The sequence below is a fragment of the Strongylocentrotus purpuratus genome, unplaced genomic scaffold, assembly GCF_000002235.5.
Source record: "Strongylocentrotus purpuratus isolate Spur 01 unplaced genomic scaffold, Spur_5.0 spur5_scaffold_8, whole genome shotgun sequence".
NCBI classification, from domain to species: Eukaryota; Metazoa; Echinodermata; class Echinoidea; order Camarodonta; family Strongylocentrotidae; genus Strongylocentrotus; species Strongylocentrotus purpuratus.
Genome location: NW_022145614.1, coordinates 9,638,455 through 9,710,543, shown reverse-complemented (window position 1 = coordinate 9,710,543; position 72,089 = coordinate 9,638,455). Strand labels below are relative to the sequence as shown.

The following is a 72,089-nucleotide window of genomic DNA, read 5'->3' as shown; positions in this document are numbered from 1 at the left end:
CAGAATTCAGTTAACCCCTTGACTCTCGATCTTTATTTGATTTAGTTTCATTGAACATTTTCAACAACTGATTTTTTTAAGCTGATATTATTGGAAAGTGAAACTTCGAGGAAATACAAGTATTTCAAATGTAGTCTCTCTCGCAGTCGTCACAGCGGATAAAAAGTCACAGTTCGTAGGGAAAAACCGACCGACATTATACATCTCACCGACTTCAAACTTTTGCATTGATATAGTTCACGAGGATCGAGCAAGAATACCGACACAGCTGACCCGACACAGCAACATATTTATGCTTGTCTTTCTTGCTCCCTCGACGAGGCGCCTCCACCCAACAACCCCCTCTCCTTTTACTCCCACCCTCCTCTCTCAGGCTCCTACCTCCCCCTCACTCTCCTCTCCTTTACCCCCGTTTTTTGTTGTTTCCCCTTTTCTCTTTTTTTTTTCTATTCTCCTTTTCTTTCATTTCTTTCTTTTCCTTTCTTTCCTCTCCTCCCTCTTTTTCTTTTTTCTCTTTCTATCTTCTCCTTTCTTTCCTTTCTTTTCCTTTCTCTCCTTTCTTTCTTTTTCTTTCTTTTCTTTCCCTTCCCCTCTCTTATTTTCCCTCCCCCTTTTTTTAAATATTTTTTTTAAATTTATTTATTCGTACGGGGTAGCCCATTCAACATCAGTTGGTCTCCCATGGGGCCCCTAAAAACATAATACATGAATGCAACACAATATGTTCAAATAAAATCATTCAAAGTACATACACAATAATGCCAAGTAAATAGTTTAAAAGGAGAATGTAAAAACATTGAAATATATCAAGGTGAATGTTTGCAATATAGAATAATCAAATATTTAAAGTACAATACCGAGTAACAGAAAATAAAGTTATTTAAACAAATATGAAACAGACTATTGGTGAGTAACTAGGTACCATAGAATCCCTTATACGTCCAATGACTTGAGATATTGTTTAAGATTAAATTTGAAAGATACCAAAGAGGGCAACTCCCGTATAATAACCGGCAAATTATTCCACAAATTTGGACATAGGTAATATAAAAAGTGTTTGCAGTACTCAGTGCGGCATTTGGGAACGACAAGATCGTGTCTGGCGGCTTGCCTCGTATTTTTATCATGTTTTCTACTTAACTCTTGGAAATAATTTGAGGAGTAATCTGGAGAGAGGCCTTGACAGCATTTATAAACAAATATATAACGGAAATAAGTTATTCGATATCTGAAAGGTATCCAGTTCAAACTTGAGAACATTTCCTTAGATGGGCTATAAATATTAAACCGAAGGATCAGACTGGCTGTCCTCTTTTGTAGTTTAGTAATTCGATCTATATGTATATTAAAACGATCTCCCCATATCTTACAGCAGTAATCCATCTGTGATTGAATGAGGCATGTATATAATAATTTTAGAGTATCATTTTCTATATACAAAAGGTCGAATTTTTTTTAACATCGCAAGACCGGCAAATATTTTTTTTACATACAGAATCAACTTGTTCATGCCATAATAAATGTTTATCTATTATTTTCCCGAGACATTTAAAACTTGCACATTGAACATTGAACATTGAACATTAATTTTCATTTAATTACTTTTGTAAACATTGTATTCATTGTATTTGTTATTGTTCGAAATTTTGTACTTTGACTTTGAATTTGTATATTTTTGAACGCAGAAATAAAATCAATCAAACAAACAAACAAACAAACCCCATCGTAAGTGATGCGGATGCTGTCATTACTACAGGTACTAAGTTTTTGTTTACTACCTATAATCATAAACTTTGTTTTACCTGTATTTAAATGCAACCTATTGTTGCTTATCCATGTACCTATTGCATTCATTTCGTGTTGCAATTTATTTTCCAATTCACTGATCGAAGTTCCAGTGACAAACAAAGTGGTGTCATCTGCATACATTATGACTTTACCTTCCCTAAAGACATTGACCATATCGTCAATATAAATTAAAAATAGAAGGGGGCCCAGTATCGAGCTTTGAGGAACTCCTATAGATAGGGAACGTTCCTTTGATAAAGTTTGTCTAATTGAGACTTGTTGTTTTCTATTTGTAAGGTAGGGATTGAAACCATAATAAAGTATCATTAGTTAATCCAATTTTGTGTAATTTGGCTAACATAATTCTCCCTTTTCTTTTTTTCCCGACGGCAGCACCATTTTACCGACAATATCCTGAAGATTTTTTTTTAGGGAATTCCAAATAGTCGTCATGAGCGATGGAAATTGTAATTTCCTCCTTGAGAGTCACATAACCCCTTTCATTTTATTTTAGAATTTAACCTCTCTTTCTCTCTTAAAGACAATTTCATATAACTTATGTTTTCGTATTGTTGTACTTTCGTCCGCAGACTACTGAAGCACATGTCGAGCCAACTCAGTCGGAAATGTTATATGTAGGCCTAAGTGTAAAGTTAAGTTTCATGTTTTTCCTTTTTCTTTCTTTCTTTCTCTCTCTCTCTCTCCCTCTCTCTGTCTCTCTCCTTTTCCTCTATCTTCTTTTTAAAAAACATTATTCTTTCTTTTCTTCTCATTTTTCTGTGTGTGACATGCGTTACGCGTACGTCTATCAATGTCTTAATATGGTAGATTTACATTTTGATGTTTCCCTTTGTAGGTGCACCTTATATTCCAGAAAGTGCCCTATTTTGATGGTGCCCCCCCCCCCATGTATTGATCTCGATAAAAATAACTTTCTCATTAATTCTATTTCCATAACAGAGAGGGAGATAGTTAAAAATATTATAGAGAGAGAGAGAAAGAGAAAGATGTGAGGGAGAGAGAGAGAGAGAGAGAGAGAGAGAAGAGAGGGAGAGAGAGAATGTGTTAGAGAAAGAGAGAGAAAGAGATGGAGAAAAGGAGCCAATCCAGTACCATCTCACTCTACTGTCCAATTTGAAACTTTAAAAGCTCGAAGCTTTTACATCATTAGGTAACTCATTCCATCGTTTTGCCCCACTGTATTGCAGACTTCTCTTTTTTAAGTTAGTTTTAACCGGTGGTACTTTGATTTTAAAATATGAATGTCTTAAAACATAATTACTGTTACTAAATACAAATTTATTACATGTACTCTCTGGTAGCATATCACGTGCAATTTTGTACATTATATGTAAAGTGCGTGTAATTCGCCTCTCATCAAGTCTTTTAACATCTAATTTGGTACATAATAGTTCAGACGGATACATCCAATCAACATCTAAGACCCCGTTCTCACTCACTTCGTTGGAGCGCTCTGGAGCGCTCTAACTAAGATCCGCTCCTCAGGAGCGGTTCTTAGGTGAGTGAGAACGCTCAAAGTGGTCCAAGAAGCGGACTTCTGGACCGCTCCAGAAGTCCACCTTCCGAGGTGGTCTTGAGGAGCGGGTCTTATTAAGAGCGCTCCAGAGCGCTCTAACGTGCAATGTGAACGGAAAGCGTACTTTGAACGGAAGTGAGCTAGTGACCTTCGGTGCGAAACATGTAGTACGGTACATACGGTTTGGATTCCGCGCGCGAAAAAATTGACCCGCCTACCTGAGCTGCCATAGCAACAAGACCACTTTGACTCGTGGAGCGGTTTGAGCCATAAAAACTGCTCGGAGTGTGAACGCTCGCAAACCGTTCCTCAAGACCCGTTCCTCTGGAGCGGTCTGGAGCGGTATAACTTTTACCACTTTCAAAGAGAGTGAGAACGGGGTCTAATACACAACGAAGAGCTCTATTTTGAAGTCTTTGTAGATGGTCGTTAAGTACTTTTCCTAAGTTTCCCCAGATTACATGTACATCACAATAGTCAAATTTGCTTTGTATTAGGCTCTTATAAAATACCAATGCTGTAGAATATTTATTATGCTGTAGATAATGTGTAGAATATTTTAAAACTAATTGAGTTAATTGTTAGCCGGGTGGGTGATAAGGGTGGGGTCGTATTTTGTTACATTAGGGATGGTAGGGGATATTTGAATAGATTTTAATGCTTTTTGTTGGTTTTTTTTTGTTAATTTAATTTAATTTGATTTTGTTAAGTTAAGTACAAGTACAAAGTTTTTTTATTTTTTATTTTAATTACGACTTACTATTTTGTTATATCATTACTTATTATAGTATCATTATATAATATATTATATAATGATATATGTAAATCATGTAAATCCCTACATATGCAAAATAAACCCTGGAAGTTTAAAGTTGTAAAGCCCATGGCAGTTCAACACACGCAATCATCATCAGGCGCGGATCCAGGATTTCTTAGGGGGGGGGGGGCCAAATTTGAAATTATGCGAGCCAAATATTGGTACGTAATGGTGACCAGCAGTGACGTAATGCAGGGGGATGTAGGGAGGGGCGAGTTTCCCCTCCCTCCTCTGCAAAGCGCGGAAGCTATATATGACGATTCATTAAAGTATTAGAGAAAGAACACAATTCGTTGTACCGTTCTCGACTCTTTATCCTTCTCTTAATTCAGCCCCCCCCCCCCTCCGCGCAGCGCGGAAGCTTTGACGTTTCATTAAACTATTATTGAAAGAAAACGATTCGTTATAGCGTTCTCGAAAATTATCCTCGTTTGAATGCAATTTTCCCCTCCCGCGTGAAGCGCGGAAACTTTTACGTTTCATTAAATCATTGACGAAAGAAAACGATTCGTTGTACCGTTCTCGACTCTTAATCCTTGTCTTAATTCAGCCCCTCTCCCCCTCCCCCCGTCTCGCGCGAAGCTGCGGAAGCTTTTACGTTTCATTAAATCATTGGAGAAAGAAAACGATTCGTTGTATCGTTCTCGACTCTTAATCCTTGTCTTAATTCAGCCCCCCCCCCTCCGCGAACCGCGGAAGCTTTGACGTTTCATTAAATTATTAGAGATAGAAGACGATTCGTTGTACCGTTCTCTATACTCTTAATCCTTGTCTTAATTCAGTCCCCCCCCCCTCCGCGAAGCGCGGAAGCTTTGACGTTTCATTAAATTATTAGAGATAGAAGACGATTCGTTGTACCGTTCTCTATACTCTTAATTCTTGTCTGAATTTCAAAGATGTTTTTTGTCTGCTCCTTTTTCTCCCTACGTCCTCTTTCTTTCCTCTCCTCTCTATTTTTGTTCTACCCCCCCCCCCCCCTGGCTACGCGCCTGCGGTCAGATAAACAAATTTTGATACCTTGTCCGACCCGATAAGCTCAGGGGTTTTAGGCATTTGATTACGGTCAGATGAACATATTTTATACCTTATTTGTGACACTGGCAGGACACTAATTGGCGTGAGGTCCAGCGGGCGAAGCCCCCAGTAAACAGGGGTTTTAGGCATTAAATTTCCGTCAGATTAGCATCCAGGGGAGTCTAGGGCCCTAGGCGGGGTGCAAGGGACGGAACCCCGGAAGCTCAGGGGTTTTTAGGCGTTTAATTTCGGTCAGATGAGCAGCTAGTTAACCATTCTTTCTTTCTTGCTCTCTTTATTTCTATTTCTCTTTACTATACCTTTTCAAAAAAAGTGGAGCGGGGGGGGGGGGGGGAAGCTCGAGGCTTGCGATTCCAGCCGATCCCCGGGCCCTAACTTTTCTCAAGAATCATATTTCTTGCCTGGCTGTAAATTTAGGAATTTGTCATTTTCCAACAAAATAAACCACGTTTGAATTTGAATTCCCCCAAGCCCCCCCCCCCCACCCCCTATCAGTACGCCAGTGCCCCCCTTTCTTCTTTCTCTTTTTTCTTCTTTCCCTTTCTCTCCTCCTTAAGGTTTGCCGAGGGGGGGGGGGGGCTCTCCTCTTTCCCTTTTCCTTCTTTCTCTCTTTGTTATAGCGGGGGCGGGGGGAGGTAAGGGCCTTTTGCCCCTCCTCGATCCACCGGCGGGAAAATTGCAAATGATATCCCCTTTCTTTTCTTTTCTTCTTTTTCCTTCCCTTTATCTCCTCTTACCCTTTCCCTTTCCTTCCTTCTCTCTTATTTTTTTATTGGAGGGGGGGGGGTGCAACAGCCTGGGAGGCAAGGCCCTTTCGCCCCCCCCCCCGATCTCCTTCTACACCCGTTTCTTTTTTTCTTCCTCTTCTTTCTTCTGGCGCTACACCTCTTACAAAAAGTAACAAAATGCAAAAATATCCAAAAAGAGAGGACTGCAATGGGGAACTTTGATTTAAGCTACGCGACCATTATTCTCTCATTTCCTTTCACATTGTATCTCATAACCATGAGAATTGTATTGTATACGTTATTTCGTTACACGAACACACACAAACACACGCACGCACACACACACACTTTTAAATTTTTTTTTAAAACAATTTTGTTTTATTTCTCCAGATGTGTAATACAAACCATGACATACAATTGAATAAAATAAACGTGTTCAATATTGATGCTTTTACATAAACATAATTAAACACAAACTTATTTGCAGTATAATATAACTTAGCAACAAAGTAAACGTATAAGTACCTAAACATAATATGTCAATTGTAAATGTTATTTACTTATATATTACAAAAAAAAAACAAATCTGGAGGTAATTTTACTGAAACAATCCTGCCCCCTCCCTGCCCCCTCCATCACACAGACATACTCACGCACGCATACACACACACACACACACGCACACACGCACACACACACACACACACACACACACACACACACAAGATCATAACCTGCACGAGTCTACAAGGTGTGAGAAAACTCTGATTCAGGAAAGAATGCAAGGGTGAAAGTAAAAGCGAAAAAAGTGGACACTCTCACATGGCTTCCATGGATGCCGTCTTTGTTCTCTTTTTGCCTTCTTCTTACTCCTTGACCATTAGCGCATATTTTTTTTTGCAAAACTGTTTAGCCATATATAGTACATGTGCAAGCACGTATACCCAGCGAAGAGAAGGTAATAGAAAAGGGAAAACAAAAAAATACATAAGGAGAGTGCAGAGAATATGGAGAAAGAAAGACAAAGAAATACATAAGAAATACATAACGGAAGGGCTTTTAGGCACCAAATTACGCATCTAGGGACCCGCCTTAGGCCCTTGGTTGAGTCCAGAGGGCAGAGCTCCCGAAAGCTCAAGGACTTTAGGCATTTAATTACGGCCAGATGGGCAAACAGAGGCCCGCCTTAGGGCCCTTGGTGGGTTCCAGGGGGTAGAGCCCCCGGGAGCTCATGGAAAAATACTGCCATTTTAGCAATACTTGTAAATCACTGGTATCAAATTAAAAATAACCCATGTTTAAATTGTATTGGGGGGGGGGGGGTTACTGCCCCCCCCCCATCAGTACGCCAGTGAAAGAGGCGGAGGTGACGGAAGGGACTACCCCCATAAAGATGTATGATAAGTCTTATATGTAAACCCCTCACAGGTTTTTGAAGTTTTGTTGTGTTACAAAATTACATTCTTTAGCAAAACTACAGCATAAAAACAAGCAGTATACTTTTTTCAAGCTTCACTTTTACTTTGCCGATATATAGTGTGCAGTCCGAAGGGTTGTAAATATTTACTAGGTAAATTTTAGTTTGACTGAGCAGGAAGGGACTTCTTAAAAGAGCAAGCTGAATATTCATTTTTGGAATACTGATCTATTTCTATAACTTTTAATCTTGTTAACATACAGTGTAATAAGCCAGTTCACGGTTGCAGTCTGAGCATGAGCAGATAAAGGTCATTGCAGAATAAATTTTGAAATACACGGAGACGAAATACTGGATACGTGCTCATGAAAGTTATATAACATTATTCATTGATGCACATTTAGTGCACTCAATGGTACACAGGTGGAAGTATTCTTTGAAAAGGGGGAACAAAGGCTATTTATATAGCACCTCCATCGCTGTAGGAGTGATTATTTAAAAATGTACAAAGTGGGACCTCTTCATGTTTTGAAGATCTGTAGATATTCGGGGTCATTGCAGTAAGGTGCTAACCGTGAACTGGTCTATTTGTACATACGTGATACCAACAGAATACATATTTTCTTCAATATTTACTTGTATATTTTTAGGATATTATGCGAAGGAGCGTAGCGACCGAGCGAGAAGATTTTAGCATTTCTATTAGTCTAAACGCTGTACTCTTGGGCCCACCAGAGCCTTAAAGCGTGTTGCAGTCTTTAGTCAGTATTTGCTATACATTTTGTTGGTGTGCACTTTTTCAAATATCCATGGGGGACGATCCCCCTCAGAAAATTGAAGGAAGACGTGTACCCCGTCCTTCCACCTATTTTGTGTTTTGCTCAAAAAACTATCCACAAAAAAGGACTATGTATGCCCCTTTTGTGAAGCGACCTATCAATATTAATGTTCACATATCAGTCCCCCCCAAGAAAAAATATTATCACATTGTTACATGTGTGCACAATATATACTGATGTGTCAACCTTACGAAAGTGGTGTTTTCATAATGATTATTGACCTCCTTTAAATTTATATTTGTATGGAAGACTTAAGAAGACAACTGTTTACAGTCCAACTAAGGGTGTAGAGCATGCCGTGTAGACTAAAATGTACAATGTTGTTCAATTTCTGAATTCTTTGTTTAAAAAACTTGCTTGCTGTCAATAGTGTATACATTTTTTATACGTTTCAAATGTCTAGTCCGGTTAAAAATAGCACGTAATGATTTCATTATTTGACACGTACTTCACATTGATTTATCTTATCGATAAGCGAAACGATTTGCTTTAGTATCATATAACAAATATAACAGTAATGACAAGTATGGTTTTCCTGAAAATTGCATTATACAATGTATATTCATCGTTATGGAAAATGTTGTATAATATACAACAATGGGCCTTAACATTTTCCAGACCATTGATTTAATTACGTTTAATATTGAAGCTGTTGCCCTTTGTATATACATGAACTTGAAATAATAAGTAGCCTTGAAAGTGTCGCAATAAATCATGTGTGAGTGAGCTTGAAGTTTAATGGTGTAGGTTTGTTTGAAACTGTATAGCCTTTACTCTGTTTTTAATGTGATATATCTTCAATCAAATCAAATCAAACTGAGTGATGTTATCGTACAACTAAACAATATCAATCTTCTGTTCTCCTAAATAAGCCTGGGAAACTTGAAAATTGCATTACAATGTGAATTCATTGTCAGTGAAAATGTAATACAATACACAACAATGGGCAAATAATTGTTTCCAGACCAATGATTTAAGTAAGAAGAACTTACATTTTATATTGAAACTGTTGCCGTTGTATATACATCAGGCGCGGATTCAGGATTTCTTAGGGAAATTATGCGAAACGCGGAAGCTTTGACATTTCAATAAATTATTAGAGAAAGAAGACGATTTGTTGTACCGTTCCAAAAAATAATCTTCGTCTGAATTGAGTTTTCCCCCTCCCGCGCTAAGCGGAAGCTTACGATTCATTAAATCATTAGAGAAAGAAGACGATTTGTTGTGTCGTTTTCCCTATTTTTTCTTTTCTTCTTCCTCTTTTTTCCTTTCTTGTATCTCCTCTTTTCCTTTTTTCTTTCCCTTTCCTTCCTTCTCTTTATTTTTGATGGGGGGGGGGGGGGGCAACAGCCTGGGAGGCAAGTCCTTTTGCCCCCCCCCCCCTCCGATCTACTTCTTCCTTCTTTTCTTTTCTTCTTCCTCTTCTTTTTTCCTTTCTCTCCTCTTTCCCTTTCCCTTCTTTCCTTCTCTCTCTCTCTTTTTTTTTTGCGGGGGGGGGGGGGGGGCAAGGCCCGCTCGGCCCCCCTGGATCCGCGCCTGCAATCATGAAATAAGGGTGTCTTCATCGAAGTGTCTCTGTAAGTTTAGAACCACGCCCTGTGCCTACCCGCTCAAGCCACTCTACATTCAGGGGCGTCGCTAAAGGGGGGGGGGGGGGGGGGGGGTGATGAGTTCGAGGGTCTTAGATTTAGTTATTATGCAGACCCCTGTGTCAGTGATTGAGCACAGTTATAACTTGATTAGGCTATTCTGAGCAGGCTTTATGAACCTTTATATCGTCGGCCTTATGCCAAAAGGGCCTTAACCCGATTTTGGGGGTTATTGAGTTATTAATATCACCTTGTAGATTTCATCATTCTCTTTAAAATGATGTGCTTCACTTGTTGAAATTCGATTTATTTATGAAGATAATTATGAATTTCAAAAGGGCCTTAACGCGTATCTCATCTTTTTCCTTACGCCAAAAGGGCCTTAACCTACACGGATGATCCATTTGCGTTAGGAGGGCCTTTCTGGCAAACCAAAGGTGTTGCGAAACAAGACAATTTCCTTATGCCAAAAGGGCGCTAACTATGCGCGCGTACGCGCGCATAGTTACGCGCATAGTTACGCGTACGATAACGGCAGGTTAAGGCACTTTTGGCATAACGCCGCGTAGGTTACGCCCCTTTTGGCTTAATGCCGAGTAGGTTACGGCCCTTCTGGCATAACATACGCTAACATACGCTACATTCAAGCCTTATGCCACAAAGGCCCTAACATGTTTTTTGCACATAGCATGTACAATTCTGAATATTTTATAACAAATTTAACACATTTCATGTAAAACTTAATAACTTAACACATTTATCGAAATTGGCTTCAAAAGCAAAAAAACGACCACAAACTTTTGATTATTAGAGAGGCCAAAACCTTTAAACGCGATTATCTCGGAATGGCCAAAAGCAGTTAAGGCCCTTTTGGCATAAGGCCGACGATATGCTCCTACACACAACACCATTCACGTACGAGTTCATCGGGATTATGCAGTAGCATCATACCCCATTCACAGTGGTTTTGAAATTTGTAGCGGCGTTGTAGCGGAGCGGCGACACCGCCATAACACCGCTACAAATGCATTCACAGTAGAAAAGTTATCCCGCTGCAGCAGCGGGATAAATATCATGTACCCATTCACGCTGCAGCGGGTGATTTTTATTACCTCCGTAACAAACACGTGTATGCATGGCTCATGACCCGCGAGTGACCCCGATATGACCGGAAATACTTCAGCGCGTAAACATGTCAAGTTGCTTTTTGTATCCTCGATCATATTACTTTTTAAAAAACTAGCATTTTTATTGCTTCCAGTCAGAATATTTTAATTTTTTGAAGTGTGAAATATTTTTATTTGGATAATTATAATATCTACATAATAATAAAATCAATTTGAATCCACTGGTTACTTTATTTCTATTTCACCTTATGTTCCCCATTGCTGGAGAAAAGAGGTCAGTGATAGGTAAGTAAACAAATCACACGTGTTTGTCGCGGTGTTATAGCGGAGAGCCTTCACACTGAGTAAACACCGCGACAGCAGCGGGACTGTCCCGCTGCTGTAGCTAGGCGAACCTAGCGATAGTTTGTCGCGGCGTTATCGCGAGGCGGTGTTATCCCGCGATAGTTTATAACGGGTCCGAGCCTTCACACTGAAGACAACACCGCGACAGCAGCGGGACAGTCCCGCTGCTGTCGCGGTGTTTGAGGCCACTGTGAATGGGGTATCAGTGTCTCGGTACACTGTGCGGTATGTACGGTGCACGTACTTACTTATAATACCTATGTTACGAGAAAAAAGTTTTACAGATGTTGTCAATATGACACTTCCAGGAGAGTTAATTGTCAACGGTTACGCCCCCCAAAAAAATTAATATGAGAAACACTTTCCAACGGGAAGTCTTGAAAGGTACTATTTAATTGGCAATAAATGTACAGATTTACTAGATAACATTTTTTAAATAAATTTAAGTGAAGGATTGTTTACTCTAACCCATTGTAGAATGTTAGAGAATTTCAAATTAATCGCTTGAACACTTAGAGTGCATTAGTGCAAGGATAGCTGAGGGAGAAGAACGGATACGTGTCATCAGCAAAGGTGTAGGAAAATAAACATTATTGAGGTTTTCATTATTCTTGGGTTTTCCACTTCTCTGAAGGGTCCTCAATTAGCTTAGCTTATGGCACTGTTTTTTTTAATTATGACCAAATAGCTAAATGGCCCTTTGAGAGCCTGAAACTTTAAAAAGATGACGAATTAGAAATCAGTTACAACTTTTTCTTGTAGCATGGACCTAGATTGACCTCCCATATAGCTTAATGAAAATTATCAACGTTGCTTTATGTGCATGAGGTATCCCTGAACAGCAAATTGTTGACGGAATTTCGTAACAAAATTGACATACCTTTTTGGTTGGAGCCGAAAAAAATATATAGCTACAAACAATATGTTTTTTTTTTCTATTGATGATTAATGGGCATGGGTGAATCTTAAAGAAAGTTAACAGTAATCTGAATTAACTTGTGTATTTTGATGGAACAGTGCAATTGAAAATGGTGTTTCGGACGTTACATTTTCCGTAAACAATGTAGACCTTCATTTAACCCATTAGAACAATGAATTATTGAGATTGTTTATGTTTTGAATAAGCTTATTAGTTACTCCAAGTCATTAAATTAAAAGAAAATGTAGTTTAATTATAGTAGCGCTTATATTAGAAATATACTCAAAATTTGAAAAAAGTTGTCTCATTATCCGCAAACAATTTTGTAACGTCCCGAACAACTTTCAATTTGAAGTAGCAGAAAATATATGAACTGCAAGACCTATCTATTGTAACATTTTTTTAAACATTTCATTGTGGCTACCCACCAAAAAAAAAGAAATTTGCAATACACTACAATACTATTTTATAGTTAAAATCAATTTTCCGTTAACAGTTGTAACGTCCGAAACAAATGTAACGTCCGAAACAAAAAATACCAATTAAATGATGATAATCCATATTTTAGGGTATATAGAGTGGCTAAATCATTATAAAATAAGTTATTATAAGTCTTAACACAAGTCAAAACACATATCAGGTCTTTCAAATCCAATAATTTTGTGTAAGCTCAAGAAGGGTGTTTCGGACGTTACACTATTTGATTGTTAACACATAGTTTGCAAATTTCAACTAATTTTCGATCATATGTGCAAGTTACGATTTAACAATGCACACTCCTGTTAAAAACACTATTTTGATAATTTTATTTAGATTTAAATATAAAAATATGAAGAAATATGATGCAAAAATCAAATTTTCCGTAAAATATCTAAATTTTCTGCAAAATTGACTTATAAAACCTAAAATATTGAAGCCACACTTTGTGATGCAAAGCATGGCTGGCTGCTTAAGTATATCCTTAATTGTAATTTTTCCGAAAAAATCTCAATAAAAGTGACTCATAAAAAATATTCAGCCATTTTAACAGCACTTTCTGGTATGCTGTTAGCACGTCTCGGACGTTACATTAAACTGTTAACAGACATTTTCATACTTTAACTAGTTTAAATGAGAGGCAAAGACAGATGTGAGAATAGCAAATTTCAATTTTTCAACCTCTCCTCTTGCTATTTACATTACTGTGTGTTCGCAAATCATCAGGTTTTCATTTTTACAGAGGTTGTTCCAAATAATGTCATATAATCAAAGATTGTATGGTCAATCTAAACTATTTGGTAGGTTACAAAAGCTCAAAATCACCCAATTAAGCAATTCCCAGTGTACATGTACATGACATGGATATGTTACAGGCTTATAAAGTTGATAAAATCAAGCAAATTAAAATGTTTTTCTAAAAATGTATGGGGAATTTCATCTGAAATTACATTTTTTAAAAGGGCACTCAGTACACGTAACTAATCTGTGTACAAGGGATTACTACTGCCATTATCCAATACTGAAAAGAGCATTAATACCTTTATGATCCTAAACATACAGTTTCTTCCTCAAATTTAAAAGAAGTATAACAAGATTATAAATAAGTTAAGAACATATTTAAGTTTTTATGTTTAATATTAAATAATCGAACTTTAAAACAAAAAACAATTTCATTTCATATTCATTTACTATATTTCTTATAGATTTTAGCATATATAATCCGTTATTTGTTTTTTTTTATGAATAGTATTAATATGTTCTTGCCATGATAACCTTTCATCTAAAATTACCCCAAGGTGTCTACACTTACTAACTCGAGTTAACAAAGTATTATCTTTAGTAATGTTTAAATCATTCTCTTTAACTTTATCCAGACGTTGTTTCGTACAAAATAAAATGTATTCAGTTTGCTTTATATTCAAATTTAGTTTGTTTTGTATCAACCACTTTTTAACATATTCTAGATCTTCGTGTATCTTCTCACTCAATTCTATAGTATCATTTGCCGAACAATATATTACCGTATCATCAGCATACATGCTTACTTTACAGTGGGTGAGGCCACGTGGCAAATCATTAACATGTAGTATGAAAAGCAGGGGTTCTAAAATGGATCCTTGGGGAATTCCACATTCAACTGGCAAAAAATCTGACATTGTACAGTTAACAGATGTAGATTGTACTCGACCATGTAAATAGTTCGAAAACCATAGCTGTGATGGTTCATCCGACCCGTACATATATTTTCTCAATAGTAACACATAGTCAACGGTATCAAAAGCCTTTTTTTAAATAGATCTATAGCATTAACGCACATACAATTTGGCCTTCATCTATAATAATAATAATAATAATAATAATTAACCGTTCTTGCATAGCGCATAACACATAGTATTAAAACATGTCCCTAAGCGCTCTAGAGAAAAACACAACAGAATACAAAGACAAGACGTACTGGGTAACAGACAAAATGGATGAATTAAATGTTAAATAAGTGCGTCTTTAAAGCAATCTTAAACTTAACAATGGAGTCAATGTTTTTTAGATGTTCCGGGAGATTGTTCCATGAAGTTGAGGCAGTGTGAGCGAAGCTGCGTTCACCACATGACCAATACACCAATCTATGCTTGTTAACCAGTCATCTGATATATTTAGTAGAGCAGTAGCTGTAGAGTGATTGGGTCGAAATCCTGACTGGTAAATGCTCAACAATGTATTGGCATTTAAGTAGTCATAAATTTGATTGAAGACCATTCTCTCTAAAACTTTTGATAGTATGGGTAAAATCGAAATAGGTCTATAGTTACACAATTCCTTAGACCCTCCTTTGTGAATTGCAACAATTCAGGCTTTTTCCCACATATTATACACAATTCCTGGATGCAAAGACCTAGACGAGTTAATTATAGACGTCAGAGGCTGCACAATGTACGGGGTGGCCATTCTAATCAGCTTAACTGGAATCATGTCACACCCCATTGCCCTTTTCAACGATAGGCTATTTAGTACCTTTAAAACGGCTTGTAGGTAAACCGCCAGAGCCCAGAGGTCCCTATACTGATTTAAGGTGGAGGTGCTATGTCATTAACTTGGGTTCTAATCCCAGCCCGACACTAAAACGATTTTTGGCAAGACATTAATCCACTTTTGGCACTTCCACCCTGGTGCAAATAAGTATACCTAACAATTGTTGGGGGTAATATGAATTGCAGAGTCCTTATGAAGAGCAGCAATGATGCTGATGGGGCTGATGAGGCTGATGAGGCTTCAGGGGCCGACTGCTTTACAAGCTTGTTTTTATGTAGGTCACATGATATTTCTCTCAATTAAATCATTACTCTATATTGACCATTTATCTTTATGTTATTTATAATAATAATAATAGAGTATATTTAAGAAGCGCATAATTAATTGTAAATTTCTCTATGCGCTTTACAGTTTTGTACAATCATAACAATTTGAATATATAAACAACACTAATGCAACAATAAATAACAAAATAGATAAGCAAATGACAACAAACATTTATGAAAAAGTAAACCAATTAATGCACCTATAATTACACCTACAAAATTAATTGACATTACATATAACAAATTCAACAAACGGACAGACACTCATCATGTCGAATCAGCCTCCCAACCAGCAACGGACAAAGCAGCTCTAGGAAGAGACCCTTGAAAACAAATAGGTTTTCAGGGCTCTTCCAAAGCCGTCAATACTCCCAACAACTCGAAGCTGGTCAGGAAGCTGATTCCACAAGACAGGCGCCGCCGTTGAAAAGGCACGAGAACCATATGTTTGGGTTGATGTGGTAGGGATAGTCAGGAGATTCTTTGTTGAGGAGCGGAGATTTCTACGGGGTATGTATGAGCAAATAATATCAAGAAGATAAGTCGGGGATTTAAGAATCATTACCTTGTAACACAACATAAGAACTTTAAAACAATTCTTTCTTTTACAGGTAACCAATGAAGGCGAGTCAACATGGGTGTTACTGGATCTCTCCCCCTTATTATTATTTACACATATTTATTATGTGTCATTGATTTTTCACATACAAACAAAATTGTACTTTATTTTGAAATGTATGATTATGTAACATGAGAAATATGAAAAAAAATATGTTGGCGCATCTGCGTACAAACATACAGTAACTTGATTAAACTACTTGAACACACACTCTGATTCTGTCTCGTTTCATCTCGGCTTTGGTCTACTTTTAGTAAGATGTCATACTTAAGAGTAGACAGTCTCATAACTAGATGTATGGAACATGTTGGTAATCAAAATTAGTATTATTGTAAGTCATACCGGGTAAGGGGTAAACTTGTTCATGAGAAACATTACTTAGCCAAGGGGCACTACCGCCTTAAGTTCACTTTAAATCCCCCTCCGCCCCTGCTTTGAGACCACATGACTACATCTGAGCAATCAGACCATCTTTTAGTTTTTCATATCCGTATGCGTCATTTGGAAATGTAGTCCAAGGTAGGAAAAGTTGATCGCAAATCGCAGCAAAGGCCCGTGTGAAGTTACAAGGACCCCGCCCCCCCCCCACTCAGTGTTATTTAGGGTACGCGTGTGCTCGTTCCCTCTTTTTGAAAGCACCCCCTGAGGACTCAGTAGTGCCAACATTTCCGAACCCCCTTTCGTGGGCTTTTCCTGCCTTGGAGACCCCCCCCCCCCCCTAAATACGGAAAATACTCAATGTACCCCCCTAAATTCGGAATAATTTCTCAGAAGTCCGAATAGATGAGAGAAAAAAAGAAAAACAACCCCTTTTTAAAGAAATCTCCGGGTGAAAAGTCAAATACACCCCCTTTTTTATAATTCTCGGGCCGGACTTTGTCGCACGAAAAGTACCCCTTTACCGGACATTTTGGTAACACGCATGCGGTCATTCCGATCCCGGAGTGAGGTGGGGGGGGGGGGGGGGGGGGGCGGGACAAGGACATGCTATTAGGATCTGGTACAAGTTGGTTGTATTGGACACTGCTTCTGATCGTCGTATGCCTCAAAGACGTTGAAAACGTTGACGAGAAGGAACATGAATATGGTGAGTACGGACACCCCAAGCTGACCCAGTGCACTGGAGTAGATCAAATGCTTTCGATTGTCTGGGCTGTGACGTAATATCCAGGCATAAGACGCGCGGGAGTAGTTATGAAATACACCGGCGCCTATCCAAGCAACAACCTGGGGGGGGGGGGGGGGGAAATAATTTTAAAAAGAAAGGAACGAAAATGAGTTTTTGTTAATGTGTAGAATAATGTAGGGATCGAGATAAAAACGAAAATGAATTTATGTAAGAATAAACTAAAGAGGCGACAAAAGAAGACTAAATATTAAAGAAGATATACACAAAACATGAAGATAATGATAATATTATGAGTAATAATAATAAAAATGATAATAACAATGATAATAATAATGATAACAATACTAATGATAATAATAATATTAACAATAATAATAATAATAATAACAACAATGATAATTATAATCATGATAAAATGATAATTTTAATAATGATAATAATAATGATAATAATGATAATAATAATAATAATAAAACTAGTATTAATAATAATGATTATAATAATAATATCGATTATTTAGAAGCATTAAAATAAAATACCATAGCGCTTACAAAATGTGAAGGGATACAAAAAACTCACGAAATAATTAAATCACAATACTGAGAGAAGAAGTATGTCTTATAGGATCTTTTGGAATTGGCAAGACAGGTTAATTCTTTGATGAAAAGTTGGACATTGTTCTATATTTGCAAAGCAGCTACAGTAAACATATTTCGGTAGATAAGAGTCTGAGGGAATCGTTGGGAATGATAATCTATTAGTATCTATGAATCCCAGCGATGATCTACAATATGTTCTACAAAGCAACAACAAAAAGGTGAGAAAAAAGAGGGGTATATAAAAGAGAGATGAGGAAGTGAATGAAGAAGGGTTAGAAGTTGACATGAAAGGGTGAAAGATGGAGTAGTAAAGTAGGATGAGGAGGGGAAATATGAGGTGATTAAGGAAGAGACTTAGGGGAGGAGGAGGGGGTGTGGAAGAGGAGTGGGTGAATGAATAATTGAAGAGAATGAGGAGGAGGAGGAGGAGGAGGAGGAGGAGGAGAAGGAGTAAAAGGAGGTCTGGAAAAATCGGAGGAGCTAGAGGGAAAAGAGAAGGAAGGGTGAAGAACGAAATGCAGGATAAAAGAAGTGGATGGTGGGGGGGGGGGTAGGAAGCCAAGTATATAAAGTGATAGATAATACTTACAATTAGTACTTTTCCTATGATAAGTTCACTAAATGGAGGATACGGACTCATTGCGGCCACAATAATGCAGTACAGACTCGAAATGGACCCTAATAAAAAGGTCCAAACCACCACTTTGTAGCTGTATATAGGTTTCAGTTGAAAGAGTGGAAAAGCGAGAGCACCGGTTATTTCTCGGAGAGGCGTCAGCAAGCCGTACGTCTGGCTACCGTATGCGCTGGCGGAATACCCTTGTATAGGAGATAGGATGCCGTACAAGATGCCCATGTTTATGATGGACATTGCATAGAGGAATGCAACCTGCCAATTCGTAAGTTCTCTTTCCATAAAGTCCCCATTGTTTGGTCGCGATCTGGCAATTCCCTCTGACTCGGGAATTTGTGTCAAAACCACAAGTTCGTCCATTTCACCCGAAGAGGTGTCCCGTGATTGGAAAAGCCCCCCGCATCCATCTTTTTTAAGATGGTGGCCATCTCGTTGAGGAGCGTATTCCCGTCTGGCGCAAGGCAAGTTATTCAGGCAAATGAATGAGATGTGACATGAAAGCATCATCGCGAACAGAAAGGCAAAAAAAATTTTGGGGCCAAAAAGAAATTCGGGAGCTACTTCACGCCAAGAGGTACAGCTATACGACAATGATGAATTTCCAACCACAGTTTCGTTCATGAATGTAAAATTAGCGACGCATGTTTCTTTACTGCCCCCTGCATACTGGATAAGTACAACGCATCCTGGAAGAATGCTACTCATTCCTTGACCAAGCAACAACCAATTCAAATACTCCGGCTTCAGGAGAGATTTATACCCCGAGGAAGTGTTACCCAATATCATATCGACCGTCAAGACGAAAAATATATTGATCATGAAAGCCACGCTGTGGGGTTGACCGGACAAGTATGTCCTTGAGTCCCAGAAGAATATCAGCAAAAATGTCGCAATGGTTCCTATGAAGGTGATGACGTAGATAAAGGAGATCTCTGGTCTATAGACGCGGGTAGATTCAAGAAACTTGATGCAGATCAAGAATGCGACGACGACAACGAATCCACATACAAGGGGGATCATGATGTAAGAAGTGATGCGGTTCTTTTCGGGCAGGCCTAGGGCGACCAGGACAGGTATTTCGGACCACACTCCTGACATCGTCATACATGATCCACTTCCGAAGATGATGACGAGGAGAATGACAAAACTTCGTTCCACTTGGCTGTTGATACCATCTTCCATCTTGCTTTCGAGGGTAGAGGTTTGGTCTAAGCTTGTATTGGTTTTGAGCTTTTTTAGATCACCAATCGTATTCACCCACTGTTCACATATCAGTATTCTACTTACGATCCGTTACGAACGACAGCTAGTTTACTTGATCGATATTAACATCCGATCATCATCGTCGTTGATACAGCTCTAACCCCTAGACGGTGATTTGATCTGTGAAAGGGGTGATAGAAACAATTATATGAAAAATGATTTATTATAACTGATTTTGTGTTCTTGATAGTTCGTTATGGGAGATAAAGAACCTCTCATGTAGTGGCGTATCCTGGGTCCAGAAATTGGGGGGGGGGGGGGGGGGGGGGGTGGCGCAGTACATTCTTACTAGGTGGATATATCAAGAACCTCGATGATCAGCTTAGGCGCTTAGCTCTTCTTTTTTTTTTGGGGGGGGGGGGGGGGGGGGTCACAGCGCGTTATCTTAAGCATGTTAATAGTTAGAGTGTATATGCTGGTGGGGGTAAGAGCATTTTGTTTGTCAGACAACTCAAATCAAATCAATTCAAATTGCTTTGAAATAATATCCTTTAAAGACCGTCAACACTACTGGGCCAGAAGGGATTAGACCACACAGCGAGGTCACTGACAGGTGGCTATCTCATTAACTCAGCTCTCAACTAACATAAGAAAAAGAGGATCATGGGGGACCAGCAGGCACCGATTAGGGAAGTTTTCTATATAGAGGGAGCAAGTAGCTACAGGTAGGACAGTGGGGCTTAAGTTTGGATTATCTTAAATATTTATTTACAAATCAAAGAGGCAAAATACGCTGTAATTTGTGTACCAAATTCAATCAAATATAACCAATAAGTTTGGATTATCTTCAATATACATGTATCCCCCCCCCCCATTAAAAAAAAAAAATCGGTTATATACTGTATATCATTAAAACATGGTATGCATGGTAATTTCAAAGAAGGGAGGAATACCATGCTCTCTTAAAGAGAAGGTTGAGTTCTGGGAAGAGGTGAAAAATAATTTGTGAGCATTACTCATTCTTATTATGCAAGTGTGGAAGAACATCAGTTAAGACATGTTCCCTGAAAAGCATGGCTCTTCAAATGCCTTCATATTCTAAATATGCATGTAACATCGTAAAAATCGGGGGGGGGGGGGGGGGCCGGCTTTTTACGCCACGTGTTCGTGTAGTCCCATATACATCTTTCTGTGCAAGTGTTTGTAACTTTACCAAGACTTGGCCAAATTTCTTATCATTTTGATGATTCCAGAACCTTGCAATACACACAAATTCTTATATGCTAGATGATCAACCTTTTCTGGTCGGTTCCACACCGTTTCTTTCACAATGCAATCGCATGACCAGAACTCAACTTCATCTTTAAGATCAACAACAATCAAATAAAGCAAGCCACCTCTGTTAATTACCTCGGGACTACAATTACCGACGATGAAAGAGGCGAGCAAGAAATCAAGAGAAGGATTGCACTTGCAAAATCAACTTTCTCCAAGTTAGAAAACATCCTAAAGAATAAGAAGCTGAAGATGAAAACAAGACTCCGCGTACTCAATTGCTACGTGTATCCAGTTCTAATGTATGAATGTGAAGCTTGGACCCTGACATCAGACCTAAGAAAGCGACTGGAAAGTTGTGAAGTTTGGTTCCTGAGAAGGATGCTAAGAATTTCATGGACAGAAAGAATTTCTAATGATGAGGTATTTGCCATGGCAGGAACAAGACGAAAGCTTCTGAATAATTAAGAGGTCGGCAGCTGAGCTTCTTGGGCAATGTTATACGGAAGAATGGTTTGGAAAATCTTGCACTGACTGGAAAAATTTAGGGGAGGAGGAGTAGGGGTAGAAGGAGGATTCTGTGGATGAGTAGCTTAAGGAGTGGGATTTCTGAATGTGGAATTGATCTCGGGGAAAATGAATTACTTCATATAATATGGGATAGAGAGTTGTGGCACTCCATGGTCGCCAACGTCTCAGGATATGGCACATAGAAGAAGAAGAAGATCATTAAAACTGATATGCAGTCGAATATATTATTTAAATGTAATGAATACGAACAGAAATATAGTATGATACTTTTTTTTATTGCTTTGTGCAGCTGTTGTGTTTTTGGTTAACGATGTGCATGGGCAAATTTCACGGTTTATGCAAATCTTATCTTATCTTACAAAGACACGTGCAATGATAGCGTTGAATCTGTTCAGAATCTGATCACCACATGAGAGTATGTGGTGTGCTTTAAAACAAAAATTAATTCGGCAATTATGTGAAAAATAGTCTATTTTGGTTGCCATTATTATTATTTTTGTGACAAAGTCGTGAAAATCCACAAAAATATTGAAACAAGATTAGATGCAATGAATGAACCCAGGACTTATTCTCTATTAGCAACTTACCATCATGTCGATGTTTTGAGCAATTACAAATATCTTTCTGAGCACCAAGTTGAAAAACTTATATTTAACCTCAGTAAAATATCATGCTCATTAGATCCCATGCCCACGAAACTTCTTCTACAATGCATCGACATATTGATTCTTGTGTTTACATCATTGGTTAATCTTTCTCTCTCGACTAGTCATTTTCCAATACAATGGAAAAATGCCCTCATCACACCATTATTGAAGAAAAACAGGTATTGACGCAGATTTTTAACAACTTAAGAGCTATAAGCAATCTGAAATACATATCAAAGTTGGTCGAGGGTGCTGCTACCCGGCAAATTATGGATCACCTCAATAACAACTCACCTTTGCCATGTACTCAGTCTGCATACAGACTAAACTGCACTGCTAATAATAAAGAGTGATCTATTGATGGTTATGGATTCCCAGAAAGTCACTCTTTTACTTTTAATAGATAGTAGTGCATTCGACACCATAGATCATTCTGGCTAATCAGAAACTTTAAAGACTATAGATATCAACAGATCAAAATAGATGATGTGATCTCTGATGATTTCTTAGTGCCTTTTGGAGTTCCACAAGGTTCTCGGATGGGTCCTTTTATATTTACTCTGTACACTTCTAGTCTCATTTCAAATGTTCAAACGAATTTTCCCGAGATATCATGCCACTGCTATGCAGATGACACACAGCTTTATGTATCATTCAGACCTGATGAACATGCTCAAGACCGATGATTTTCAACAACATGAAGCAAATAGTAAGCTTCTAATAACTTCAGACGTCTGTTTGATTATGATTTAAATTTGAATCATTTCAAGAAACAAAATAAGGCCATTGTCATGGAAACAGTATGTTAAAAAAGAGGTCATTTTTTAACCACCTCCCCCCCCCCCCCCCCCACAAAAAAAATGATCATAATCAATACAAGGGAACATTAGAAAATATATTTTAAATACAATTAAATAGGAAAAAGAGAAAAGTAGAGAATATATTCCTGTGAAACAATATGTCATAAGTTAATGTCTTCAAGTTCACCTTTTTGTATCTGGCTAGAGTTTTGCTTGGGTATTTAGTACTGGATGATTAACATGGACAAACTGCACTTGTTAACATGATCGCATTATATCTTTTTCATTCTAGTTCTAATGTTGTCTGACTGTTTTTAATGCTTCATTGTATTCTTTGGCTTGGCCGGGGTAATATCTGTAAACCGCTAGACACACACACACACACGCACACACACACACACACACACACACCGTTGTATCCAGGCGCGTACGCAGGGGGGGGGGGTGGGGTTAAACCCCCCTTGATTTTTTTTTTTATGTGTACGTTTTGTTTATGTTTTTTGTGAAAACCCCTCCCCCCTTTTGAGTTTTTTTTTTTTTTTTTTAATTATGCCAATGGCTGACCTAAAAAAGGTGACCTTACCCCCCCCCTACGAAACAAAATGTCAAACTATCAAATTTCGTGACCAAAAAAAAAAAAAAAAGTGTCCGCTTACCTCCCCCCCCCCCCCCCCCCCCCCCCGGCGCGATTTTCAAATTTTCGGGAGCAAAATAATAAAGCTGAGTCGTTGTGAAATTTTGGGCCCGATTCTAACCCCCCCCCCCCCCCCCCCCCTCTTGAAAAAATCCTGCGTACGCCAATGGTTGTATCGATGTATGTACATTATATACGAATTATTTATTGATCATCAACAGAAGCAAAATGCTAGGCCACGAACTTTTCGAAGCGTGACCAGATTCAAAGTATGCTTAAATGGGGGCATTGATGTATGTAGAAAAAACAGGATTAAGATCCCATGCAACGCTTCGAAATGTGAAAGAAGAGAAAAATAAAATAAAGTTGAGATACGACCTTTATGTCTGAACGTTGCATAATGCAATTCGTATTGGTATCTTATTCCATCTCAGAGTGATTATAGACGTTATTTTTAAGGATAATACCGTTTAAGCTGTCCGGGTTTTTGAAGATAATGCCTCAAAACAAATCGAACAAGCTGTTTATTTCTTTATTCATGGTCTGTTTCTACTGATTATCTATTTTCATTGCCAACCCTCGAAAACGAATTTATTATGCATTTCACGTAGGAAAGTTTGCATAGGAGAACTATATAAATATATCTCTATATATGTATGTATACTTTATATACGAATTATTTATTGGGGTTAGTTTGCTTTCCAATAGATCCGTACAATATGGCACAGCTTTAGGAGCCCCAGGATGCTCTCGAGTTTATTTGACTCTCAAGAGAAAGTGTCTCTTAGACATAAAGAGAGGTTTTTTCTTAAAGAGAAGGTTGAGTTCTGGGAAGAGGTGAAAAATAATGTAGTAGTACGCTCATTTAGAGCAATTGTTGCGTCTCAATTCCTCCACTCCCCGATCTCCATCTAATCACCCTCAAAATAACAACACATCTCAGGTGAATGATGGTGCTTGCTGGCATTGTGGGAGGTTTGGTCATTTTGCTAGAGCCTGTCCAGTAAAAAAAAGAGAGGAAAGAGGTTACCGATGGCAGGGAAAGGGTCGTCCTCCACTACCAGGGGCGAGGTAAAGAGGGAATAATTTGGAAGAAAATGGAGTAGGTATTTTAAGTGAATTGATGGAGAAAGGTCCTAGGGTTACTGTTTTGTTAGTCAATACTCTTTGTGAGTACATGTAGTTGTTTATGTCATTGGAGGAAAAGTTTGGTATTTTAATTCTCTTTTGCGACTAAAAAGGCATTGAGAATTCGGTGATAAAATATAAACATTTTAAGTTTTGCTAACATTCAAATTCATATAGAGGCTGGGCGCTCATTGGGATTAGATGTATTTTAAAGATGTTTTGTTTATTAATTTGCTAAGTTAGCTGCACCGTTGATTCAGCTCAACTAATTCTCCTTTTAGTAAAAGGACAAAGAAAAGGGAAACTATTTAAGCTTGAGTGGAACATTCTAACGAATGATTCATTTAATTTGCTCAAAGAAGTGGATTGAGGCACCAGTTAGTTATCCGGGTTTTTCAAAGGGTTTTGTTTTTAGAAGTTGATACAATTCCCTAAATGGTTAAGGGCCTTGCCTATCACAAGTAGGGGAGGATGGAAGGCGTCACCATTTAGCATATATGCTAATAGACAATTTAACAAATACAGAACAAAAGATAACCAGATTTAGGTTCATGTTAATGAGAGTTGAATAATTATTAAAATAGACAGTGGATAATTTAGAGACCGTTTATTGGGAGCCCCATTTGTTATATTTACTGATAACAATTCGTTAGCTTATTTACAAAATGCTAAACTAGGAGCTAAGGTGAATTGAGGGGTGAATGTTTTGGGGAGGGGTTTATCCTTTGATATGATACAATCCCGTATCATAATGTTGGTATAGTGGGCATGATATCTGGGTATGATATTTTGCTGAATTCTGCATTATTTCAATGTATCGAAATTTATAAATGCAAATATGTTGGTGCTTTAACTTGTTAGGTTTGTTAACACGCATTTTATATTGTAAAGATGGAAGGTGACATAATACGGAGTGCGCTGTGGAGGTCTTGGGAAATCCAGTTCCATTGGTTGTCCTGTATGATGTTTTTCCTGATATTATTCATTATTTGCGAGGTACAAAATTATTGTTATAACAGGTGATTTAATGTTTTTTTTAAAGAAGCCATCCTGTACCAAGTTGGTACTTAATAATGTTTGTTTGGTAACTGTATATAAACAAAAAGATAAAAATTAAACAGTTGGAGTCTACATTTAGTAGACATTTAATAATACATATGTGACAAAATAGATTTGTCTGAGTTTTATGTTAGTTGGAAGTAGATTCGATGAGATAATTATAGACTGCTGGTTGTTGCTGAAACTGGGAATGTTGAGATTATTATGATGCATAATTATACAGGTTTATGAGTAAAGATGTTAATTGTATGTATATAATAAGGCATGTTTAGTCTTGCTTCCAGTGAGACGTTTGGTTCTCGTAATGAAGATGTTGTTGAGTGTACAGTTCAACTTTTTCACATGAAGGGTAGAGGAAAGAACGGTATTAATATGCATATTATGCATATAGGTCGTTTGTAATGTGATTAACGTTTATCTATAGCTTTGGGTATCATATGCCTTTGGTTGTGTTATATTATTCATTATTACAATTACCAGTTGACCTTGCACGATGTCATTGTGTCGTCATTTTAGTGTTTATACCCTTCCATGTTTGGGAGCAGTTAAAATCGAGGGATGATGTTTATGCGTGCCTTTGATTTGGAGGTCTAGGGTTATCCAGCTCCAAAGAAGAGGAAGGGCATGACGTCATCCTGACATTATGTTCTGTTGGGTGGGTTATATTTGCAAGGTGGACAGGACATTACAATTGCAGGTCTTCCTGGTCAATTGGTTGTAAAATAAATAAATGTGGATATTGTTGTATAATGTAATTATGCATGAGTGTTTGACATTGCAAGGAGAATGTTAACTGTAATTCATTTAAAGTACATTCTTAAGTCAAAGTGTTGGTTAATGCAGCCCAAATATGCTGTATTGATAGTATATTGACAAAATTATGCTTTAAATCAACACAAATATGTATTGCTTGATTAAATGATTCCCAGTTGGTAATCTAATATTTTATCTTAATTTTGTACGATCTCCAGGGGCAAGATCGTTTTAGTAGGGGAGATTTGTAGTAGTACGCTCATTTGGGCTAAAGGGGGCGCTAGAGCCATATAAGAGCCGGGCTGGGTTGATTAATTGTATTCACCCAAAAGTTAAATAGCATTAATTATGTTTTCAATAGTATGCCGGGAACGGGTGAACAACCCCTGGTTTTGAATTCTTGCATTAGATTAAAATTGTTCATTTTGAAAAGCACGTTGGAAATGAATTCCTGCATCAAGATGTACAGGTGTTCATTTCCAATAACAAGTTAGACAATAGACTGTTTTGCCGGGGACGCGACATTCTCGCGAAGAGATAGACTCCTCCCATTTCTGTCGGTGACTAGATCAGATAACACTCATCTATTATGCTTTGTCATTGGTTATAATTGATTAAAGGTATAACTCCTCTCTTGATTGGTCGGATGACCTAAAGGGTAATTTGGTATTTCCCGTCTTGTAATTGGTTGTCTTCGTAAGGGTCCTCCTGGTTGGCTGGCGATATCTAAGCCTCGTCGGGTGCCGGGGTATTTAAATGCGAGGTGCGGGATTTTGGAGTCGGTTTTTAGTTGATATTATTTGAAAGTAGATATTATTTGAGAGTTTATTTCATTCCGTTATCATGTTTAGGATGTGCTGCTAGTTTACTGTCAATATGACCGCCCAGCCTCTGAGAGAAGCAGCTTATTTACAATGTTCATATAATAATAATACTCTTCGTTTGCAACGATTGAAGCTTCGGCTGACATATATATTTAATAAAGTGGACTTCAACTGTAATTCCGAGCTTCTTGTGTTTTCATTTATGTTTGAACTTGTCATCTTCAACTCATTTACTGGCCCACCACAATAATTTGTGAGCGTTACTCATTCTTATTATGCAAGTGTGGAAGAACATCAGATAAGACATGTTCCCTGAAAAGCATGGCTCTTCAAATGCCTTCATATTCTAAATATGTATGTAACATCGTAAAAATCGGGGGGCCGGCTTTTTACGCCACGTGTTCGTGTAGTCTCATATACGTCTTTCTATGTACAGTGTTTGTAACTTTACCAAGACTTGGCCAAATTTCTAATCATTCTGATGATTCCAGAACCTTGCAATACACACAAATTCTTATATGCTAGATGATCAACTTTTTCTGGTCGGTTCCACACCGTTTCTTTCACAATGCAATCGCATGACCAGAACTCAACTTCATCTTTAAATGAAATGAAAGGTCTCTTGAAAGTAAAATAGCCCTTTCATTTTCGAAAGAATTCTAATCCATCCTTTGATATTTAAATTGCACTGCTCCTACTGTGTGCTTTTTTCACACTCTCCCTGATCTACATGTATAAGGCAGGCGCGGATCCAGGATTTTCCAATAGAGGGGGCCGGAAATTCGAAATTCGCGCAGACCGTTATTTAAACTTACCAATACTGACAAGGTCATTATTAGAAGCACTGTACTTTAATAGTGTACTGGTACCTACAAACGGGCACAATTTTTTTGGAAAGGGGACATGCTCACATGGGGACAGATACATCTCTTGTCCGATATCAACATTCCCCGTTTTCAAGTTATGCTCGCGCGCAATTTTTTTGACATTTCCATCAGTGGGGGCTGAAGCCTCTTTCCCCAATATCTATTTCCTGGTTTAATAGTTTGGCGAGCGAGCGAAGGGAGTGAGCGGAAATTTGAGCTTATGTATGTTGTGAAAGTGTTTATTGTCACCAAAATATAGGAGATAAGATATAACAAATGCATATTGGTAATTTTTATATTTTCGGGGAAAGAGAGGCTGCAACCCCATTCCGCAGGTGTTTTGAAATCAAAACAGACTCCCCAAAAAATTATTAACCAAAATGCACGAATCCAGTTTCAAAAATCAAAAAAATGTCAGCTTCAGAGGGGGGCACATCGCCCCTCGGACTCCTTCTAAAAGTATTAACCGAATCGCACGAATCCAGTTGTAAAAAATTCAGCTTCAGAGCTAGAGAGGACACCCCCCACACACACACACACACACCCTGTGCGCGCAAGCGCGAAATTAACGCTGGCGCTAATGCATAAGCAGGGGCGGCGGAGCTATTTCCAAAGTGGAAAGCACCAACAAAAAAGGGCACCTACAAAGCGAAATCTCAAAGCGAAAATATACATTTTTTTAGACATTGGTATATACCCTTTCATTGTGATTCCATTATCAGGGACGATTTCAATATTTGTTTTTCTTTATATATTATACAAGATATTGCTTAAGCATCACACTTTCGGCTGGGTGTGATTGTCTGAATATTCATTTGCGAGCGAGCAAAGCGAGCGAGAAAAAATGTAAGATCTGTGAGGTCGCAGAGTGAAAAATTAGCGAGCGAGCGAGCTTTAGGGAAAGTACTCTTAGTCGCTTTAAATAAGGTGCAAGACTAATGATGAGCAGGTACCCCCCGTGGCTACGTGCCTGATGATGAGAGGTTAAGGGGGCACTTATCGAAGTGGATAAAAACACTTATTAGAAAAGAAAAGGAGCATGTGTCAAGGTACAAAGAGTAATTATCAAAGGTTCAAACGGGGCACTTCTTACACCTGAAAGGAGGCACTCACCATAAATGAGATAGGGCACTTATGAGTATGGGAAATGGGCATTTGTCGACTGAAAAGGGGCATCCATCAGAAATTGGTTTATCAGAGGTGAAAAGGGGCATTTATGAAAAGGGGATAGGTCCCTTATTGGAAAGGAAAAGGGGCACGATTAAAAATAAAAGGGCAGTTAGCAAAGGTGAAAATAGGCACCTATCATAGATGAAAAGAGTACTTATCAGGAGGGGAAGGGGTACTTTTCAAAGTAAAACGAGCATCTCTCAGATTTGAATAGGGGCAATTATCGGAGATGAAGAGCGCACTGAAGTGAAAAGAATTAACTTCGCATATATGAAAATGGTCATTTATCAGAGATGAAAAGGGACACTTTTTATTTATGAAGGGCCTCATTTTTCTAAATAGCCCTTATCAGATAGGAAAGGGGGCACATGTGTTGATGAAATGTGCGCTTATCCGAGTTAAAAAGGGGAAGGGGCACTTCTTTACAGAGTAAAAATGGCCCTTTGGGGGTACTTGAAAAAGTGGGGGAACTTTGCCCCCTACCCCTGCCACCCGCCCCATCATCTGAAAATCCAAAATGATGTTGTAGGGGCCGGGCGCGGCTTTATCATGAGTGCTTTTATGTGAACCTCTTTTTTATAAATATATTATGCTGGATTCCGACCCAGATTGCACACTCTAAAATGATAGTATGATCATCCCCAATACGCTTGCAGTTCACGTATGCACCCCTTCCTCCTAATCCATCGTTGCCGTCACTGCCATTTACGTATGGCCGGCCGGCATATTTTTTATTTACACGCTAGCGAGGGGAATTTCTCGATTAATTCCAATGAAACCGCTTAAAATTCCAATGAAACCGCTCGCAAAGAGTCTAGCCTGGATCGGAGAGCTCGCTAGTGCTATACGCTAGTGTGAATTTACATCCAGGAGAAAATTTGCTTAACTTTTTCTTGAAAGACTTGAACGGTTATGGAAACTGTTTGTGTTTCCTATCTCCAAATATCAATATTATTCTGCATCAAATAGAAAACATTGATTTCTACTGTGATATGTAAAGGCACGAACTTACGTTAATACATACACATAATTTTTTGTAACCAAGAAGGTGCACCATGGTAATACATTTTAACAAACACATCAACATGTTACCTAGACAACTCATCACCATAGCCATTGTAAAACCATATATTAATGATACATGTAAAATATAGATTGAAGCAATTCTCGTCGATTGGCTGTTCTGCATCAAATAGAAAACATTGATTTCTACTGTGATATGTAAAGGCACGAAGTTACGTTAATACATACACATATTTTTTTGTAACCAAGAAGGTGCACCATGGTAATGCATTTTAACAAACACATCAACTTGTTACCTAGACAACTCATCACCATAGCCATTGTAAAACCATATATTAATGATACATGTAAAGTATAGATTGAAGCAATTCTCGTCAATTGGCTGGATCCTGAGTGTGATTTATATAATGGATTTTGAGTAACATTTGCATCTACCTGTAGTTGAAGAATAGTTACAGTGTATAACATCAATTAAGTTGGAACAATTGGAAGGAAGTAACGAGGAATATTAAAGCAAGGGAGACTGGGAGATGAGAAAAGCAGGAAGTTAGAAATTGAGAGATTACTCGCGAGATAGCCTTGCATTAATAAATCCTTTATATAATGTTGTCTTGAGAGAAAGTAGACGATTTTTTTTTAAATTGGAGATTAGTGCAAGTATTATATATATTGGAAATGGAATTAATGAGAAAGTTATTTTTTTATCAAGATCAATACATGGGGGGGGGGGCACCATCAAAATAGGGCACTTTCTGGAATATAAGGTGCACCTACAAAGGGAAACATCAAAATGTAAATCTACCATATTAAGACATGGACGTACGCGTAACGCATGTCACACACAGAAAATGAGAAGAAAAGATCGAAGAATAATGTTTTAAAAAAAGAAGAAGATAGAGGAAAAGGAGAGATACAGAGAGAGGGAGAGAGAGAAAGAAAGAAAGAAAAAAGGAAGAACATGAAACTTAACTTTCCGACTTAGTTGGCTCGACATGTGCTTAAGTAGTCTGCGGACGAAAGTACAACAATACGAAAAACGTTATATGAAATTGTCTTTAAGAGAGAAAGAGAGGTTATTTCTAAAATGAAATGAAAGGGGCTATGTGACACTCAAGGAAGAAATTACAATTTCTATCGCTCATGACGACTATTTGGAATTTCCTTAAAAAAATTAAAGTTCAAGAACTTCCTAGGGCTCCGCCCCATGCAAGACTCTCGGCAACAGCAAAATTATTTACACAATTTCTTGCTGTCTGCTGCCTCGAGATCACTGGAGCGAAGAAAGGTAACATAATATATAGCAAGAGTCCCTATTAAGTGAAGGATTTATCCCTTTTATTATTAAGACTCCCGGCAAAGGCTCTCCCCCTGCAAAATTGGAGAGAGTTTTATGTAGTTTAAGCTTCTAACAACCACTCCCGTGGACCATTTATTATTTACACAAAGGTAAAAGTGTATAGCAAGAATCCCTATTCAGTGAAGGATTCATCCTTTTTATGCAGATGCTTCTTCTACCGTTCTTGACCAGAAGTGCGTTTCAAACTCAATGAAGTGGGCATCATCCCATTGAATGTTGTGTCCAGTGTTTCGGGTTTGTTTTGCTACTTGCTGCCTAATCTGAGGGCTCTGTTGTGCTCTTTAAAAAGAGGACACAATAGGGGCAGCGCAATTTAAATATCAAGGGATGTATTAGAATTTATTTCTAAAATGAAATGAAAGGGCTATTTGACTTTCAAGAGCGATAAAAACTCTAATCCATCCCTTGAAATTTAAATTGCACTGCCCCCATTCAGTGTGCTATTTTCAAAGAGCACAAAAAGGCTTCAGATTGAAGATTCCATCTCATAAAATTGTCTATAACAGAGAAAGAGATCCTTATTTCTGAAATGAAAGGGCTATTTGACTTCAAGAGCGATAAAAACTCTAATCCATCCCTTGAAATTTAAATTGCACTGCCCCCATTCAGTGTGCCATTTTCAAAGACCACAAAAAGGCTTCAGATTGAAGATTCCATCTTATAAAATTGTCTATAAGAGAGAAAGAGAGTTTATTTCGAGAGAAAAAATGAAATGAAAGGGCTATTTGACAAGAACCCTTTCATTTCATTTTATAAATAACCTCTCTTCCTCTCTTATAGACAATTTTCTCTCTTGAAAGTCAAATAGCCCTTTCATTTTATTTTAGAAATAACCTCTTTTTCTCTCCTAAAGACAATTTCTCTCTTGAAAAGGCTCTGCCAGGCCCCTCAAGCTCTGCCATGTTGTATGGATCCATTATAAAGCAAAATAAGCCCACTCAATAATTATTATATATTAAAACGTCATGTGCAGCGATTCATCCAAATAAGAAATCCACGTAAGAGGCATTTTGAAAGTTTTAAGAAAATTCCTTCAAATTCCAGGATATTGGGTGTTATTTTTCAGGAAACTCTATTTAAACGAGTGGAAGCACTGGCGGTTCTGTTTTTTTTAAACTGTAACAATTCTCCTTGGATCAGATATAGACCAAAAACAAGCCTCATTATCTTAAGTATACAAGAGTCATTTCGGACCTTACAGCTTTCATAGAAATCGCTTCTGGACCGTCAAAGAAAAAGTTTGAGAACCCCTGGTCTACGCATTATACACATCAGGACCAACTTCACAACTTGACAAAAATTTGAGGGGGGGTTCGACCCCCCCCCCCCCCCTGCGTACGCGCCTGCATGTGCATCCCTTCCTCGTTATTCCCTTATCCATCGTTACCGTCACAACCATTTGAGTAGGGCCGGCCCCCTCTTCAATAACGGCTCCCAAGCCATCAAGAATGACCCCAGAATTTATAGATTACCATTCTGCCGTTCTTTGGAAGGGCTGGGCGCGGCCTTTTCAGAAGTGTTTCTACACCAACCTTTTCATGCACTACGGCTTAACATAAACAAGCATGCTAAGATTTTTTTGAAAAGAAGCATAATTCCGACTCAGTTTCGCATAACCTAAAAATAAGAATACGACCAGTCATCCCTCCCCCCTCCCCTCAATGCATCCGCCTTCACACACCCCACCCCTTCCCCTTGTCTTTCCCTTATTCGTCGTTAATGTCACTAATTTTTAGTGCCATTTCGTTGTCTTTCTTTCTCCCCGGCTCCTCTCTTCTTTTTCTTTCCCTTTTTTTTTTTTTTAACTCTCTCTCTTTTTTTTTTTTTTTTTTCTTCCTCTTTTTTCCTTCTCAATTTTTTGCGCCGCCAATAGGGGGGGGGGGCCGCGGCCGTTTCGGCCCACCCCTGGATCCGCCACTGTATAAGGGTGCTTTCTTTAGGTTGATCATCAACAGAAGCAAAATGCTAGGCCACGAACTTTTCGAAGCGTGACCAGATTCAAAGTATGCTTAAATGGGGGCATTGATGTATGTAGAAAAACAGGATTAAGATCCCTTGCAACGCTTCGAAATGTAAAAGAAGAATAAGAAAAATAAAGTTGAGATTCCAGTCGACCTTCAATGTCTAGACGTTGCTTAATGCATTTCGTATTGGTATTATCTTCCATCTGAGAGTGATTATAGACGTTATTTATATGGATAATAAAGAAAAAACTGTCCGGGTCTGAAAGTAATGCTTCAAAACAAATCGAACAAGCTGTTTATTTCTTTATTCATGGTCTGTTTCTACTGATTATATATTTTCCTTGCCAACCCTCGAAAACGAATTTATTATGCATTCACATAGGAAAGTTAATGATGAAAGATATGGGCGCGGGCCAAGATTTATACCCACTGAAGTGTGAATTTTTGCGCATCTTCCCTAAACTTCTTCAACCAGGAAATGGACTTCATTGTAGCCTTAGGTCAGGATGTTGACATAAAATTGATAAAAGAACATCATAATCAGATTATCCGACCCCGGAAACCCCATGAATTTATCAACTTTTATCATACGGATCTTTCCTTTTGGAACTACGCTTGACCTTTAAATCGGATGGCGGTCCTTTTTTATTTGGCCAATATGGCCAGCATAACAGCCCCAAGGAGACCTGTAATTGATACAAGCACATCATAATCAGATTCTCTGACCCCGAAAACCCCCTTACTATATACACTTTTTAATCATACCAGCCCTTTTCCTTTTGGAACTTCACTTGACCTTTTACTCAAAGGTGGCAGACATTTTGGATTTGACCAATATGACCAGTATGATCCGAGGAGATCTCAAATCGATGAAAGAACATCATACTCAGATTATCTGATCCCGAAACCCCCATAAATATATAAACTTTTATCATACTTTCCCATTTCCTTTCGTAACTACACTTGACCTGTAACTATCAGATGGCGGTCATTTTGGATTTGAACAATATGACCATTATGGCAGCCCCAAGGAGACCTCAAATCGATGAAAGAACATCATAATCAGATTCTCTGACCCCCCCCCCAAACCCCATAAATATATAAACTATTATCATACAAGCGCTATTCCTTTTGGAACTACGCTTGACCTTTAACTCAGATGGCGACCATTTTGGATTTGCCCAATATGGCATACCCAGAGGGCGCCCTTCTTGGCGTCCGGCAGAAATCATAAAAGTATGGTATAATCTACCTCTGGGCCCAATTTGGTGCTTTTAGAATCTGCACCAAACAACCCCTATTTAGCCCTAACAGCCCCCAATAAATAGACTGTTAGACATTGTATCAATTGTAGATGCTGAAAAGTTCGAGCAGAAATATTGATTAAACACATAATTTATTATAGCAATATTTCCAGGATCATCATAATGATTGTTATCAAGTTTAAACGTTGAAAGCATTGAGGTTGCCTCTTTAGCTTTTACAAACGACCAAAATAGTTTGGCGTTAGAATTGAGGGAGATATTGAGATATAATCATTATAGGAAATCCTTTTTTGTTTGTTCACAAGAGTACGGACTTCTACATATTTATTCCATAGATCTGTATTATCATTTTCAGTCCTTTTCTTTGCAATAACCTTATTAATCCCACAGTATACATTATAGGGTTTTCCGTACATCGTATCGATCAGCTTTGGGAAACTGATGAAAATAACGAGAGAGTTCCTGATGATTATGATGGACGTCAAGATCAAAGAGTATTGAGAATGATAACTACTGGCAAGACCTGGACCACTGCAAAGGTGTTTGACGATATCCGGCTCATTGCAGAACACCAGATCCAGCATAGAATGCCTTCCATTGGATCCAATGCGAGTCGGGAATGATCGAGACCAATAACTTTAGACCGAGATTGTTAGTAAGATCAAGTACATCTGATGTCTTCTTTTCAGGGAGATGGGATATGAGCTCATCATGACTTGTGTATTTTAGTTTTAAATTGAAATCTCCTAAGAGGAATATTGTTTTAAAATGATGTATAACTGGAAGGATAGGGTTGATGGATGTAGTAAGCTCTGTCGTAAAGTAATGATTTAATGAAGGAGGTCTGTAGCACGTGCCTAAGAGAATCTTTTCTTCGTTAGGTAAATTGATCTGCACACAAAATGATTTGCATTGTTTACATTCAATTGCACCTTCAAGGTCCAATCTCCGATTTGCATTAATGTTACGTTTGCACGCAAACAAGACCCCACCACCAATTCTGTTACGGTCCTTTCTAAAGACGTTGTAATGGGACTGATCGAGACGTTCACCATCAAAGATGGCATCGCTGAGACATGTTTCAGTAATTATAATATCTATATTGTCAACAGACATCTGAGTTTAAATTGCAAGTTGTTTGTTACCAAGGCTTCGTGCATTCAGTTGAGCACATCGCAGGTGTTTCTTGTTACTGAAAGTGTCGGGTCCAGGATTTGGATGGATATCAACACATTGTGGTGTACAAATTTGAATTCAAAATAAGGGTAGTAATGGATTCCAGTAATTCCCAGGTAGTGTACTTTCACAAAAGATTGTGGATGAAAAGACTTTATTGTGCAGTCTTGAAATATAGTAGAGCTATCAAAATCTCTTCTATTCAGGATGAAGGCTAACATTCGATTGAAGAGCAGTGGTCAGTTCACAGATGGATGACCCCAAAACTGTTGTGTGTAACAATATGGCTTCCACCTTGTTGAGCTTGGAGCATTCCTCCCCAAAAAGTGAACTCAAATTATCACTTACTGGCAGAAGTGATCCAAATCAAATGTGCCCTCCTGAGTCAGTATAACTCAAATAACAGTCTAGTAGCAATCACAAAACATATGCTGAACAGGACATAACAGAAAAGTAAGACAAATTAGAGAGCTGTGTGAGCTGTCTGTCTGTCTGTCTAGAAATGATAGATATTTGACCATTGAGCACATGATTATCGAGTAATTTATACTTCTTTCATTGTGACGGTACGCTTTTCCAAGAGTAATGCATTTAGAACTGGACTATTTACCTTTTCTCTCTTGCAAAACGACCATTATATTCGGCGTTCACCAAGAGTCGTGTATACCGGTGTGAAACTCTACACAACAGCAGACATGGAATGAAGATACGTGAAGTATACTGGAAACAATCAATTTAACCTGATTTCAGGAAAACTAAGTTACATCGGAATCATTTTTAAAGTACAAACACGAATCTATAGAAAGCCTTATCAGTTGATCTCCATGTACAATATATTCATGCACAAGACACGCTCTATAGCCAGAGAACAGATATGTGACCGGACCTCTTTAGTCCGACTAGAACTCCCAGTCTCTTCAGTCAAAGAATTGCTCAACTCACATTTAACATCTTATACATAATACACGTAAATACAGGCAATAACCTAGTCATTAAGTTTTGAAGTATGTGACAATTTGTCCCGATGTAGATTTCTTGAAAAATGTGTCATATCAAACCTTACATCTATATAGTATCTAACAAAGGCCCTAGTTAAAGGTAAAGACCAGTATTGGAAACGCCCCAATTTCAAAAAATGAAATGGAAGCTCTCATTACCAATCATGTGAAAGAATATGTTTTGACTAATACATGATGATAAAAAAATTTCCGGGAAACCGCCTACTAATTCATATATTTGGTAAATTTGTTTCTCTCATGGTCTGTGAGAGATATAGGGTAGTCCCATATACATCTTTCTGTGTATAGTGCTTGTAACTTTACGAAGAATGGGCCAAATTTCTTATCATTTTGATGATTCCAGAACCTTGCAGATGCTAGATGCTAGATGATCAACCTTTTCTGATCGATTCCACAACGTTTCTTTCACAATGCAATCGCATGACCATAACTGGTCTTTACCTTTAAACCAATCCACCTTTCATTCTTGAGTTACAAAAAATAATAATTAAAAAGTGTACCAACACATCTTATACACGTAAATACACTCTATATGGCGCATCGATTGATTAATTGATTGACTTTTCGTCAAGCTTTTACCATACAACAATTAACAAGATTAACAGATAAAAATTAAGTCAGCTTGAATAGGAAAACCCACGAAAGATCGAGAGCTTATCTACAGTGGGGTCCCCGACAGACAAGTACCAAATGAATAACTTAAAATAGTAATATTTACAGGCAAATAAGAAAAAAAAACTTATTAAAGATAGTAATGATGATAATAATAATAATAATAATAATAATAATAATAATAATAATAATAACAACAGTAAACTAATGATAGAAATGATAATACTAACAAAAAGAAAAAGAAGAAAGAGAAGAAGAAAAGGAGGAGGAGGAGGATGGGAGGAGGAAGAAGAAGAGGAAAATAATGATGAATAATGTAGAATTTCTATAACGTACACAAAAATAAGTATATTCAAAATTAAAAAGTATGAACCGGCAGAAGAATAAAAATTTCAATCATATAACATGTCATTCGCTTCTCTTCTCTGACTCTCAAGTGTTAGGTATTCCTTTAATTTCCTCTTCAAAATGAACAAAGCTTTCTATTTCCTTAGATTTCTGTAATTCTATTCTCTATCTACTCCCTAACACACAACTTTCTCGACTTCAGAAACTGCAAAATACTGCTGCACGTATTGTCACACTTTCTTCTCGTAGAACCCACATCACCCCCATTCTCAAAACTCTTCACTGGCTCCCGGTATGTGACCGAATCATTTTTAAGTTGTTGTTGTTAGTTTTCCATTCATTGTATGACTCTGCTCCTTCCTACAATATCAAGTTGATTGTTAAGTATAAGCCTACAAGACGTCTTCGTTCATCTCAATCCTCCTTATTAGTTGTCCCTAAGACGCGCAGTTCCTGGGGGGATAGAGCTTTTTCTCATTCTGGTCCGTCCCTTTGGAATAAGCTGCCACTTAGTATTCGTAATTTAACTACCCTTCATGCCTTCAAAGTTGCTCTAAAAACCCATCTCTTTCTAAACAGTGCTATTTAATCATGTCAATGTAGCGTAATAATTTGTGTTGTTTTAGTTTACTTTATTTTAGTTAAGAATGTTATATTTTTGTGATAGTAATACATGTATGTACAGCGCCATGAGCGTCAGAGCCTGGCGGATACCGGCGCTATATAAATATCCATATTATTATATCATGAGGAAGGGAATTCCACTGTTTTATGGTATTGTAATAAAAAACGAATTTCCAATGCTACCTACACTTTCTGGTAAGTTAAATTTGAATCAGCTATTTCTTGTATTATAATCATAATAAGATCAAAGGTGGATCGAATATAATGATTCGACCTAGTATGATATATTGTATGCACGTGATGCAATACTAGTTGTTTTGATTTTTGGTTGACTTCAAGAAAGCCAGTTTTAGAAAGTTCGCTGGAGCTAACATGAGTTCTTGGACCAGAACAGATGATGAATCTCACCAATTTGTTCTGTATAATTGTTAACTTCTTTTGATCTGACTTGTTTATATTACTATACCATGCAGGGTTAGCAAAGCCAAATATACATTGAATAAGAGCAAAACAGAGTATACGTCTTGCTTCTAAAGCCATACAACCTATATGATATCTGTACACAAATTTCAGACGAGAATTTGCCTTTTTAACAACTGATTCTACTAAAGATGTAAATGAAATTACGCTAGCCAACTCAATGCCTAAATACTTCACTGATTCTTTTCTCTTGATTACTTGATTATCGTGTGTCACTTTGAATTCAAATGACTTTTTAGAACTACTTTTTAGAACAAAACGAAATGCTTTCTGTTTTTCCCAAGTGTAAAGAAAGCTTATTATCAGTCATCCAATTGAAACACACGTAAACAACTGTTCACTGAGCTTTTCCTCAATATATTTTGGATTAGGTCTATCAATCAATCGATGGCCGCACTATATTTACGATGAATAGATCAATTTAGTTAAGAATAATACGTACCTATGGTACTCTCCATGTATAACGGAAGAACGGTGAGGCTTCTAAGCTGTAAATGAGGGTTAATGAGACGGCTTGGCATGGCATCAAATAGGTAATAGTCGTTGATGCGTGATGCGCAGTAATCCATGATGCGTGATGTTTTTTATCATAATAAGGGAGTTTACAGATACAATCTGCGCATGGGCAGATAAAGGTCATTTGTACCAAAAAGGTAAAACCCACCAGAGATGAATACTGGATATGCGCTCATGAAAGTTATGTAACATTATTCATTTATGCACCAACAGTACATTCTAAGATACGCAGGCGGAAGTATTCTTTTCAAGAGGGCAAACAAAAGGTATTCATGAAGCACATCTAGGACTTTGGCAGTTATTATTCTAAGATGCTCAAAGTGGAACTTCTCTATGTGTAAAAGATCTGTGGATATTTGGGGTCATTTGTACCATGTGCTATCTGTAAACTCCCTTATTCGGTGAAATTTCTCGAAAGACTGTACTGAGACTGCACTTATTTAAGTATAACTGCATATTTTACTACTTTAAAAAAAATCATAACTTTAAGCTAATCTAAAAGTTTGAGTGAAAATAGACCATTATTAACAATTAGCTAAAACTTATCTGATCGATTTCTTAAAGGCTAAGTCCACTCCAAAAATAACTTGCTTTTAATAGATGCAGAAAAACAAGAGAAACAGAGCAAAACAAGTTTGAGTATAAAAGTCAGATGACTAATAAGGAAGTTATGATTTTTTTTAAAGTATGAAAAACTATGGAACTTACTAGAAAATAACTACACAAATTGCCAATTTGGTTATCAGTTTGTGACGTCATTGCCTCAATATTTATCAATTGCATATTGTTATTCTATTAACTTCCCATTTTATCCTCCAAAACTTGATTTCTCCATGCCTTTGCCCAGGTTATTTGATTTGTATCATATTGCGTGCATGGCATTTCACAATTTTTTTAATGAAATTTGAAGAATTGATACTATTTTCTGAATTTGTATATTCATAATCATTGATTGATTGGCCTACTTAAAGGCACACTGCACTACTTGTAGCTACTTGCGCCCTCTATATAACAAACAATGCCTAATCGGTGACCATTGGTCCCCCATGATCCTCTTTTTCTTCTGTTAACTGAGAGCTGAGTTGATGAGATAACCACCTGTCCAGTGACCTTGCAGGGCAGTCTAATCCCTCCTATAAACTACGGCAGATAAGCTTTAAAAAGACTATATTTTGTTATGTGCGTCCTTTTGTGCTCATCTCTTTGTGATTGGCACCATTCTTCACGTACAATATCTACGCAGCATATCAATGATTCTGTGTCAAACTACACCTACAGGTATGAGCATAACGTAAAAGTGATGAAGTATTTTGGATTCCGTATCCTGTATTATGGAAACACTACGTCAACATTTCAATAAGCCAGTTCGTAAATAGCTTCGGAACGCATGACCCCCAAATATCCACAGATCTTTTACACTGTGGATACGTCCCACTTGTGCATTTTAGAATAATCACTGTCGAAGGGATGGAGGTGCTCCATGAATACCTTTTGTTTGCCCTCTTGAGAAGAACACTTCCACCTGTGTATCAGATAAATGAACCGTCGGTACATAAATGAATACTAATTACATAACTTTCATGAGCACGATACGAGTATTCATCTCAATGGTTTTACAATTTGGGAACGAATGACCTTTATCTGCACATGCGCAAATTCTAATTACGAACTCGCTTATTAGCTCTATTCGTATGTGGAGATGTGAACCCCAATCCAGGTCCGTCCCCTGGCAAATGAACAACAACAACAACAGCATGAACATCAAACAAAGACGAGCTTATATTTGAGACAATTAATATGATGCTTCTACAACCAGTAAATAGAGAATCGACCAAGATTTATGGAATACAAACAGAACTTGGAAATTGCTAGCTAACGGAAAACTCATCGTGGGACAAAAGGACAAGGAAGAAGAAGAGGAAGAAGAAATATACAGTGTTCTACCTTGCAAACAGAGTATCATTCTATTCAAGAAACGCTTTGTGACCAGCAACGGATACCAGTTATCATCCGTGCACGTAAAGAATGTGTCAAACCAAGACTTGAAAGACTTAAATGCTCAAAAGGGTTCTAGGACACCTACCCCCTGAACACCCACCCCCGGATAACCACCCCAGTCAACTACCCCCTAGGGCAACTACCCCTAGTGCAACCACCCTCTAGGACAACTAGCCTCCGGGACAAATACCCCCGGACAACTACCCCCTAGGACAACTACCCCCTAGGACAACTACCCCCGGGAAACTACCCCCGGACAACTACCCCCAGACAACTACCCCCTACGACAACTATCCTCTAGGACAACTACCACCGGGACAACTACCCTAGGGGAAGTTGTCTGGTGTAGTCATTGAGCCTCCTAATGTTATTGTGGGGTTGGGGTGGGGGCAGCGGGGAGGGGGCAGCTGCCTGACGAGGTGGGTTAATTGCGAAAAAGAATCAAGATCGATTAATAGGGGGTGGTATGGGAAGGGTCGAATCATATTTCAACATGTGCACTTCCTCCCTATCTCTCTCCCTCCCCCTCTCCCCCATTTTGTCTCTCGCTGTATGTCTATCTGCCTGTCTCTCTCACTCTCTCTCTCTCTCCCTCTCTGTTTATTTTGTTCTGTCTATCTCACCCCTCCCTCTCTCTCTCTCCCCCCCCCCCATTTCTCTCTATCTCTCTCAATCACTCTCTCTCTCTTCTTTTCTTTCCCCTTTTCAACCATTCAATCGAGGGACACAAGCCACAGGCCCTTAGTTTTTATACTATCTTTATTCTTGCTTTTTACAGACCTGTATCCGCAATCACGTTTATAGATGGTTCTTTTGAAATGCCTTATTGAATTGAATGTTTGGTGATTATTTTACCGGAATGTATATGTCTGTAAGTAAACAACCAGTGGACCGACGACTTTAAGTCCATTACAAAAACGACAAATAAACATATAAACACAAGCTTCGTTTAAAAAAAAAAAAAAACGACAAATGAAGATATAATCACGAGCCTCGTTTTCATTTTTTATATCATAATAATTTTTCGTTTAATGTTTGTTTTTCGATGACTCTATGTCTACGTAAATATATCCAATACACGTCATTTCGATATGATTGTGCATCGTTAAGTAGGCTATGTGAAACAAAAAGATATGCAGATTTCTTGATTTGGTTCAATTTTGTTACAGACAGATTATCGTTATTTAGTATACGTAATTCAGAATGTAAAACATGAAAAATATGAGATAATGTAGACTTCATTTATTGTCTTCGCTGCCTATGAATATCTTGCATGAACATTACTTGATTTTTTTTCGATGATTATGGCACTCGATGGGTCCAACACTCTAGCAAGTTATGTTAACTAAACAGTTGTAAGAGTGATATATATATATATATATATATTTGTTTGTTTTGGTTAAAAAATCTTCAGTAATCATTATTCATCTCTTTATTAGCCAGGGATGTCTCTTTCAGACTGGAACCCCTTCAAGAGAATCTTTGGATATGCCACTGATGTTTAAACGTCTAAAAAAAGCGATGACGACGTACATGACCTGGGGTGGATTTAATAGCCCTGTCTATTCTGGGAGAGGACGCCCTCTCTAAATGCCTCGGCTGCCTCAGTTAAGTCTGAAGGCGTATCAAGGCCCATATGTTGACGGGGGCCCGGGGCCTTCTCCATGCGAGTGAAATCATCCTGCCCGATCCTGAAAGAAAGAAAAAAAATATCAAAAAGGACTTCTATCAGACTGTAATTGAGATGTATACTATAGTAGGACATGTACTCAAACAACTTTTGCTACACGATCAAGTTTGTAAAGTCTGTGTTTGAATTCCTTCCTTCAAGCTTCCACCCAACAGCACATCTAACTCTATTGTATGTAAAAATCACTCGCAACCTCAGCCCTAATCATGTAACTTTGCAGATATACACCCTTAACATGTCGGTAGCAGGGCTGGGCGGGGTTATAAGAGTAGGTGTCGGATCATTGATTTACACTTGGTCAAGAAAATCAGTTCGGTTATTTATTTCCTGTTATAATTTGTATATATGAGATGAATCCATTTCTTTAAAGGGTTGGGTTATTAATGAAAATTAGAAAAAAAAAAACCTTTATTCTATTGTTGAAATTAGTTGAAGACTTATAGATAAGCCACAAAAGTATGTGTTATGATGATTAAAATTATATTGAAAGCATTACAATTCATCATTGAATTGTTTATAATTTTTACTTCTGTTTTAAAGGGTTAGTTGAGTTCTGTTTTCAGATCGCAAATGCCTTCAAAGTGCATGGTTATTGCTCTTATTCTTATCTATGACATTTCTAGTGAACTTTTAGGACCTAAAATTGCTAAGAAGGTAATTTTAGACCCCAAAATGTGTGAAATTTAGCCAATACGATCATAGCAATTCAGCTCCTCTTTCCCCCAAAATACGGTGACCGTTAATTATTCTATTAATTAATAATAACAATACATGGGCCGGCTGATTGTGCGTAATATAACCAACACGAAAAAGGCAACAAAAAAGCCAACATCGGCATTGGCTGAAATACAGCGTAGAAGGCGCTACTTTGTTTTTTCAACGGCTTTCAACGGCTGCTTCAAATTATCTAATATTTGTGGTGGTACACAAATATTAGAAATCGTTATATTTATGGATATTTCAGCCGTCTCTGAACCGATTTTGATCAAACAAAGATGATTTTGTCATTTAAATTGTATGTTCTTTCAAATTTGACAGTCAGTTTTTCATTATCTCACAAAAAAATATTTTGTGTAGCGCCCTCTGCAACAGAACTCAACTATCCCTTTAAGCTTAAGATAAACCGCTGTCAAGATAATGTTTGGTTTTTATGGCTTAATATTATCCTAAATCATAACAATGAATTTGTCAAAAGTCCAGCAGTTGTCTTTGATCTGCGGATTTAGGTAATTAGAGTGCAATAGTAAAACACCATGTGGATTATAAGTTTGATATCTTGTAGTGATGGTTAGGAATAATCTTTGAATGCTCTCATCACCTGTGGTGGCCATCGAACCACAATATATAGGAATTCTATGGTGGCGTCTCAAACTCACATCAACAACCAGATTCCTACCCAGATGGCGCTTTACAAACCTTCCTATGTATCGAATGACCTACAGTAATTTCCAAATTCATACATTCAAGAAAAGGAATTAACAATAGACAATTTAGATGGTACACGCGTGATGAATAAAAAAAACGGGATGATGACAAGTATTGTGAACTATCAACGTGTCCGTGACCCGATTTTCATTTTACTTTCAACCATACACGTTCTTTAAAAAAAACTTGTACTTGTCTCTGGTATAAAACTACTTAAACATCAAACTAACCTGTTGGATGACCAATGGTCATCGCAGGTGTCCACCTCACTGGTCAAGATCCATGTGGTCTTCATGATCTCCTGACCCTGGCACACGTGGCAGAGTCCTGTCCAGGCCGTGGCAGAAGCGCCGTTGCTCCAGAGGACTGAGAAGGCGATGGCCTTGTGGGTTCCGTCCTTTGATGTCCAGCCAGAGACACGGCCAGGCCCAGATCCTGTAGGAAGGATAATAAGACAGAATTCGTTGTGATAAGTAAATGCATGACTGTCACAATTCTAGCATGATCGTCAACAGCATCGGATTTGTTAGAAACGTTGGCGTAACTATATAGAGGGCGTTGCGGGAGCTTGCCTCGATCTACCAGTCAATATACATGTAGAACATTAGGAAAACGAGATAAACATAATTATTGTGAGAGAATGGAGAAAGAAAGGGTAAGTCCATAGAAATGGGGTTGACTCCCAGACCCTCCTTCACTCATTGACCCCACTCATGTTCTCCCGTCTCTTTTGTAGGCGCTTATCTCACCCTCTCATCCTTTGATAGCCGATGACTTTCCATCCTCAATCGACTTTTTCATCTTGGAAAGAGAAAGATGGAAAGAGAGAGAGAGAGAGGGGGGGGGGGGGACAGAGAGAGAAGTGCAGTGTGTGGTAACACCAGGAAGATCCGCAAGTGGTCATCATGTCTTTCATCCGGAAAGAGGAGATGTGGTGAGGAAAAAGTGATGGAGGCTTTGATGAGCGAGTTCAGACCAGGACGTCCAGGAAGTTGTGGTTTATCTTTAGGACACGAAATGTTTTCATTTGTTGTTTAATTTTGTTGTTGTTTTCGTCTTTTCTTTATAGGTTATTCCACACCTCCTCAGTTAGATAACAACCTTTTCTTCACCGATGGCAGTTATAACAAAGAAGTACAAAGCTCTCTCTCTCTCTCTCTCGTCCCCCCATCCCTCTCTCTCTCTCTCTCTCTCTATCTATCTCTCTCTTTCTTTCATGATGAACGTTTGCTTTGTTTTATTGTCAAACTTCATTGCTCTGAAATCATAGACGTACGCCCATATGAGACCTTTCACATGAGGTCTATCGATTGTATCCACCTGTAGATCGTTCGTCGATATAGCCAGAAGGGCATTAATTCCGTGTTGAATAATTATGCGATAACGTCCCTCTGACTCTCTATATAGGCCTACTACATTATAAGATGACGACGTGGATCCTAATCATTAGTTGAAAGCGTACACGTGACCAGGCATTTGTTTTGCCTAACGCGTAATTTGGATAATGACAACAACAAACAAATTTAAACAAATAAAACTTAATCTTATAAAACAAATAATATACTTCATTTTGTTCAGGCATTTAGTAAAATTACTATTGCCCTCACTGATGTGTATTATATGTATATTAATCATTATGACATGACTTAATGTCTACACTCACCTGCAGCCCCAGGTTGCCTCTCGACTGCCGTCCTGAATTCCCCAACCACGTGACCCGTCTCTCTATCCACGTTGATGATGAGTTCCGAACCCAGGCTGTTGTACCACGCACCCGTCACATTGCATTCTGTGCGGAAGGATTGGTTTAACAAGACATGTACGTCATGATAGATTCCATCAAAGGAATTCATTCAAGCAGTCAATCAAGCAACTACATGGTATATCATGAATATCTTTGCATAGAAGGGGAGGTGATGTAAAGATCAAAAAGAGTAGAACGTGCGGGTCCAATAAATTTCAGCGAATGGCGTGATTCGATATTATGCTGTTATTATTAAAATGGAATTAAAATGTAATTTTTAAACGGATTAAGGGGGATCGGGGGGGGGGGGAGTGAGTCACAATGTTACCACACGACAGATTATTATCTACACCCCCCCCCAAAAAAAAAAACAACAACACAACAACAACAACAAACAAAAAAAACAAACAAAAAACAAACAAACAAACAAACAAACAAAAACAAACAAAACAAAAAACAAAAACAAATGACCACCTGCTTTCTCGCAAAATTAAGGGGCGTTTCCACCCCCCCCCCCCACCCCCGCCAGAAAATCCTGGATTCTGGTATATTAAAAGCAAATGATGATATAGCTTCACACTGACGTTTTAAGACCATTATACAGCTACAGCAAGTGTCCCAATACAAAGGATCCCATTAAACTCCAGGATAAAGACAACTTTTATAGGCCATGTACCATGCCAAAAGTTGTATCTTTCAATAGCTACGAGGTGACCCCTGTATACATTTTAAACAAAATCAAATCACTACTGCTTTAGTGTGTTATACACTGCCAAAGCCAAGCATTAAATTACTTGAATGAACATATAAATGAAGTGTCAACAATTCCGATAGAAAATACCCTTTATAAAGGGCCCTTAATTGTTAAAAAGTTTTACTTCCATACTTCCATATGCCCCTTTGTCAACTGTTTACGATAGGAATTTGATTGAGCACAATGGGGCCAATTAACAGTTTCAAGATTTCACAATAACCCTTACTAATTTACTATCGAATTTAAAATTGGTCAAGGGGGTTTACATTAGAAATGTTTGGGGGCGGGGGGGGGGGGGGGTCTGAAACAAAGTTTAAAAGTCGAAACTGCTCAACAACACTAATAAAAGGATTTTGGTATGAGTTTAAGAGAAGATAACACATTTGACCTGGCTAATAACACCACAAGCACAATGAAGTGAAGTAAATGATTTAAGCTAAATAGCACCAAAATCCAATTTATTGTATTTACCTGTGACTAGTTGATACTGGGCCCCCGGAAGGTCGCCGGGAGTCTGCAAACAAAATAAAAGTTGAATAACCGATTTATCTGCAGGACTTCAGACTCTACATGTATATTCATGACTACCCGTCGCTAATTACTACAACTTAAGTACCGATCTATGGCATGACAGATAAACGGTTTAACCTAATTAAAAGCTAAGTGTAGCCATATACCGAATGAGCATAATTCAGTACGAATTGACAAATTGAGACATGATAGGGCTGGGCAATTATGGGGTTGTGTTGAAGAGGTTGGATGCAATGCCCAAAAACTTGGTCAAGCAAATGCTACAATAACAGAGGTTAGCATATTTTCAACATCACTTTTGGAAAGGGAAGATAAAAACATAAACAGGGGCACATTTTGTTTTCTTTTGTATTCACTCGAGTTTTAAAGAAATGAAGGGGCACCTGCTGGATGTGCCCCTCCCTGTCCCCCTCCTTTCTCTCTCTCTCTCTCTCTCTCTTTCTCTCCCCTAGTGCATCAAACGATGTCTCTCACCATCATCTCTCATGAATGAATATCACATTGTTGGCACAAGAACGGCTATTCGCATACAATATACGAGCTGACTACGACTAGATTTTGGAAGAATTAGCAATAGCATTTGATACGAATTTGTCAAACATGCGAAATTTTAACGATCGAAACTCTGAATGGTCATAATTATGAACGAAGAAATGCAAAATTCCGGGATCTCGCAAACTTCCATGTAGGAAGGAGGGAAAGCTAAATCAACTTGCAATCGTAATGACCTCAGACCAGTAGTGTGATTGCTTACAGTTCCGATTAGGTTATGAACCATAAAATGCAAAATTCGAAGCCGATTTGGCTTTCATTCTTACGAGAAAGCTGAAATGCATACCTTTGATTTAGGGCTCAATTTTAATGAAAACATGAAAAAAGGGTAAGAAAGAAGCAAATCAAATAGAAGAGCTGCAGGAAATGTCACTAACTACTAGAAAAATTATGACTAAATCAAATAAATACGGTATGTATTTAGAGCCGTTTTGAATTGCTGAACTGATTCAGTTTGTCTCACATTATGTAGGGTATTATCGCATAGTTGCGGGGTTGCATATCATCAATAGTATTATTATTCAGAACAGAAATCAGGAAGATGATGTTTATTTATACTGACTATTTAGGTTACTTAGGTTAAATACGGGGGTTAATTGCAACTGGGCAATTTCGAAACGGGGTCGTTGTCATGGTAGTATGATCATGTATTGTTCTGTGTCGATATACAGTACGTGACAAAGAGCTAATACATGTACCATTATTTCAAATTACACGTTGCTCCACCAAAATATGTATTTAGAGCATGAATTAAAGATTCTAATTGTTATGCTGCCATAGATTTTCTGTGAGAAAACTGCATAATTTCTCGAGGGTCTCTTCTCAATTTAAATTTAATCAGTAGTAGACCAATGAAGAACAAAAAGGACAGAATTAAACTCATATTTTCCCCATTAAAGGTAAAGACCTTATGGTAATGCGATTGCATTGTGAAAGAAACGTTGTGGAATCGATCAGAAAAGGTTGATCATCTAGCATCTAGCATCTGCAAGGTTCTGGAATCATCAAAATGATAAGAAATTTGGCCCATTCTTCGTAAAGTTACAAGCACTATACACAGAAAGATGTATATGGGACTACCCTATATCTCTCACAGACCATGAGAGAAACAAATTTACCAAATATATGAATTAGTAGGCGGTTTCCCGGCAATTTTTTTATTATCATGTATTAGTCAAAACCTATTCTTTCACATGATTGGTAATGAGAGCTTCCATTTTATTTTTTGAAATTGGGGCGTTTCCAATACTGGTCTTTACCTTTAATAACAAAGTTAAGAAGGAAAAGGAGGGAGTTTACCTCGTAGACTATGTCTTGGAGCTCGACCTGGTCAACGCCAAAACGATTACGTCGATGATCACCATGATGCTCGTGATGGAGTGGGTTATGGAACGCACTCGCGCTGAAGACGAGCCCGACGACGAGCATAAACCAATTCAACATGATCTAAAGAGGAACAAAATATATAGGAGAGATAAAGAAACGGGATACAAATCATGTCATATTTTGCGTAAATGAATGTGCTTTATAAATGTGAGATATACTAGTATTATTGTTGTTAGAATTACATAAAAGTATTTGTCTCGTAAGAGTATTGCAAGAAATATTACCATTATAAGATCATAGATTTTAACAGATAACAAACAAAACGAGCTATATAAGCAAAGGAACTACATACCAGGTGAGAAAAATGGCGGACAGAGAACTTGAGCTGGCACTGGCTTTGATGTAACTTCTACACACTCTTATGCATAGAATATATATGTACTAATAAGTCTGTAATGTTTTATTTTGTAAACGATACACCACAATTTCCTGTTATCTGCCCCGAAGAGGAACAACGAGAATACCCTGTTTATACCGAGTTACTAGTCAGTCGATGCAGTGCTGTACACATATAGCTCCGTTGTAAATATTTTCTTATCTATTTCCTAAATGATATTAAGGCAATGTTTACAAAATCAAGTGCCATTACTTTCATGTCAAGTAACCGTTATCTCAGCTTTTCTATAATCTTTGCTCTACCGGGGTTAAAGTATGTCAAAATAACGCCACGTACAATAGGCGTGATTATGTACGATAATTATAAAGAATGATATTAATATGAATATATCGACGTCATAATCAAAGCAAAGCGCAAAATCTCCCTAACCAAATATGAAACGAAAGGAGAGTAATAAAACAAAAAGTTTGCGAAGGAAATAATCACTTACCCTATTCATCTTTAAACTCTGAGTATAAACTTTTTGACAGAAGCTGGAACAGTGACAAAATGACTGCAGAGAACGGTCGATCATGAAACAGTGCCTTGTGGTATCCAATGTTTGAACCCAACTATCCCGGTTCCGATCCCTCAGTCACACTACCAACCCAACTCCAAACCGATCGATGTTGGGCCATTGTGCGTAACGTTATTTATTTTTCGGTCTGTATTCGATCTGGTATCCGGCTCCTCTGTGTGACCGGGATACCAATGTTGAACTTTTGTCACCATCAAACAGCAGGAACCTAAAGGTATTGTATGGTAATCTTCCTTCCTTTTTATCTTATTTGCCTTAACTTGAATTTGTTTTATGAGTGTGCAAGAGAACAATGAAAGGAGGACCGCCTTTGGTAGTCGGGGTCATAAAGTCTATCGGCTAATCTGTTCATGTATCTTTGAACACATCACGTGATTCTTTGAAACAAGAGTTTGGAGCTTGGATATTGATTGATACGCTTTGATGGGTAAACTATATATAAGGAGAGCCGTCCTGATCGTTTAAGCTAGATCATAGGGAGGATTTAGTCGAATTGATTAGACCCATTTGTCCTCGTTGAAGTAATTTTCATTTAAAGGTACTATGTCCCATTTGAAGGCCAAAAAAATGAAAAAGTTATATTTCAACTGCATTTGAAAGATAATACTAATTTAGAACTTCCCTAAAAAAGGTGGGGCTTGAAAATGTCTTCAAGTGGGAAAATAATGACTATTAGTTGTCATATCGACTTTAGGGCTATAGAGCCCAAAAGTAATAATCTTGATTTTCAGACCATTGTACCGAATGGTCATACGTTTTATGCTGCGCAAAGATTCAATCAGTTTAATCTTGGCCATCACAAGAAGTGGGTTATTGATGTAGACAAATGCTCATGTACCCTTTACAACTCTTTTCATGTATGTTATTACCAAAGAAGAAAAAAAAGCCAGTCGGTCACACTCAATAGTGTCTGACAGTGAAGTCTAGCAAGTAAACGGGTTTCCTTGCATAATTTGAATATGAGGACACTGCTAACGTTTAAATTTCACAGATAGGACATACATGACATATTCATAATTCTTGCAAAGTTCTACAGCATTTTAGGTTGGCTGCAAAAGGGACATAGTACCTTTAATGCTTTGAGGTGACTTTAATCCCCATCCCATTCAGAGTGAAATCCGCTCGAAATAAATCCGATGGACAGCCAATGAGGACTGATATGTAAAGATGAATGTTACGGGTGGGGTATTATTCCTGTATCGACCCGCACCCCTCGTCTTATATATATATATATATATATATATAACCCTACATGCTGTACTAGAGTTAGGGTTAGGGTACTATACCAGTTTTTATGATGTCCAGTCCATGTAGGGTTATATACAGACGTCCTGTTTATAGAACAAGAGTTATAAATATACTCTCTTAAAAAAAGAGAGTGAATTTTCCCTCTATTTTCACTTTATTGGGAGTGACGTCCGTGATCACTTGTTTAGGAGTGAAAATCGATTGATTTTAGAGTGCTCTTTAAGAAGAAAAGAGTGAATGTTCACTCTATTTTCACTACATTTTCACTCTCCAGAGGAGTGACGTCCGTGATCACTCGATTTTTTTTAGAGAGTATATATATATATATGTGTGTGTATATAGTCAGACTGAATATAGTGATTCGGTATTGTCTCTACGATGATGTGACGGACAACTTTCTCATTTGTTCCGACACACAAAATATCTAAAAAAATTCAATTTTCTAAAATGTACGACTCATGAGTGTAATTTTTCTTTAGAGGGCCTGTAACGACATGTTATCCATAATATATTCTAAGTAGTACCCCAAAGGAAAATGCACTTAGGAGAAAAACGGAAATGTATGATATTTTTGTACACCGCACACGGGCAAGTTATCCGCGACTACGTCACAATCCACTGACCATACTGCCAATTTGAGATTCGGCATCGTCTTTTACAACCGTTTTACAAAGCCTTACGACTGTTTTGCAAACGCTTGCAACTGTTTGCGGAAAACTAAATTCGCAAAGAAAAACTGTTTGCGAACTCTCTTGCAACCTTTTACGAACCTTTTGCAACCTTTGACGAACCCTTGCGTAACCCCTCATTGCTACGTTCGCAAGCATTCGCCGCTCAGTGAGATACCCCATTATAAACCTTTCCCCCACAGAAGCAGTGGGGTTGATTAGCTTTTAATACGCAAAGAAGTTTTTGATGTGAATGCTATCCATCAATCGTGTTGTCCAACCAACTACATGAAACCTATAGGGACATGTTCTCACTTGAGACTTGCTGATTTTACTCACACTAATGAACGGTCATCTGGGCAGCGTCTCACAATAATTTCGCTGATATCCAACTGAGTCGCGTGTATCAATATTAAAGGGGAAGTCCACCCTGATATTATAGGAGTTTGTTGAAGAAGAAAAAAAAGAGAGAAACAGGTCAGTGAAAGTTTGAGCAAAAACCGATTAAAATAAGAAAGTTATGAATTTTTGAAGGTGGGATCAATCAAACACAAATTGACAACTCTGTGACGTATCTTGCGAGCTCCCCTCCCATCTTTCCTGTACTAAAAACTTCATAAAATTACATTATTCCTTTAAAAATGTTCCATTATATACCGTGTGAGTCAAACAAAAGTTTACACCTAGAACATTGCTAATTATTTTTAAAATCATCTATGAACAGTGAATACGATCGAACATTTTTAAAGGAATAATGTAATTTTATGAAGTTTCTAGTACAGGAAAGATGGGAGGGGAGCTTGCAAGATACGTCACATAGTTGTCAATTTGTGTTTGATTGATCCCACCTTCAAAAATTCATAACTTTCTTATTTTAATCGGTTTTTGCTCAAACTTTCACTGACCTGTTTCTCTCATTTGTCTGTTTTTATTCAAACCAACTCAATATCCGGTCGGACTTCCCCTTTAAGACACATTTCAATTGGATGTCGACGAACTTGTACTCATGACAGTTCCGTGAAACGATGTCAATGCTATCTCCTCTCTCTCTCTCTCTCTGTCTCTCTCTGTCTCTCTCTGCCTCTCTCTGTCTCTCTCTGTCTCTCTCTGCCTCTCTCTGTCTCTCTCTCTTTCTTTCTCTCTCTCTCTTTCTCTCTAATGTGTTACGTTTTCCGAACAACAACTCCGATTTCAGATAAGATCTTCTTTTAATTCAAATCTCAACTCGATTTACGTTCAACTTAATTTTCACTCGACTTCTTTAATAGGAAAAACAAGGGATGTTGTTCATCAAATAATTAATGCTCGTGTAGATGCCAAACTAATGCAAGAGCGCCATCTCTTGTCAGTTTTAAAATTTAATAAGTTTGAGGGGAGGAAAAGCGCGAATAATCACTGGCAGTAACCCTTGGAAACAAGACAGAATTTTAACCTCTTCTCCCTACTTCATATTTCCGTTTTATGATCTTGTTTGGTTTTGGACAACAATTGGAATGGATGCAATCATTGTATAATAACATTGTGATCGACCCGACGTGAGTAACGTGAAATGTGGTTATAGTAAAGGCTTCAAAATTAAAGTTTTCGAGACATTATATTGGTATTCGACAATTGATTTCTACACTTGCAATTGCAATTCTACAGTACGGTACGTGGATTGACGATGTACGTGTGAATAGTGAGATTGCGAGATATTAAAGGACGGAACGGAGCTGAGAGGAGCGTTGAAACTATAATAAGGTGAACTTGGGTAATTCTTGGCCAGTCAAAGGTGATCGTGAACAACAAGGGACCAGTGCAGTACCAGTCTGATAAATGAGAATATGACTAGAGAGGTCTATGAATAGAGCATGATCACTTGTGCCTTGTGGGTGTATTTTGAGTCGAAAGAATGACGTGATTGGACAGAATACAGTCAGAGAATTAATGTCGAGGTCTAAGCCTAGACCTCCAGACCTAGTCTAAAAATGGAGAACTAAAGACAGACTATCTGACTACTTCAAGGTCATTTTGCACCCACATTCTAAGTTAAAATTCTAGTTTCACAAGCTAACAGAGCCAGAGGAAGGCCTAACGATGTTAAATAAAGAGACTGGTTAGCATTCAGGAATCTGTTGAAAAGGATAAAGAAATTGGAATCCTGAAATATCTACTTGAGATGTAGACGTAGAATCTACAGTGACTAAGACTAGATTTCTAGACTCCAGTCTAGTATAGAGGTTAGACTAGATCTACATTATATTTAGATGCCCAGAAGGCCAGATGTTACGGTTGATTTGAATGGACAAATGTCAGTCAGAGATTAGCCAAGAATGGAGAATATGTCTACTGGCTACTGCTCTTAATTACAGAAGGCTAGAGTAGAGGGTCTAGTCTAGTGGCATACATACTAGTGGAGCTATTTCAGGAAGTTTTTGGAAATCAGAAATATGCCGGTTAGCTGCAGCTGATATCGCCTGAGTTACAAGCGGTGCAGAATATGGAAAGAGGCTGGAAAACCTGCAACAGTGAATGTGGTATAGGCCTAGAAGAATAAGCACATGAAATGCATACTTGACAGCCTTAGGTTGACAGCAGCCGTCATGGATACAGCCCCACATTAGGATTGTTGTGTCAGTGGATCAGATCATCATGGAAGGGCAGGATGAACAAGATCCAGCTACTAGTATTCGGATGGACCCGTTACTGCATGATCGAGACCCATGGATGGAAGTCAACCAACTGTTTGACTCTCCTTCAATGAACGCAGGAAAACATTCAGCGATGGAGAGGGTTGAAGTAGATGACAGTGTATCTCAAGTATCAAGCAAATCAACATCACATTCCAGGAAATTTTTGATGGAAACAGCCATGAAGAGAGCAGAATTGCAAGCAAAGTTGAAGAGTTTAAAAAGGAAACAGGAGCTCGAGAAAGAAGAGCAGGACTTAATTAGAAGAAAGGAGCAACTTGCTGTTGAGACCGAATTAGCTGCAGCTACAGCCCAAGCAGCAGCATTACAGCAGTTCGACGATACGGTAGCTTTTCACCAGCCACCTGCATTACCAACCTTTGCTCATGTAACACATGAAAGTGATAGGAACCAAACAAGTCACAAAGTCAAGAATGCAGATTGCTCAGAAGAGAGTTCAACGCAAGGACGCAAGAACCGAGAACATTTGCAAGATGTACGAGTAAGTGGAACAAATTCTGATAGTGATGTTGATTGGGTAGAGCTGCAGCGACAACAAACCCAACTTACGTACATGCTCTTAGAATGTCATATGAAGTCCGCCTTACCGCAAAGGAACATTCAGCCTTTCGACGGGAATCCCCTGAACTACCACGCCTTTAAGAGGGCTTTTCAGCATGTAATAGAGTCCAAGACATCGGAGGACTCTGACAAACTATATTATTTGGAACAATATACTAGGGGAAAGGCGAATGAGATGGTCAGAAGCTGCATGTATGGAGGTGATTCCAAGGCAGCATTCAACAAGGCAACAATGCTGCTAGAAAGCAAGTTTGGCGATAAGCATCATGTTCTGGACTCTATGATCATCAAGGCAATGGCATGGCCAAACATTAGAGGTGAGGATCCGGAGGGCCTGCTTAGTTATTCATTGTTTGTGACTGAGCTAGGCAATTTGGCTAAGGACCTACACCTTCAACAGGAGATTGACCACGCACAACACTTGAAGATGGTCATATCAAAGCTGCCGTTCAGGCTGAGAGATAGATGGAGGAGCTATGTCGACGGCATACTCCAGAATCGGGACGAGCCACTCTCATTCAAAGACGTGGTTAGTTTCATTAGTAAACAGGCCCGGATAATCAACAACCCTATCTATGGCAATATTGTAGGACCTGCCAGAGCTGGAGAAACGCAGACAAAGACAAAACCCTTTCCAGGGAAGAAACAGGGCTTCAGCTCCAGCATGAAGAAGAGCGAGGAAGCGAAGTGTTTGTATTGTGACATGGAAAATCACCTTACAGCAGAATGCAAGGCCCTAGGAAAGAAACCTCATGAGGAGAAACTTGCATTTTGCAAATCCAAAGGACTGTGCTTTGCCTGCCTTCAGTCTTCACATCTTGCCAGGGACTGTAAACAGAGGACGACCTGCAAGATTTGTCAAAGATTACACCCCACCCTTCTTCATAGAGATTGGGCACCATCGAAACAAGTGAAAAGGAATGGTGAATCAGAGAAACAACGTACTAATGACGACGTTGGAGCTAATAGGAAGAAGGAGGAAAGCTCGGAAGGACAAACAGAAGGAGAAGAAATTGGAAATGAAAATTTCCCAGACGTAAAGCGCACGTTATCCAACCGCACTTCTATGCAGGACTCCCAACCGGCCATTGTGCCTGTGACTGTACGCTCAAAGCAGACAGGGAAATGTGTACACACATACGCATTCATTGACAACGGGAGTAACGCAACTTTCTGCACAGAAGAGTTAAAAAACAAACTAAATGCCAGAGGAAGAACGCGCACTATCCAGCTTCAAACATTAACAGATGATAAGCTGGTCAAGACCTGCATACTGCAAGACCTGGAGGTAGCTGATGTGAATGAGAACACATATATACCACTTTCTGACGTCTACATACAGCCCATCCCTGTAGACAAGTCAGACATACTGAGAAGGAATGACATTACAAGATGGCCCTACTTACAAGAAATAAACTTGCCGGAGATCAATGCAGACGTGGGCATCCTCATTGGCAATAACGTCCCTAAAGCAATGGAACCACTGCAGGTTATCAATAGTCAGAACGACGGACCATTCGCTTGCAAATCTATCATAGGGTGGATGGTTTTTGGAAGCTGCAAGCAAGAGAGAAGTGGGTCCAAGATAGCCTCCCACAGAGTCCACGTGATGGAAGATATTCAGCAACAGCTAAATAATCTCTACAACACTGAGTTTTCAGAACGCTTGATGGAAGATAAAGTCGAAGAATCCAAAGAGGATAAACGATTTATGGAAAAGGTTGAAGGATCCATCAAGCTAACACAAGGGCATTACCAAATCGGACTGCCATTCAAGGGAGACGTCGACCTGCCCAACAACAGGCCCATGGCAGAGCAGAGACTCAACCACCTGCAGAGGAAGTTCGCTAGACAGCCGCAGTTCCATAGGGAGTATGCAGGGTTTATGGATAAGGTGCTGAACAAACAGTACGCTGAAAGAGTACCAGAAGACGAGTTCCTTAGAGAAGATGGAAAGATGTGGTTTATTCCTCACCACGGTGTATATCACCCACAGAAGCAAAAAATTAGAGTGGTGTATGACTGTGCAGCTTCTTTCAAGGGCAAGTCACTGAATGACAATCTTCTACAGGGGCCGGACCTCACAAATAGTTTGGTGGGTGTATTAACAAGGTTTCGTCAAGACCGCATAGCAGTAATGGCAGACATAGAAGCCATGTTCTCACAAGTGAAACTGCTAAAGGAAGAAAAGGATCTACATCGATTTCTGTGGTGGCCAGATGGCAATGTCGCTCAACCTATTGAGGAATACCGCATGACTGTTCATGTGTTTGGGGCTAGATCTTCACCAGCTTGTGCCAATTATGCCCTGAAGCGCACAGCAGAAGACTTTGCAGAGGACAAGGTGGCACATATCATCAAGCGCAACTTTTATGTTGACGATTGTTTGTACTCAAGCTCAACAGTCCAGGAAGCTGCAGAGCTATCAGAGGGCCTACAAGAAGCCTGTAAGAAAGGAGGATTCCACCTCACAAAATGGGTGAGCAATGACAGAAGAGTATTGAATGCCATACCCAAGGAGGAGAGAGCAAGTACAGTGCAGGAGCTAGACTTTGACAAGGACAAGTTGCCAACAGAGAGGGCACTTGGCATGCTGTGGCATACAGATGAAGATGTTTTCAGTTTCAAGATTCAGCTGAAAGACAAGCCAGCCACAAGGAGGGGTATCTTGTCAACAGTGTGCTCCCTGTTCGATCCACTAGGATGTGCTTCCCCAGTGCTACTCCCTGCAAAGCACTTACTTCAGACCCTCTGCCGACTAGGATTAGGATGGGACGAGACGATTCCACCAGACCTGCTGAAAAAATGGGAAACATGGAAAAGAGAACTCCCAAGACTGTCAGACTTTAAACTTTCCAGGTGTTTGAAGCCAGAGGGGTATGAAAACCCAAAGTCTGTGACACTGCACCATTTTGCAGATGCAAGTGAGAAGGGATATGGAACAGTGTCATACTTGCGAATGGTGAATACCAGGGATGAAGTCCAATGCTCATTCCTCTTGAGCAAATCTAGAGTGGCCCCTCTTAAACAGACGTCGATCCCGAGAATGGAGCTTACAGCCGCCACGGTAGCAGTAAGGATAGACAAAATGGTAAAACAAGAACTTGACATCCCAGTAGATGAGACCTTCTTCTGGACTGATAGTACCTCTGTACTACAGTATATCCAAAGCGAAACAGGGAGGTTTAAGACATTCGTCGCCAACCGAGTTGCCCTGATACAAGAAGGATCTGAATCAAGTCAATGGCACCACATAGAAACTTCGCTGAATCCGGCAGATGTATGCTCCAGGGGAGTCGAGGTAGATCGATTCCTAGCAATGAGATTCTGGAAGGAAGGACCCGAATTTCTTCAAGCTTCAGAGGACCAGTGGCCTAAGCAACCCAGAAATGCATCACACGACGTAAACAATGATCCCGAGGTGAAGAAGAAGAAGATGTACGTTACAGAGGTCTCGGAAGTAACGGCCAGTGAGAGCAAATGTATGGCCACTGCTGTGAGCAAAGAGGAAGAAGATGATGTCCTGGAAAGATTGATCAACCATTATTCAGACTGGTACCACCTCAGAAAGGGAGTAGCATGGCTACTAAAATTGAAAGGGCTGCTGAAAGAGAAAATGAAAGGTCAGCAGAACACACGAGAGAATCCACCCATGTTATTGACAGTGGAAGATATTAGACAAGCTGAGGAAGCAATACTGATACACGTTCAAGACAGAGCGTTCCCAGTAGAGGTTGTGGCTTTGAGGAAACAGGCACACGATGTCAACCAAAGGACAGGAAGGTTGCAGCCAGGGGTCAGAAAATCAAGCCCTATCTACAAATTAGACCCTCAGATGGACAATGGCCTACTTAGAGTAGGAGGAAGACTTAACAAGGCAGCCTTGCCTGAAGAAGCAAAACATCCAGTCATCCTACCAAAGAGAGGACATGTGTCTGAACTCATCTTGCGGCACATTCATGAAAACTCAGGACATATGGGAAGAAACTATGTCTTGGCAAAACTCCAGCAACGATATCACATAGTTGGTGCAATTTCAGCCATCAGGAAAGTCGTCAAGAAATGTGTCAAGTGCCGACGTCAAAGAGGGCGGGTAATCCAACAGAAGATGGCCGACCTACCCATAGACCGACTGAGACCGGACGATCCACCTTTTACACGAGTTGGAGTCGATTATTTTGGGCCGATAGGAGTGAAAAGAGGACGCTCTACAGTCAAGAGATATGGCGTAGTGTTCACTTGCCTCGCCATTCGGGCCATACACATAGAGAAGGCTGATTCACTAGATACGGATTCCTGTATCGCAGCAATTCGGAGATTTATTGCTCGAAGAGGAGCAGTCAGAGAAATGAGATCGGACAATGGAACGAACTTGGTTGGGGCTGAGAAAGAACTAAGAAAAGAACTTGAGAGCTGGAACCAGGCCCAGCTCAGCAACTCACTATTGCAAGTAAACATCAAGTGGACCTTTAATCCACCTGGAGGTTCACACCACGGGGGCGTATGGGAGAGACAGATCAGGACGATTCGACAGCTGCTCTTCTTCCTTACCAAACAGCAGACCATGACGGATGAAAGTTTGCAGACACTCTTCTGTGAAATAGAAGGCATTATCAATTGCAGACCCATCACCAGGGTTTCAGACGATGCTAACGATCTAGAGGCTCTGACACCAAACAAGCTCCTGACGTTGAAGGCTACCCCGATGTTACCCCCATCGGTTAGTAGGCAGACCGACTGCTACGCACGACGTAGATGGCGGCAGGTTCAATATCTGGCAGACGTCTTCTGGCGACGTTGGCTGAGAGAGTACTTGCCGCAGCTCCAGGCCAGGCAGAAGTGGGTACATCCTAGTCGCAACATCCAGGTTGGTGACGTAGTGCTGGTAGTGAACGAGACAGCACCTCGTAACTTCTGGCTCATGGGAGTAATCATCGGCATCACTCCAGATCGACAGGGCATGGTTCGACGGGCGGAGGTGAAGACCAAGACGGGCACCTATTCGCGACCCATCAGCAAACTGTGTCTCCTCTTGGAAGGAGATTCATGAGCACTTTGAATTTGTGAAATTGTGATTCCATAAGAGATATACGCTATTGAGACACCTTTTAAGTTTCTTCACGGGACCAACTCATCAAATTTTGGAGCAAGTCAAGTTGGAAATCAATTTTGGAGTCCGTTTGTGATAATTATATGTGTGAAGTAATATTTGGTGCGAGCCTAGCGCCGCCATAATAAAGCTCAAGTCTATATTTGGATCAATCGCGAAGCCTTCGTTGGATCACAAGCTTGGAAAATGTTGATTTTAGAAAAGATTATCATTGTGATATATGGTGCGAGCCTAGCGCCGCCACTTCATGTATTTACCAAGTGAAATGTTTTCATTGGACCAAACGCGAATTTGTTCACTAGGAGTCACAAGTTGGACCACTCTGCACCTTCTATTCTGTCGCGTAATCAAGCCGTAGAGATGGCAGCAGAGGCACAGAGTATGCAGATTCGAAAAAGACTAAAAGACTTGATTATTGTGCAAAATCTGGCTATTATGGACTGACTAAGGAATAAACTCAGACTTTGGACATTTAAAAGAAAAAGTCAGATTATTTGAACATGATATAGACAGAGACTCAGTGAAAATGCATTTTATGTATACATGTAGAAAAGATTCTTGCCAATTTGAATGCTATTTCTAACAGTTTCATAAGCATATTTTGTTATTCAGTGAATTGCATTTGAGGAGTGTAAAATGTATGTACAATGTACCTTTGAAATGGTGGGCACAGTGACACAGATGTCTTTTAGAAGTTGAAAGAGAAGATAATAGAAATATTGAATATGTAAAATATATGAATTATTGTTTGATCATCTATGATGTAATTGCTAGAATATGAATATTTAAATTTAAATTTCTGTGACAGAAAAAAGGGAGTAGAAAACAAAAGTCAAATACAAAACTTTGGGTCATGTTCCACTTTTCAGGTAAATATTTGTCAGGAACTCAGGAGAGAAAAATCTTGCATGTATTTAAAATGTCATATGAGATATTTGGAAGCATATTTTGTGTTGCTTTTAAAGTGTAGATTTATGTGAAGTGCATGATTATAAAAGGCAATGGGTTATTATTTTGAAGGATACAATGTAAAGATTTTTCAGGAATCAAGGAATGTATATAATGTGCATATTTGTGTTGACGCAAATATTTGGTGAACAGGTTATTTTAAAGCAGATGCTATTTTGGTTCTGAGACAAAATTTCAAAGAGTTTATACAAGACGATAAAAATTGTATTATGGGCATTAATAGTGCTTAGTGAAGGCAGAACTGTACACACTTGACTATTTTGAAGACGTTAATGTTTTTATAGCAAATGAGTTTGTTCTATATAATTAGAGGTGACATAATTTTGCTATGTTCAGATTTAGTGTCAGGATATTTACATTTGGAAAGTTCTTTTATAGAAATGGCAGTGTTTGATAGCATGATTTGAACAAATCGTGTCATTTGCTTTGTTGTTACATAGCTACTGTACATATAAAACGACACTTTGCATGCTTAGTTTGCACGAAAGAAATGCTTTACTGCATTCGTTAGAAGGGACATTACATTCGATTGTGTTGTTTATTTGTACAAATTCTGAAAGAGACAGAAAATAAAAAGTCCAAAATTATTGCGAACATTGTTAAAAAAGGGATTCAACTCAGTGACAAGAGTTTGAATCAAGACTAGTCATCTGATGACATGTTTCGATAAGGAGAGTTGTTTGATAGTCTTAGTCCACAGTATACTTCTGAATTCAGTGGAACTTGAAAGTGTACACCCTAAAATAAGAGGTAGTGGTTAATCTAGTTCTTAACCATTTAAATCTTTGTTGCGATATTGTGGCTCTCATTGTCATTGTTTTTATTGTAGTTTGAGTAGAATTTAGAGTTGGACAGATTTACGACCAAAGCATATTATTGTTACCAATATTCTATTGATAGCTAAGGCCTGATTTCATTGTGCATGTCTTTATTATATCGGTGCAAAACAAAATTCAGTTTATCTGTGCTATGTATTGGAGTCAACAGTACTTGCCTTTTTTAAGATAGGGCTGCATTGCAGCATTCCAGAGTGTTTTCTTAAGGTGCCAACATCATTTATAGTGAGTTTACAAGTTACTAACCTATGCAAAAATCTTTCATTTTGTGACACAAGCGGGCTTTCTTGTCCAAAGATAGTAAAAAGAGCCACAAGAGGGACATTGGTTGGTTTTTTGTTTGACAAACTGATAATAATCAGGAGTATAGACATTCATAAGCTAGTTAAAGGTTAAATTGTCATTGGTATTTTCTAAATGATGGCATTGAGGTGTTTTTTGTGTCATGTAGGTGTTGTGGCATGTTAGAGCCACAGTTATGCATATTTTATTGCATTGAGTTACGTGTATATAGTTTGACTTTGAAAAGGTTTTGAGTTTTTATTAGCAGGAACTTTTGAAAATAATACAGGAATAAGATTTAATCAGAATGATTCGAGAAAGCCATATGGTTATTATTGTTTTTTGGAAGTATAAGAAAAGGTGTAATTTTCTGTCGGCTTGCCTCTGAAAATTAAGGGGCCGGAAATGTAGATGCCAAACTAATGCAAGAGCGCCATCTCTTGTCAGTTTTAAAATTTAATAAGTTTGAGGGGAGGAAAAGCGCGAATAATCACTGGCAGTAACCCTTGGAAACAAGACAGAATTTTAACCTCTTCTCCCTACTTCATATTTCCGTTTTATGATCTTGTTTGGTTTTGGACAACAATTGGAATGGATGCAATCATTGTATAATAACATTGTGATCGACCCGACGTGAGTAACGTGAAATGTGGTTATAGTAAAGGCTTCAAAATTAAAGTTTTCGAGACATTATATTGGTATTCGACAATTGATTTCTACACTTGCAATTGCAATTCTACAGTACGGTACGTGGATTGACGATGTACGTGTGAATAGTGAGATTGCGAGATATTAAAGGACGGAACGGAGCTGAGAGGAGCGTTGAAACTATAATAAGGTGAACTTGGGTAATTCTTGGCCAGTCAAAGGTGATCGTGAACAACAAGGGACCAGTGCAGTACCAGTCTGATAAATGAGAATATGACTAGAGAGGTCTATGAATAGAGCATGATCACTTGTGCCTTGTGGGTGTATTTTGAGTCGAAAGAATGACGTGATTGGACAGAATACAGTCAGAGAATTAATGTCGAGGTCTAAGCCTAGACCTCCAGACCTAGTCTAAAAATGGAGAACTAAAGACAGACTATCTGACTACTTCAAGGTCATTTTGCACCCACAGCTCGTTTATATAGTGTATGTGATATCGGCGAACTTGGTTTTGTGAAACGAGGCCCTGGCGATCTATCGCTACTAAACGATCATATTCTCTTTCAAAGTGCATTTATAAAGTCGACTGCTCTGATCGGAAAAAAAGGACAAAATTGTTCTTCGGACCGACAGCACCGACATTTGATGATGCGAACGTCGTCAATTCCATCAATGCAGACCGCAAATAGACACAACTGTAGGCATTCGCTTTTTTAGGTTATTCGTGACGTTGATTACAATTCTTCTTGAGCGATCATATTTCTATTGAGCCTTTCTTCTAAATGCGACACGATCATGACGACCTCCGTTTAGTTGTAAAAATACGTTTCTTTAATTAACGCCAACCTGTACTTATGCCCATATATGTTTGGTGAGAAATGAAAACGAGACACATTTTGGAGAATTTCGATGGGAGAGAACTGAACATTTAAACGAGTTTCTACACGAAAACATACAGTATGAGGAATCCAGCCTCTTTTGTGATCATTTTGTTCTCCACTTTGAAAATCTCTTCCGTTTGTGCAGTTTCATCGACAGGTAACAGATATATCATTATTATGATCTCTTTTGGTCCTCCCTTTTCTTTATCTTCTTCTTGTCTTCCTTTTTCTCCTGTTTATTCTTCTTCTTCCTTCTCCTGCTCCTCCTTCTCCCCCTCCCCACAATAGTGCCCCTCTTGAGTTGAACATGTCCCTTATTTTGCTAATGTGCCCTCGGTAAACTATATGTGTACGGCATAAACTGATGCATTTTCGTTCATAGATAGTATACAAGTGGGTAGGCCAACTACGTATTTGTGTGTTTGCTCAGTTTCCTATAAGTTTAACCAAGCCAAACAGGTTTTCTACTACTCTAAGAATAGTTGTTTAAAATTTCAACAAACGTTTGGTCAAAAGAGAAAATGCTTGTTGTGGATGCATTATTTGGGTAAAATGTATCCAAATTGAGTAATATTTACCTAATATTGCACAATATTCTACCCAACAAACATGCATATTCCCTTTTTACCAAACTGTTTTTTTTTATATGTAAAGAGTATAGTATAGTATAAATCGCTTTTCTATAGTTTACCTCCTATATTCATGCAAACACCGACAGATGTTTCTCCATTTATTGATATATCAAATACCGGTACAAAATACTCAAATAACAATAATAGTATGTAATTTAATTGATTTGCATGAAAAGTGACAATTTAAATACACAAAAATGCATATATTTGAAATATATATTTGAAATATATATATGCATATATAAATGAAAACTTGAAAGTATGGAGGTAAATCAAAGAATCAAGATTAATGCAAAGGCCAACTATCATACGCATGAATGCTTGAGTCGATAGCAGCCGGGAAGAGGAGGGGGGGGGGGGTAACATGACGCTGTTATAATATTATGAGTATGTAGGAGAATAGCGAGTAACGTATACAGATTTTTCCCCCAGAAAGTGTCAAAATAAAAAGTGGGAAAAAAGAAAAGACAGACAAATTGAAAGTTGCAAGTGTGTGCATGTGGGTGTGTGCAGGTACAATAAGTGTCCGATTCGTTTTGTTCATGAACTGGTCTTCTTAAACTTTTTAAAATTTATTATCATTATTTATTATCATTTTTTTTTTTAAATCGTTAAAGTGGAAATTCAAAGAAAATCACAAATATGGCAACTAATGTATCACTAGAAACTGGTAAGCTAACAGATACAGTGGCGGATCCAGGGGGGGGGGCCGAAACGGCCGCGGCCCCCCCTATTGGCGGCGCAAAAAAAGGGAAGAAAAAAAAGAGGAAGAAAAGAAGAGAAAAAAAGAAAGGAGAAGAGGAGAAAAAAAGGAGAAGAGAAAAGAAAGGAGAAGAGAAAGGAAAAAAGAAGAGAAAAGAAAAGAGAAGAGAAAAGATAACGAAATTTTTTAATAGAGGGGGGCCGGGCCGGCCGCATAAAATCTCGAGCTGCGGGTTCAAAGTTAAACGTTAAGAACAGCCCTACTGCGCTACAAAGGTCATCACTCTTAAGTGAGAAATTTGAAAAGGGCACAATATTTTGGGTGTCTTTTAAATAGAAGTTATATACTCAACAGTCAAATTCTAAATTAACTGTACACTCTTAATGTCAGCGAGTAAATTGTGCCGAGTAAAACAAATTGAGTAACAAAATGAGCAATTCAGTACTCAAGCTGGAGTAAGACCTTGATTTTAGTGGTACTCGTCACCCGAGTAATTTGTTACCTTCGATAAAGAGTAAATCAATGACTCAACATTGAGTACGAATTTCGTTTGTATCAATTTTGAGTAAACTACGGTTGGGTATTACGCTGCGGCAGGTGATAAATAAATCAACATTGATCTCTTACCCGAATTTAATATTTAATATTTCTTTAATCTTAAGTATGTTAAATATTAATTTAAATTATTTGTATGCGCCTTGAGCATCTCTAGAGATGGATATGTTGCGCTTTATAAATATTGTTATTATTATTATTATTATTATTTACCTCGGGTGCGAGTGAAAGTTGGATCGATGGAAAGTGCAACTAGCTGTCAATATGCATGTGACACCTGTTCTACACATTTTTACATAATAGCAGCTGTATGTTCCTTTGTCTACCTAAGGAACTGGATATTTTGTACTCTTTCATTGTCCGTCATGTGCATGTCTCGTGCATGCATGTGCGCGTGCAGAAAGATGCGAAAGAACTGAGATACACTCTTAGAAAAAAGGGTGCAAAAAAGGGTGCAAAATAAGAGTTTGCACCCTTTACATAAAAATGAACCCTATTGAAGGAAAAGGGGTTAAAAAAGGGTGCAATATAAGATTTTGCACCCTTCCCACAAAAATGAACCCTATCGACCAAAAGAGGGTGCAAAATAAAAGTTTGCATATTGCATGCATATTCATGATTACTTTCCACGTGTTCACATAAAAATACATTTATCATGATTTGTTAAGCAAATTATGACAATGCACATCAATTTTTTGATTTTGTATTTTCCTTTGGCAATCATTAACCAATATATTATTTTGTCTGATCATGTTACAATTACATTCACGTTTTAGCAATAGATATATTGATTATATGATTACTAACCAAGAAACATCATGCATGTTTAATATGTATTTGTGTACGAGCAAATTTTACCAGTATTCCTCGATGATGGGTGCAGGATTGCACCTTTTAAAGGGTGCAGGATTGAACCCCTAAAGGTGCTGCTATTGCATCGGTTTGCACCCCTAATGGAGTAAAAACATGTACTTAACTTAGTACATGTTTTTACTCAATATTGATTGAGCAACTAAGCGTTACCCAGAAAACATACTCAATATTTGAGCAAAAAAATCGCTCAAACAATTTGAGTCAAAACATGTACTCGTTAATTGAGTAAAATTTGGCTCAACTCATGAGCAGTTTCTTACTCGACATGAGTTGATTACGTTTCTACCCAGTACTGAGTAAAAAAGGAAACCATTAAACAAAGAGTAAATATTGAGTAAAGGTTGACTCATTCAAACTGAGTAGAGATTTAGTCTTTTATTGAGTAATATTCTTACTCAACAGATGGGTAGATTTGTTACTCAACACATGCTGAGTAAAGTTTACTCAAAAGTCGGGTGGTTTCCTTTTGACCACCCAAAAGAGTAACATTTTGACTCAAATTGAGCAGTTTTTTTTTAGAGTGTAGGGCTGCTTCACAACTCTTATTTTGCCCTTCATTTGGATTCAGCTCATACCAACTCGCTTGTGCTTGTATTTTAACTCATGTTGGTAGTAATCATGGACAGGGGCGGCAATCCTGAGCCCGATAGGGGGACACGTCCCCCAGGAAATTTAGAAATATAGCTAGAAAGAAATATAGTGGAAAGAACGTACATATTGGGCTCAGGGATTTTCTATAATGCATAATTTCAGCATTCAACATTGCATAATCTCGCTTGGTCGCTACGCCCCGGCTGATTTATCCATGGTTGTTGTAATAGATCTTTTTTCCATTTCATTTCTACTAACCTAATTGTGTGCCATCACAATCATGATTGTTTCATTTTCCCTTTAAAGCAGGCGCGTAGCCAAGGGCGGTAGGGGCAGTAATGATGACATAGGACGAAAAAGGAGCAGACAAAGATTTTTTTTTGAAAATTCTGACAAGTCGAGAACGGTACAACGAATCTTCTTCTTTTTATAATAAATTAATGAAATGTCAAAGCTTCCGCGCATCGCTGGGGAGGGGGGGGGGCAACTGAATTCAGACAAGGATTGGGAGTCGAGAAAGGTCAAACGAATCGTCTTCTTTGTCTAATAGTTTAATGAAACGTCAGAAGTTTACGCGCTACGCGCGGGCCGGGAAAAACTGAATTCAAACAAGGATTAGGAGACGAGAATGGTACAACGATTCGTCTTCTTCCTCTAATAATGTAATTAACCATCAAAGCTTACGCGCTACGCGCGGGCAGCGCAGGGGAAAATTGAATTTAGACAAGGAGTCGAGAATGGTACAAAGAATCGTCTCCTTTCCCTTATAATTCAATGAAACGTCAAAGCTTCTAAGCTTCGCGCGGGAGGAGGGGGGGTGGGAACTCAATTCAGACAAGGATTAAGAGTCGAGAATTGAACAACGAATCATCTTCTTTTTCTAATAATTCAATGAACGTCAAAGTTTCCGCGCTTCGCGCGGGAGGGGGAAAACTGAATTAAAAAAAGCCAGAGACGAGAATGGTACAACGATTCGTCTTCTTCCTCTAATAATTTAATGAACTGTCAAAGCTTACGCGCTACGCGCGGGCAGGGGAAAACTGAATTTACACAAGGAGTCAAGAATGGTACAAAGAATCGTCTCCTTCCCCTTATAATTTAATGAAACGTTAAAGCTTCCACGCTTCGCGCGAAAGGGGGGGAATTTAATTCAGACAAGGATTAAGAGTCGAGAATGGAACAACGAATCATCTTCTTTCTCTAATCATTTAATGAAACGCCAAAGTTTCCGCGCTTCGCGCGGGAAGGGGAAAACTTAATTCAGACAAGGATTAAGAGTCTAGAACGGTACAACGAATAGTCTTTTTTCTCTAATAATTTAGTGAAAGGTCAAAACTTCCACGCTTCGCGCGGGATGGGGGGGGGGGGGGAACTGCATTCAAACAAGGATTAAGAGTCGAGAATGTTACAACGATTCGTCTTCTTTCTCTAATAATTTAATGCAACGTCAAAGTTTCCGTGTTTCGCGCAGGAGGGGGAAAACTGAATTCAGACAAGGATTAAGAGTCTAGAACGGTACGTACAACGAATCATCTTTCTCTAATAATTTTATTAAACTATAAAAGGTCAAAGCTTTCGCGCTTTGCGCGGGAGGGGGGAAACCGAATTCAGACAAGGAATACGAGTCGAGAATGGTACAACAAATCGTCTTCTTTCTCTAATATTTAATGAAACGTCGAAGCTTTCGCGCTTCGCGTGTAATGGGGGGGGGGGGGTGGCAGCGAGCTGCCCGAATATGAGTTTTTGATATCTTTTCTCGTTTATATTTGGTGATAAATAACACTTTCACAATATTATGCTCAAATTGTTGCTTGCTCACTAGCCGAATTGTGAAATCAGAAAATTACTTTTTCGGGCAAGAGGCTATAGCCCCGGTGCCAGGTAAAAATGTCAGAGGTAAAAATGTCAGAGGAAAAAATGTCAGAGGTAAAAATGTTAGAGGTAAAAATGTCAGAGGAAAAAATGTCAGAGGTAAAAATGTCAGAGGAAAAAATGTCAGAGGTAAAAATGTCAGAGGAAAAAATGTCAGAGGAAAAATGTCAGAGGTAAAAATGTCAGAGGTAAAAATGTCAGAGGTAAAAATGTCAGAGGAAAAAATTTCAGAGGTAAAAATGTCAGAGGTACAAGCAAAACAAATGAGTGCTGTCATAATATCTCAGCACTTTTATCACTCAGAATGTCAAGACGTACAGCTACTGCATGGGCTAGTCTATTATATTCCTTTCTAAATGGATGTGTTGTATATCGTACATGTCCTGAGGATAATATAATGTGGAAAATAGATTTTGAATTTTTTTTTTGTGTGGAAGCAATCAGAGAAGGTTAATCATCTAGCATAAACATGTAAGTATTGGTGTGTAGTGCAAGGTTTTGGAGTCATCAAAATGATAAAAAATTTGGCCCAGTCTTGGTAAAGTAACAAGCACTGTACACAGAAAGATATTGATATGGGACTACACAAACATATGGCATACAAATCGGGCAGGCATACAAAGATGTTACTTGTTATATCTGGGATATGAAGTCATTTGAAATAGATTTTCAGGGAATAACTTTTTTCTTTGATGTTCTATCACACTTGCATTGAACGCTCACAAATAATTTTTTTTACCTTTCCCCAGAACTCAACCTTCTCTTTAATTGATGAAACATGGGCGGCTTTCTGCTCTGTATCGGAGTAACAAAGCTGCTTATTGATTTTCTCCCAGACTATTTTATACCGCAATAGTAATCGACAATATTTTATTGCAACGCGCGCACTTCGGGAATGTGATGGTGCGGTTAGCATTGATATCATGGCTTTCTGCTTGTTTCAGAGTATCAAAATACCAAGCCCTCAAGAAAGTGGAATTGTCGGAAATATGCATTTATTGGAAATTACATATAATAGTAGACATTGCCACGCAGTTAAAGTGTCCAACAATCTTCAAATATGAAGGAGAAGTAGGAGGGGGAAGGTTCATAGATATCTGATCCTATTTTGGGGGCTGTACTGACTTTTCTTTTATTTAATGATTACACCATGGAGCGACAACTCAGCCTATAAAACATGGCCAAACTTCTCGATTTTAGAAATCTTTTTCCCCAGAAGTTTGCTCAGTGTACCAGTACCATTTGCTTATACAAAAACATAATATACCGGTATATAAATATTGAATAAGGCAGACTAATGGGACATGGATGGTGTACTCCGAGTTTCACGCCTTGCAAGCGGTCATCAGACAACTGATAGCATTCTTCAAAGTACATGATTCCTCTACAACCAGGGCTCAAATTAATTTTTTGTCCACGGGGGCTCTTCCCCCCCAAAAAGAGCCCCGTGAGCCTTCTCACGGGGGCTCTTTTAGTACTGACGGGGGCTCTCTGTTATACAAATATCCATTGAATTGGTACCTATGATACTGCTCAATTATTTGCTATTTCATCATTATCATTTCAATCAGCATTTTCTTTGTAAAAACAACTTTTACAAATCTCAGCCATGCTTACTGAGTTGAGACGTTCCATTCAATGTAAAATACTCATTACAGAATACACTTAATCTGAAGGTGATCTTACAACACAGTGGCAGATTTGCATTGCTGAGATTTGTAAAAGTCGTTTTTACAAAGAAAATTCTGGTGAAAAGCATTGCTTATTCAAAAAAATCCTTGCATCAATTTGAATCACAATGATTATTTGTCGCATGATCCTTTTAACAAATAACCTTGTTTTCTCTTTTTTTTAATGATTACACCATGGAGCGACAACTCAGCCTATAAAACATGGCCAAACTTATCGATTTTAGAAATCTTTTTCCTCAGAAGTTTGCTCAGTGTACCAGTACCATTTGCTTATACAAAAACATAATATACCGGTATATAAATATTGAATAAGGCAGACTAATGGGACATGAATGGTGTACTCCGAGTTTCACGCCTTGCAAGCGGTCATCAGACAACTGATAGCATTCTTCAAAGTACATGATTCCTCTACAACCAGAGCTCAAATTAATTTTTTTGTCCACGGGGGCTCTTCCCCCCCCCCCCAAAAAAAAAAAGCCCCCGTGAGCCTTCTAACGGGGGCTCTTTTAGTACTGACGGGGGCTCTCTGTTATACAAATATCCATTGAATTGGTACC

The 72,089-nt window shown here is 38.5% G+C and overlaps 3 protein-coding genes across 4 annotated transcripts; 1 reads left to right on the top strand and 2 right to left on the bottom strand.

The window, feature by feature from the left end:
• Positions 1 to 17,058: 17,058 nt before the first annotated feature.
• Positions 17,059 to 39,886, bottom strand: LOC578350 (riboflavin transporter 2-like). The gene is made up of 3 exons (XM_030975799.1): positions 39,655 to 39,886; positions 18,410 to 19,837; positions 17,059 to 17,319 (listed from the first exon to the last, which is right to left on the bottom strand). The coding sequence occupies exons 2-3, from the start codon at positions 19,634 to 19,636 to the stop codon at positions 17,083 to 17,085; spliced, it is 1,464 nt and encodes a 487-aa protein (XP_030831659.1). The 5' UTR covers positions 19,637 to 19,837; positions 39,655 to 39,886; the 3' UTR covers positions 17,059 to 17,082.
• Positions 39,887 to 42,467: 2,581 nt separating this feature from the next.
• Positions 42,468 to 50,947, bottom strand: LOC585594 (fibropellin-3). 2 transcript variants are annotated; one of them, XM_785412.5, is made up of 6 exons: positions 50,636 to 50,947; positions 49,722 to 49,868; positions 47,811 to 47,853; positions 46,505 to 46,630; positions 45,072 to 45,276; positions 42,468 to 43,417 (listed from the first exon to the last, which is right to left on the bottom strand). In XM_785412.5, the coding sequence occupies exons 1-6, from the start codon at positions 50,717 to 50,719 to the stop codon at positions 43,276 to 43,278; spliced, it is 747 nt and encodes a 248-aa protein (XP_790505.2). In that variant the 5' UTR covers positions 50,720 to 50,947; the 3' UTR covers positions 42,468 to 43,275. The 2 variants fall into 2 exon arrangements, with proteins under 2 accessions (XP_790505.2, XP_003725309.1); XM_003725261.3 differs by lacking the exon at positions 50,636 to 50,947 and adding an exon at positions 50,101 to 50,220.
• Positions 50,948 to 55,269: 4,322 nt separating this feature from the next.
• Positions 55,270 to 60,939, top strand: LOC105444738. The gene has a single exon (XM_011679384.2). The coding sequence runs from the start codon at positions 55,270 to 55,272 to the stop codon at positions 60,937 to 60,939; it is 5,670 nt and encodes a 1,889-aa protein (XP_011677686.2).
• The last annotated feature ends 11,150 nt before the right edge of the window (positions 60,940 to 72,089 follow it).

What these genes read in the sequence shown, in the direction of transcription:
- LOC578350 (XM_030975799.1), bottom strand. Translation starts at nt 19,636, where the DNA reads ATGGAAGATGGTATCAACAGCCAAGTGGAACGAAGTTTTGTCATTCTC. An exon ending in TCATAGGAAAAGTACTAATT is followed by an intron (nt 17,320 to 18,409) that starts GTAAGTATTATC and finishes CCCCCCCCCCAG; the next exon opens with GTTGTTGCTTGGATAGGCGC.
- LOC585594 (XM_785412.5), bottom strand. Translation starts at nt 50,719, where the DNA reads ATGATCGACCGTTCTCTGCAGTCATTTTGTCACTGTTCCAGCTTCTGT. An exon ending in CCAGTATCAACTAGTCACAG is followed by an intron (nt 46,631 to 47,810) that starts GTAAATACAATA and finishes CCTTCCGCACAG; the next exon opens with AATGCAATGTGACGGGTGCG. An exon ending in GACCATTGGTCATCCAACAG is followed by an intron (nt 43,418 to 45,071) that starts GTTAGTTTGATG and finishes TCTTTCTTTCAG; the next exon opens with GATCGGGCAGGATGATTTCA.
- LOC105444738 (XM_011679384.2), top strand. Translation starts at nt 55,270, where the DNA reads ATGGAAGGGCAGGATGAACAAGATCCAGCTACTAGTATTCGGATGGAC.